Raw genomic sequence first — 72,089 nt, 5'->3', positions numbered from 1 at the left:
TTACTGTGAAATTGTTTTCCAATCGGTCCATAATTGATCATAGCTCCCATGCAAGGTCCCTTTCAGAAAAACACTTAAAGGCACATAACTCATTACCAAATAGCCCGAAAATCACTTCAACGCACATAACCCATTACAAAATATTGATATCCATACATTTACACAAATATTTCTCTTATATACATAAATTACACTATAAAATTAGTAGTATAGAAGTGGGGAGGCAGACTTTTCTCTAAGAGCTAAGCAAGAGTAAAAGGTGGCAGAGAAATTCTGCTCCCCCTTTCATAAGAGCTATGTATATTGAAAAATGATGGCAGAGAAATTCTGCTTCCCCATTCATAAGAGCAATGTATAAGGAAAATGAAGGCAGAGAAAATTCTGCTCAGTGAATAATTTTTTGTAATTTTGTTTGTATAAGCAGACAATTTTTAATTTTTGCACTTTTAAAAGTGATGAAATTGGAAACTGATGACTTGCATAAATATTTTTTGGTATGTTTACGTGAAAAAATAACCTTGAGTAAGGCTGTTGACATTAATGAGAGATATTTTATGTTGTTGAGTATGGTCATGATTAATTTTGAATACTCTTATAACAAATTAATGGGAGTACTCTATTCAATTTACAGTAAACATTTTCTTCTCTAGAATATTAGAGTATAAGACTCAATATTGACTCATATTAAATTAAATACTCAAAGTATTTTATTTACTTATGTAAAGATAATAGAGTTTTTATTTTTTAATTTATATGAAAATAGATTTCAGAGCATATTTATTAACATAGATCTGAGAATTACTTCAAGGTACATTTTTCTCAATTTAAAATATTAAAGAAAAATACTCAAAGTATTCAATTTACTTATGATTGTAAAGATAAAGGAGTTTTTATTACAAAAATTGGTATAAAAAGATGCATCAGTGTCTATTTGTTATCATTGATACTAGGATTACTTCAAATTAAAGTTGACAGAATGGTAAGCTATCACTAAAGGTCTTACTTTTTCAGATATATCAACAAATTATGAATTTGGCTCTGGGTATTAAAGCGGAGTATACAAAAATTGATGATATCCCCTTAGACCAGCCATTCAAAGTTTTAAAAATCGAGTGGAAAGAAAGTCAATATGGATTAAAAGTTATCGCATATTTGGACAATAATAAATGGTTTTATCTTCCGCAAAGGTTTGTGAAGTTTTTAAACAAGGAGGATCCCTACTTAACACAGATTAATCATAAAAATTGGACTATTATTTACAAAGGTCGTCAATCTTCAAATGGGCTTGCAATATTTGAACTTACTTATAGCAAAAAATGTATAAATTAAAACAGTTTTTTTAAATATCACATTCAAAATAGGATTTATTTCTTTTTTTATTGTATTACATTATTTTTTAAAATATATTATAATTAAAATTCTAAATGAAGAAGAAGATCCTCGTCTTCTCTCATCAGTTCTTCATATTCCTCTGGAACTGCTGCTGAAATATTCCTCGTCCTCGTCTTTTTTCATTAGCTCTTCGTACTCCTCTGGAATATTCTTTTTGATCTCTGGAGAAAAATTTCTCGCTTTTTTCCGGTTGAAGTTGTGCTGCTGCATAAAATGTCTTTTTTGGTTCCACTTTGTGGATAAGAACTTATTTAAACAAAATTCACAACTGAACGTCTGCTTTGGCATTTTGAAAGTAATTTTTAATTAATAATTATTAATGAATACACCTCGGCAAATATTATTTTTAATTTAACCCATTCGACGCCCAACAAAATTTAAAACTAATTGCAATACTATTTTGCAAATGAAGGTAATGAAAATTGTAAAACAATAATAATAATTTTTGCTATACCCAAGCAATTACAATGGGAAACAAATGGGTTAATCATGGTATGATAAAATAATTCCTGGTAAATTAAAAAATGTTTAACAAAGCAATTTAATAATTCCGTTAAGGAAAAAAAATAATATATGTGAACACATTTGGTCAATATTGAAATATATTTTTCATTAGTCCAAAGACTGATTTTAAAGTGTACAAGCATTGTTAAAAACTAAAAGGAAATTATGTTTCAGTGCAAGTTTTGTAAATCCGTGTTTGCTGAAAAAGAAATGTTGAAAGTCCTTCATTGTATTGAATGTGGAAAATGGTTTTCTAACAGAAACCATTTGCAATAATAATGCAATAATAATAATAATAATTTTAACAATTTAAACAACTTTAAATGTAGAAGAGCATTCACAGAAAGAATAGAGACATACTTCTATGAAACAGGAGCATATACTACAGCCGAAAGAGTTTTTCGAAATAATAAATGGAGGGTTAATATGTATTATAAATAATTTTATAAAGAATTATACCACATTCAAGTATAATATGGAGCTTCAATGCGAGTACATAAAAATAAGAGATGAAGATATTGAATTAACCTCCATCACCCACCGCTCCAAAATATCTCTATTCACACTGAGTGACCATGTTGAAGAATCTCTTAAATTACATTATGATAAAATAATCAACAAAATGAGTGAATTTCAAGAAAGGGATAGTAGATGGTGACTTATTCGGATAAAGAAGCTTGAAGTAAACATTAATATGGCTCCTTTTACACGAGGATCAAAATACATCCCATTACCTCAATGGTTAATGAAACAAGTAAGAGTGCTATATTCGGCTGTGACGAATCTTATATACCCTTCACCATAATGTATTTAAAAAATATAAATTTTATAAAATTTAAATTTATTTCATTTTCCCAACAATATCATTATTATAGTAATAGTCAAACAAAATAAACAATGGATGTCACCTTCTCACGAAGGTGAAAACAAGCATGCTTCAATATTTTAAATGATGATGATTACTGCTTTAAATGCAGTTATTGCTTCATTTTCAAGAAACAAGCTGAACATAATAAATAATATTAATATAGCTGAAAACTGCATACAAGTAGAAGATCAAATAATTAATTTTGAAGGACTGGAATTTCCCTTTAAATTAAAAGATATTAGCAAAAAATACTCACTTAGAACATTGGCCAAAAATTCTTTTGAAAAAGATTTTTTTAAATTATTAAATAATTCCGTTTATGGAAAAACCATGGAGAATGTACACAAACGGATTGAAGTGAAAATTGTAACCGACTGGGAAACAACCAGGCGAAACCATTTAGGAGCTAGAGCACTAATTTCAAAGCCAAATTTTTTTTAAGCATATGCCAATTTTCTGATAATATGTTTGCAGTCCAATATCAGTATATGATACCAAAATTCCAAAAAAATATAGCTCTGAATTATATGGACATGGACTCATTCATATACTCCATAAAGGCGGAGGATTTCTATAGTGATATCCGTGAAGACATTCCATTAAAGTTTGATACATCTGAGTATCAACCTGATAACATATTTAACATTCATCTATTAAATAAAAAAGTCCTTGGTATGATGAAAGATGAGAATAATGGAAAAATTATGAAAGAGTTTGCGGGACTTCAGTCTAAAATGTATTTATATAAAACAGTTGGCATAAAAGAGGTAAAAAAATCTAAAGCAGTAAAAAAGTATTGTATGCAAAATTTGTCAATTGTAGATTATAAAAAAACATTATTTGAAAACAGTTTGAGTGCTATATTCGGCTGAGCCGAATCTTAAATACCCTCCACCAGCTACTTTTATATTAATACTTTTTTAATTGATCAAATATTTGTAGAAATAAGTTTTCTCATGTCTTAAATAGAAAAACCCCAAGATTTAAACAGCTTAAATCTGTTACAATTCCAAAATTTATTGAACATTGATATATGAAATATGCTGAAATATGCTTTAACGATATTTAATAAGGTTCATGTAAGCATGTGTGTGAAAGATTTAAGGATTTTTAAAATACATATACTTATATAATTTTGTTCTACACAAATTGATAATGCAACTAGTTAAATACGGTTAAAGTGCTTTTAGGGGCAGGACCTAGTATGGGAGATATGGCCCAATTATAGACCGATCGTAAAAAATTCTTTAAGCTAAATTTCTGTACATAAAAGCTATATTTCAGTCAAATTTTGTATCTATATCGTAATTTAGTAATAAGTAATGTGTGTTCAAGTGATTTTCTGAAGGGAACCTTGCATAGGACCGACCGCACCATGTTATGGACCGATCGTGAAAAAATCTTGAAATAGAATTTTTGTATACCAAATTAATATTTGTGCCAAATTTTGTATCAATAACTTTATTTGGTAATGAGTAATGGGCGTTTAAGAGATTTTCGTAAAAGGACCTTGTATGGGAGCTATGACCAATTATGGACCGATCGGAAATTTCACAGTAATATTTCTGTGCATATGGGCAATACTTATTCCAAATTTTATATGGATATCTTAATTTAGTAATGAGTTATGTGCGTTTAAGTTATTTTCGGTAGGGGACCTTGTATGGGAGCTATGACCAATTATGGACCGATCGGAAAAAACTTTCACAGTAATATTTCTGTGCATATGAGCAACACTTAGTCCGAACTTTCTATGGATATCTTAATTTAGTAATCAGTTATACGCGTTTCATAACTTTTCCCGATGTGAACCGATTTTGCTCATTTTCAATACCAAATTGTACCGGATAATATTGAATTTCGTTAATTTCCATTGCTTCGTTTTAACGTGAGCGTGTTTTACACAGACAGACGGACGAACAGACGGACATAGCAAATTCGATTCAGAATATCATAAGGACCCAGAATATATATACTTTGTTGGGTCTCAGATGAATATTTTTTTGCTTTACACACGGAATGACAAACTTATATATACCCTCTTTCACCACTGAGGTGGTGGAGGGTATAACAAGTAAGAGTTCTATATTCGGCTATGCCGAATCTTAAATACCCTCCACCAGCAAGCTACTTTTTATTGAAACCCATTTAACTGTCTAATTTTTAGATAATTTGGCAAAATTTTTGTTTCCTTATTGATTGTACTAACATTTATGCATATGTCAAACTAATTTTAATTAGGAAGAGAAACATGTATATTAATAGGCCAGTTTGAAAACATTTTAATATAATTGTTCAATTCACAATTAAGTTGTATATTTTACCTACTAAAGTGTAGTAACAGTGATTGTGAACAGATCTTTGCAGCAAGTCATAAGTTTGTGTTCTCAATGAAAAAAAAAAAAAAAAAACAATCAAAACAAATATACATAACAATGTCAAAAGATAAAAAAATCAAAAAATATTAAATTAATTAAACATGCGAAATAAACCAAATTAATTTCTTTGAATTTTCAATTCTTTTATTTTCTTTATTCCACATTTTAAACTAATAAATAAACTTATTTTAATAAAATTTTATTTTTTTTGTTTTGGTAAACAGCTGTTTGTTTTTGATTTCAGTGTTACCACTTTATCGTTTTTTGTGCTAAAATCGTTTGAATTTTTTGTTTATATGTTGAAATAAACAATTGGCAACACTAAACTTTCTTACAACATTCGAAAAACATATGAAAAATGGTCGTAGGAGTTGTATAGAGCTTTTGCATAGAAAACACCAACAACATTGTTATGACTATTGTAGCAGCTGCTGACATACAACGCATACAACGCTACAACATCGATTGTGAATTGAACAAATGATTTATCTGTACACAGAACATACTCATTTTGAATTTTATCTGGATATAATCATTTAATTACGAATTAAGTGGTACTAAGTGATTTTCAGAAGTATACCTTATATGGGAGCTAAGACAACCTATGGACCGATCCGGAAGAAAAAATCCGTAGAATGATTTATATATACAAAATACACATTTATGTCGAATTTTATCCCGATAACTTTGATTGTTTATGTGCATTTGAGTAATTTTCGTAAATGGTCCTTATATGGGAGTTGTGACCAATTATTAACCGATAAGTAAAAAATTTCGTATAATGATTTATATGCCAAAAAAAAATTCAAGTCGAATTTTACTACAATAGATTTATTAATTAATGAAATATGTGCGTTTAGGTGATTTTCGGAAGTGGACTTTATATGTATAGGAGCTATGTCCTTACTACACAAAACATATTTGTGTCGAATTTTATCAAGATATCTTTATTTGATAATGAAATATGTGCGTTTAAGTGATTTTTTTGAAGGAGCTATTACCATATATGGAACAATCCGGAAAAAATTTGGTAGAATGATTTATATGCTCACAAAACATATTCAAGTCGTACTTTATCCAGATAGCTTTATTATTCAAAGAAATATGTGCGTTTAAGTGATTTTCGTAAGTGAACCCTCTATGGGAGCCTATCCGAAAAAAATTTCGCAGAGAGATAAAGACAAAACCTATTTGTGTCGAATTTTATCAAGATAACTTCATTTGACAATGAAACATGTGCGTTTAAGTAATTTTCGGAAGTGGGACTTATATAGGAGCTATGACCAATAATGAACCGATCCGGGGAAAAAGTGGTAGAATGATTTATATGTACACAAAACATATTCAAGTCCAATTTTATCCCGATAGCTTTAGAATTCAATGAAATATATGCGTTTAAGTGATTTTCGGAAGGGGACTTTATATGAGAGCTATGACCAATTATCGACCTATCTGGAAAAAATTTCGTGGAGTGATTTATATTTAGACGAAACATATTTGTGTCGAATTTCATCAAGATAGCTTTATATGACAATGAAATATGAGCTTTTAAATGATTTTCGGAAGTGGGCCTTATATGGGAGCTATGACCAATAATGGACCGATCCGTAAAAAATTTGGTAGAATGATTTGTATGTACACAAAACATATTTAACACAACAGCTTTATTCATCAATGAAATATGTGCGTTTAGGTGATTTTCGGAAGTGGACCTTGTATGGGAGCTATGGCCAATTGTGGACCGACTAAGATCTACGTTGACATTATGATTTCTGTGCATATTATATTTGCATGTACACAATTTTGTGTTGATATATTTAAGGGAGTTATTAACGATAAACTAATTTCCCTGAATATATTCCTTTGTATGGGGGCTATGAAAAATATTAAATCGATTCTAAAGATTTTAAACATAATTGATCACTGCCATGAAAAAATAATGTGTGACAAAATTCATAGAAATATCTTTGGTAGTTTCTGAGAAAATTTCAAAAGAATTATGAAAAAAACGTAATTTATTTCGAGGTAGTCTAAAATTTTTACTCATAACTTTTTACATTGTGAACCGATTTTGCTGATTTTCAATACCAAACTGCTTAGGATAATAACAAATATTTTTGGTGAATTTGGTTGATTTCCTTTGCTTAGATCTAACGTGAGCGTGTTTTACACAGACAGACGGACATAGCTAAATCGACTCAGAATTTCATAAGGACCCAGAATATATTTACTTTGTTGGGTCTTAGATGAATATTTCATGGTGTTACACACGGAACGACGAACTTATATATACCCTCTATCACCACTGATGGTGGTGGAGTGTATAAAAAGATTATTTATGATTCAATGAGTACATTTAGATCAAAGTTTCACCAGCTGTATACACAGAAGTTGTATAAAGTAGTTTTGAGTTATGCAGATGACAAAAGAATTATTGTGGCCGACGAAATAAATGCAAATGCCCGTGGACATTATAAACTTCAACATAATTTTGACACCTTTTTTACGGGCGAGGACGATCATATTTTCATGAATATAGATAATGATTATGTAGAATTTTTAAAATATTAATCTGATGATGACTATTTAATGAACATAGATGTTTGATTTTAATAAGTAAGTTATAATTGGTATGTATGTAATAATAATAAAACAATTTTTATATATTTTTTAATATTATTAAATGTGTTTTATTTCAAACGTTTTGCCATTGTACATCATTAACTTTATAATCTAGTTTTTTCCGATTTCTAGTTACACGAGGAGAATACTGATATGGTAAAGTTGATTGCTTCAAATATTTATGATTTTATCTTTTGACAGTATTCTTATTTTTGGTGAACCTTTATTAGAGAACTGTTTAAGTCGTTTAGCTATTGAAGATGAAGAAGTAGGGTTGAATTTTTCTATTGTTGTGTCCATATCAACTTGGTCGTCAATATCATTATTAGCATAAACATCCTCAGGCAAATTAATATTAGTTTGTTTTCCAATACAGCTGGATTCTGGGTTCATTGTTTGAGTTTCAATATGTTTTTTATATATTTTTCTTGTTTGAGTTTAATTATCGCGTAAATTATTCTTTACATTAATAGTATTCTGATATGATGTTTTTTGCTTTCCAATCAAATATTTTGACAGTTCTTGTTTAATATAGAACCATTTGTTGATATCTTTAAGTGTATGCGACGCATATATTGGTAAAACTGTTCTATTTATTTTATGATTTTTGTTGATGACGTTAAAAAGAATTTCATATATAGTTTTAATGACCACATCATCAACATGTTTTAGTATCGCATTTCTTAGTTTAGGCTCTGCTTTTTTAAGAACATAGAGATTATGTTTGTTCTCCTTTAATAATTATAGATTGGAGGTCATTATTTATATTTGCAAATATTGAGTAATGACTATTATTGAATATATGAGATCTAAATCTTAAGGCGTTGTGTATTTGTTGAGTAAGGTCTAGTAATAAATAACCATGAGCATGTTGTGTACATTTATTATATACATCAACCAAAGCTTTTGAATTTTCAGACGAGCTAAATGTTGAAACTGTAACTTGTCTCTCGGATTTTTAAACATTACTAATTATTTTGAATTTAACGAAATATCTCTGGAATAAGCACCTTTATGGAAAATGTTTTGTGTTACTAATATTACAGATAAGTTTCTATGATGAGATCCCTTAGTAAAGAGTTCACAATTTTTTTTTATTAGATGTTTCAAACATTAAATCATCCAATATTATTAAAGTTGATTCTTTATCATTAGTAAAAAAATTTTCGGGAATTCCTTCGATAAACCCTAAATTTTCAATTTTGGGTAGTGAATTTCTTTCAGCAAAACACCATATTATTCGATCTAGTATATCTTTAGATATTAAGCGTTGATTTTTTAACAAATTTAAAATAAATGAAGATTTTCACATCCTGAGGGACCACAAACCATCATTGTGAATGGATATATAAACTGATGAAACATGTTTACACTTTCATATCAAAGTTGAGTACTACTGAACATGATAACATTAAATCAAAATTTAAGGAACTTATGGATTCATCAAATGAGAAGGAAACAAATTTAAGTATTAATAATACAACAAATAATACTCCACAAACTAACGTATCACTAAAAGAAAAAGTCAACAAAAGCTTAAATAAAGTGAACGTAGAACGTAATGCTCAAGTTATCACAAGAATCAGGAAGTGAGATTTAAATCACACATAATATTTTGGAAAACTCGTTAAATAAATTTTCCAGTAACATTTCGAATTATTTTAATAAAGTTAATTCAACTGATGTAAACGAAATTGTATTTATTTACACAGATATTATTAAACCTCGGCATGTGGGGAGCAAAAAAACTAAATGTTTGGAAATATTTTCAACATCATCATTAAAAAATTATATTCATTTTAATAGAATAGATTATTATCCTATTAAAACGTTTAATATTAATGATATATCCATAATGATTCGAAATGATGAAGGAAGAGATATTGCTTTCGAGAAATATGTATTTATATTCCAGTCTATTGTACTTTACACTTCAAAAAATATATATAATGACTACCCACTAAACAATTTTTGCCGAATTCGTAACGAATTCGTACCGACAGTCTGCACAAGTTGCCGATTTCGTATCCGAATTCCGTCAGAATTCGTTACGAAAATCGTATGAAAGGTTGCTCGGAATTCGGAACTCTTTGTCTGAGGAAATTCGGAAAAATGTGCAGAGTTGTCGGTCAGAATTCGGTACGAAATCTGATGTAACTTCCTGGGGAAATTCTGTAGGAATTTTCGACAAATCTTATTGAAGTCGGACAAATGTCTGATACCATGTCTGACATTCTTTCGACATCTCGTACGAAAGTCTAATCAAATATAAGAAAGTCTGATAGATGTCTGATAAATGTCTGATAAAATTTCCGACAGTTCGTACAAAAGTCTGATCAATTATAAGAAAGTCTGATAGATGTCGGATAAATGTCTAATGAAATGTCCGACAGTTCGAACAAAAGTCTGATCAAGTATAAGAAAATGGGCTGTCTATTCTGATCAACGTCTGATGAAAACTATTTTCATATATACAATTTATTATGGTTTTTTATTAATTTTAATAATAATTTATAAGATTCCATTATTCATGACTTCTTAAGGGTACATAAATAAATAATAGAAATTTATAGATTATTTTTAAAATTAATAAAATTAAACCATACTACTTACGTATTATATAGGAAAATAGAGTTCATTATATACATCTATTTAAAATTATAAAATTAAACCATAAAAAATGATGTAATTTTTTTGCAAATTTTTGTGTATTAACAAAGTTTAAAGAAATTTAAACAATAATCATCACATATGCAGATGTTGTTTACTTGATTTCCAAAAACCAACTGAGAAAATAAAAGAAAATAAAATTAAATTCCCTTTTAAAGTACAGTTGACGAATTTCAAAATATAAACAGGTTTGTGCATGATTTTTATAAAAAAAAACAAAATTTCCTTCAGATAATGTGCAGAGTTGTCGCAAAGTTTTCTTACAAAAGTACTGAAAATGGGAACAAAATGACCGAGCAAAAAATATCAGAAAATCTGCAGACTATTCTGTTAAATATCTAAAGGAACGTTACAAAAACAATTCTCTTCAGATTATGTGCAGATTTATCGGATATAATTCTTAATCCATTTTATATTTTACTTCAGAAAATGTATAGACTATTCTCCTTTATGTCTAAAAAATAATATAGGAATAAAAAAACAAATTGTCCTCCGCCAATGCACAGTGGGGCAGAATGGAAATTTTTTGGAAATAAATCTGGCATTTCTAAACGGCTGATCCGATCGGGATAAAATTTGGCGTGAGCGTAGCCAAGGAGTATTCGAGTTTAAGTTTTGAAGATTAACCCTGCAGATGCCCCAGGGACGGCGCTGTGGCGGCTCAAAGTGGGGTACCTACGACATGTAAAATTTTTAAACTCGTGCCATTTTTTTGTTTTTCATCCAAATACAAAGATTTTTATATTTTGTGCAAGCGCTCGACGAGATCTTGAAAAAACATGCTTGGACATACTACTTATCTCTTATAATATACGAGTTATAGGCATTTAAAAATTTATTGATACAAAATTTACCATACCTTGGTCCGCCTTTTTTTTGAATACCGGGCGTAATTTTGGACCAAATGCACTCAATTTTTTCTTGTTAGTTAGACAACAAAATTTCCAATAATTTCAGAACAATATCATTTACAGATCCAAAAATATACGTTTTTTAATTTAAAAATTCAAAAAATTTTAGATTTTTGGCGTTTTTTTTGCCAAAAATGTGTCTTAACTCTTTTATTAATAAAATAAAATTTTCTTTAAGAACATATAACAATTTTATAGTTTTCTAAAAGGTATCTTTACGCAGAACGCTTTGGCGTAAAAAACTTGTCCTATTTTTTGAAAATGTTGCAACTGCGTCCTTCCGAATATGACCTATTTTTTATCAAAACTTCAACTTTGGGCGACATGTTCTAAAATCCCAAAGCTGGGATCAGAAAACTGAAAGCAGTTTTGGAAACCTCAATATGTTTTCTATTTACTCCAAAAGTATTTTCCCAGCCCTGAAAGAAATGTGGACCCTATGGGCAAAAAAGTAAAAAATCCCATTTTTGGGATTTTCATTCCTATTTTTGGGAATTGCGGGATGCCCTTTGACCTTTTCAATTTTTTTTTTTGCATATTCTTATTTGAAATGACAAATTTAACAAGCGTTGAAAATTTCATTGAGTTTTGTTCATAAATAAAGATTTTGTCATATATTACATATTTGTTTAATTTCTAAAACTATGATTTATATCAAAATTTTAATTAGGATCGCAGATAGCTACAACAATTTAGTCCATATTTATCCCTTAATATCATTTTTTAGTTAGATATGGAAATTCTCGACCCTTTACAAAAAATTTCAAGCCAATATCTCAATTACATTCAAAAATATGTTCATTTAAACCTGTGTCCTTTAATTTCATCTTTTTCATATTTTAGTATTAAGTATGACAGAACATATTTAAATCTTATATTTACCTATTTTCTATTTGTTTGCTTATCCTTATAATTGAAAGGTCCTATTATGCTTAAATTTTCAAAAATTTATAACTATTTTTTACCTAAATTTTTTCGACAGATCATTTCGTTCTGTTTCGTTTATGATCATGTAGGTAAAAATATACAGGTAATGATAATTTCGATTCATTCACTAATAAGAAATATCAATGACTGAATTACAGGTTATAGTAATATAGTCCTAAATGTTAATAGGTAGACAATTCGTAATTTTTTACTTTGGAATACCTGTATCGGAAATGACAAGAATTGGTATATAAGTAAACTTCTCAGATTTTAAGTACCATATTTAATAAATCTACAATGAAGATTACATTAAAGTACGAAAAGTTGTGTTCCGTTTTATGGAGTATATCTTCAAAAGGGCCAGAAAGAATTTAAGACATTTCAAATTATATAAAAACTACATATAGTAGAAAAGTAGACAAAACAGGCATATCAAAAATTGAAAACTTTTTGATGTAAAAAGTAAGTCTGTGGATGGAAATCAAAAGAAATTTCGATTAAAATTTTGTAGTTGGATGGAAACTACTACGGAAATCTCAACTTACAACACATCAACAGGAGCGCCTTGTAAGTCATACGAAGACTTATGTTCAAGGTAAAAAAAAAGAGGGTCACACAAAAACTTTTTTCAATCTCAAATGAGGAAATTGCTGATACATTTAACGAAATGCTGAAAAAGGAAAACCAACCTATGGATGTCGTACATATTGCAACTATTCTTCCTAATGCATCACCAAAACGACTTAAGCGAATTGTGGAAAGTATACCAACTCCAACATCATAATCAAATTTTACTGAAGAGGAAGCAATAGCGCTTATGTTGGAACTGGGTCTCAGTCGAAATAAGTACCAAATATTAAGGAAAGCTCTGCATGAAAAAGGACACAATATATTACCATCATACAAGGCGATCCAGGAAAAAAAAAAAACAAACTATACTACTAAATCATGAAAAAAATAATGAAGAATTGAAAGAACTGAGAGCTGCGGAAAAAAGCAGAATCCAAGAAGAATTTAAAGTTCAGATGGGATTAAACATCGACAAACCACTTTCAAGTTGCGGTAGTACAAATGACGGTAATACGGCGAGAAGGTTTTTTCGTGATTTTGAAATTACTTCAAAAATAACTGGAATCGACAAGGAGTTGCTTCGAAGAGTTAACATTATTTTAATGGCACTGAATAGTAAACATAAAATTAATGGAAATCGATTTGGGGAATACACATCTGAAATTTCTAAATTACTTGTATCTCTGTATCCATGGAGGGAACTAACACCAACAGTACACTAAGTATTGTGTCATGGTCAAATAATAATTGAATCGAATATTCTTCCACTTGGAGAGTTAACAGAAGAAGCACAGGAAGCGAGGAATCGAGATTTTAAGCATGTTCAACTATTCAGCTCAAGAAAATGCTCCAGGCAATCACAGAATGAAGATATTTTTAATAGTTTACTTCTATCTTCTGATCCTGTTCTTTCAACTATGCGAAAAAGATGGATTTGTTATGAAACTCTATCATCTCAAAACAAGGAAGATTTAAAGGACTTATATTACCTTCTGGATATGTATACCGATATGACAGATTATTTTATAGAAAATAAGTAGTGTTAGGAATTAACTATATAAGTAGGTTGTAAGAATTAATTGTATTATGTTTAAGATAAACAGTTCAAATAAAAAAAGCTATTATACTAACTGATGATATTGTATTAAATTGTGTTTTATATTTCGGTGGTCGGGAAAGGTAATTTGTGTGGGGTGATTTAGGTGTTGTTGTGCGTGGCTCATAATAAAATTATAATTTTTTTTATTGTATATACAATATTATAATAAAATAATTAACTAAATAATTTTTAAAATTGTCCAAATATTTTATTCAACACCAAATGTATGTTCTGTCATATTTAATACTAAAATATGAAAAAGATGAAATTAAAGGACACAGGTTTAAATGAACATATTTTTGAATGTAATTGAGATATTGGCTTGAAATTTTTTGTAAAGGGTCGAGAATTTCCATATCTAACTAAAAAATGATATTAAGGGATAAATATGGACTAAATTGTTGTAGCTATCTGCGATCCTATTAAAATTTTGATATAAATCATAGTTTTAGAAATTAAACAAATATGTAATATATGACAAAATCTTTATTTATGAACAAAACTCAATGAAATTTTCAATGCTTGTTAAATTTGTCATTTCAAATAAGAAAATGCAAAAAAAAAATTGAAAAGGTCAAAGGGCATCCCGCAATTCCCAAAAATAGGAATGAAAATCCCAAAAATGGGATTTTTTACTTTTTTGCCCATAGGGTCCACATTTCTTTCAGGGCTGGGAAAATACTTTTGGAGTAAATAGAAAACATATTGAGGTTTCCAAACCTGCTTTCAGTTTTCTGATCCCAGCTTTGGGATTTTAGAACATGTCGCCCAAAGTTGAAGTTTTGATAAAAAATAGGTCATATTCGGAAGGACGCAGCGGCAACATTTTCAAAAAATAGGACAAGTTTTTTACGCCAAAGCGTTCGGCGTAAAGATACCTTTTAGAAAACTATAAAATTGTTATATGTTCTTAAAGAAAATTTTATTTTATTAATAAAAGAGTTAAGACACATTTTTGGCAAAAAAACGCCAAAAATCTAAAATTTTTTGAATTTTTAAATTAAAAAACGTATATTTTTGGATCTGTAAATGATATTGATCTTTAATTTTTTGTATATTATTGGAAATTTTGTTGTCTAACTAACAAGAAAAAATCATTTGGTCCAAAATTACGCCCGGTATTCAAAAAAAGGCGGACCAAGGTATGGTAAATTTTGTATCACAAAATTTTTAAATGCCTATAACTCGGATATTATAAGAGATAAGTATGTCCAAGCATGTTTTTTCAAGATCTCGCCGAGCGCTTTCACAAAGTATAAAAATCTTTGCATTTGGTTGAAAAACAAAAAAATGGCACGAGTTTAAAAATTTTACATGTCGTAGGTACCCCACTTTGAGCCGCCACAGCGCCGTCCCTGGGGCATCTGCAGGGTTCATCTTTAAAACTTAAACTCGAATACTCCTTGGCTACGCTCGCGCCAAATTTTATCCCGATCGGACCAGCCGTTTAGAAATGCCAGATTTATTTCCAAAAAATTTCCATTCTGCCCCACTGTGCAATGTGCAGATTAGTCTCATAATTGTCGTAACACTGAAATTCCCTTTCGACAATGTGCAGACAAGTCTGATATTAATCGTTTAATCAAGGTTGGCTACCGTTTCGAAACGGTGATGAGGTAGCGGTATCGGTATTTTGACTTATTTCGGTATTGGTATTTTAGCGTTATCGGTATTGTGGCTTATTTCGGTATTGCTATTTTAGCGTTATCGGTATTTTGACTTATTTCGGTATTGGTATTTTAGCGTTATCGGTATTTTGCCTTATTTCGGTATTGATATTTTAGCGTTATCGGTAGTGTACATAAAAGATATTTTGACGGCAATTTCGATATGATTTAAATAATTAAAAATATGTTCATAAATCCACTGCATAAGCAAACTTTTAAATACAACAAAAATAACATTGGTATTATTGTTTTACGTATTTTTTTTAAGTTTAACTTAAAAACAGTGTCGAGCAAATTTACACAACATTTCGTAGCATTACAAAATACTCTTGCAACTGCATTTACTAATGCGCTCATAATTTTAACAGTTTTACGAGGAATTAAATTTTTATATAGAAACATTAAATAACAACCTTAATTCATTAATTAATAAATTAAAAGTAAAAAATAATGTTCAGAAATAAATAAATTAAATTCAAAATTGTATGGATTTCGTTTTTAACAATTATTACAATATGCGACCAAAACAAATATCTATACTATTTTTCTGAAAGGTGGATCCGAGTAGAACACGAATCTGTTTTTTTTTAATTTGCCAAACACATGCAAAATCTTAAGATACGTATAAAACCGGGGTTTCGTACCTTTAAGCACATATAAGTCAGAAACTTAGTTGATTCTCAACCGATTTTAAGTTTCTCTACAGATTGAGAAAGAAGAAGTATTTTTTAAAGGCATTTTCAGTTTCGATTTTATTGAATTTTTTCCTAGAAAAGTAAAGAACAAAAATATTATTTTCAAAAACAAATACCAAATTATCGAATTTGTATTTATTTATAAATACATATACATATTCTAATTTATTTATAAAAAAATTCAATTGGATTTCAGAAATATAATTTAAATTGGAATGTCTAAATATAAAGTTGTTTAATAGAGCTATGAATGCTGTAAAATATTTGTGTTAATTTAAAATAAAGAAATACATATAAAGTTATCATGTTAAAATAAGTCCTTGTTGGAGCGTATCACCACTATTGCATTTAAACTATCTTCATCCAGACGATTTCGGCTTGGATTCATTAAAAATTTAACACCAGAAAAAAGACGTTCCACACTGACTTGCGTTGCTGGAACGGCAAGTAGAACCATTGCAATATTGTACAGCTGTGATTTTATTTCTCTTCTGTCTTCCCACCATTGAATAACGTTGTCATGAAGACAGAGTCTTTTTTCTTTTGAAAATTCGTTTAATAATTCTCTTATTGATGCATTTTTGCCATAATTTTCCTTTTCTATATTTTGTAATATTGCTTCCAAACTGTCTATAGACGATGAACTATTATTCATTTCACCATCGGTTACAAGTATGCAATCGGTCTGAGTAAGACTATTCATTTTATCTATTACAGAAATAACGTGTTCTATGGCACGTTCCTTTAAAGAGTTTTTAAGTACCACGTTCCAGCGTGGATCCATAAATATTGCACCAATGAACGCGTCATTTTCAAATAAAATATTTTCCTTATTTTTCATATGTTCTATTAAATTATTGGAAAAATTTGTTTTAATTTTTTGCAATTGCAATTTGCAATTGCACCAAGCGGCATACGCATCGCCAAATGTAAGTTGCTCCATTTGCAACGTTTTAGTGGCAATATTGGCGGGTCGCAACGTATCAACGGCATCTGAGATGCTCTTCCACATTTCTTGTGAAATAAAAAAGTCATCACTTTTTTGAGACATTTCCTGGCAAAATTGTTTTATTTTATTTCCGTTAATTGATTCCAGCATTTCATAAGTAGAAGACCAACGTGTTACGCAATCAATTGTCGGTTTGTTTAATCCCTCATTTTTCAACAGAATGCCAACATTAGGAGTTCTAAGTTTTTTAACCACGGTTCTTACGGTCGACGTTACCTTCTCCATTAGTTTTTCTTTTAAAACGCAATTAACAGCTAATTGCAGAGTATGTGCAGCACATCGAACTCCTAAAACGAGCGAAAATATCTCAATGATATTCAAATTGTAGAGTTTACATAAGTATAAATTAAAAAAAAGACAAATTTTCAAAACATAATTTGCTCCATAAACCATTGATGAATTGTTATGAATAAGACAGTATATATCGTCACTTGAAACGCAAACGGCCCTAACTAACCAAAAATCCAAAATCGATTTTATTGCAGATTCTAATGTACTGCATCAAAACAAATGTCCACAAAAGAAATTAGACTCCTCCGGCCAAAATTAGCAAAAGGCCCTATCTACAAAAACATTTAAATATTAAAGGTAAAAAGTCCAATTTATCCATTTTTATGTACGCCAATGTCAATTATCATAACAAATAATAGGTTTAACTATTAAACAATTTGTTTATTTTATAAAAATAAATCGCGCTGATAGAAACAAACTTTCCAATTTAAATAGTTTTTTGCTTCTCCTGTAAAATTTTAAAAATGTTAAATAGGGCCGTTTGCGTTTTAGGTGACGATATGTATGTATATACACATTTCTGAAATGTAAATTCTAAAATTTAAAATGGTGTTGGTAAAAATAGTGCCCTTTTAACTTGTTTAAATTTTCTGCTATTTTGAAAAACTGTTAACGAGTATTCCAAAACATAAATAACATTTTTAGCTAAGATACTATTAAAAGCTAAGAAAAGTCAAACATTTTAAATACTTCAATATCTTTTAAGATACTAAAAATTTCATTTAACTAAAAAAAATATAGAATTATGTATGTAGTTTCGATTATAACCCCCAATTCATAATCAAACTTTTATTTTATAAAAGGTTTATAAAACAAAATTTTCATACAAAATTTGTTTTCTTATACTGAAACAAAATAATTATTTTATGAAAGCCCAATCTTTAATAAAAATTAGCTATATTTAATTTGAGTTTTAACTTTAAAATTAAGCATTTAATCCTAGTTTTTTTTATTATAAAACGATGTTTAAAAAAAAGGGAATTTTATTTTACAAAAAATTAAAGAAAATTTATGTTTAAATATTTTATTGGTATTGAAAATTGTGAAAATCGGTCCACATTTGAACGTTCTGAAAATTTCAATCCCTAATTTATTCAAACCCAATTAAAGACCGATTTCAAAAAATCTCTCCTATGTTAATATTTTGATGGCAACTTGTTTTTGAATGTTACATATTTGTTACTTTTTAATCATAAATGCATATTTTTCATTAAATAACATAAAGTTCGGGTTCACTGAACTTCAAAAACCGAAAATAGTTTGGCCGAACTTTTAAATTTGCCGAAGTTCGGGTTCGATTGAAAGTAGAGTGGTTAAAGTTTTATTTTCAAATAAAAAATGTTTTGTAGATAAAAAATAATTCATAGCTTCAACAATAGATTTCATGAACAAAAAAACTTACCTATACATCTTGTATTTAATTTAAAATCATTCAAAGTGTCATCAAATTCTTCATTTATCACCTCGTCTTCTAATTCGGTTACATTTTCGTTTATTAGCGAAACACATTTAAGCATATTCCGACCGTTGTCGGTGGTGCATGTATAAATTTGGTCTGCTGATATCTTGTATTTCTTGAGGGTGGTTAAAATAACGTCTTTGAGATATTCAGCTGTGTGGCGTTCGAATAATTCTGCCACAGCTAAAGTCCGAAGAACAATTTTTTATTCTTAATATACTGCACATTGATACCTTAACATAACAAACAATTCAGCTTTGTGTACATGAGTTTTAAAATGTTTTCTAAGACCCCGATATATGTCATAGATAGGAACGCAATTCGAACATATTTAATAAATTTGGACTAAATTGTGCTCAAAATAACAAAAATTAATAAATAAATGTTTATTTCAAAACAAAAGTAAATTTCGTGCTACGACGATAATAAAATTATTACAGTGCAAATCGAAATTTTAACAGTCAAAATAGAATCGAAAAAAGTTAAAAACGACGCAAATCAGAGTCTTAGTATATATAATTTAGAAATACTAACCGAGAAATGCTCTATTCAAATGTGTGAGGCCATCAATTTTAAGAGATAGTAATTTGCCACTAATCTCATTAGAAATTGTATTTACAATACCATCGAATTTCCGAAGTACTTGATCTTTAACGACCCGACGATTCAAAGTCATATCTAATTTTTGTATAATTGGGTCTACAATGCTACGAAATCCTGAGTCCTCCACAATAGAAAATGGTCTTCCATTCACAGAACAGAGCTCTACACAGGATTTAAGTAAAACTTCTTTGTTAATATTAATGGCTATTTTAGTCTGGAGCATGTTTGCAACAGATCTGTTCGAAGTTGAGGGTTGATTCTCTGGTTCTGTTATAGAATTTTTTTCTATTTTGGCCCAAGTACTTTTGTGGACGGATTTTATATGACTCGCTAAGTTCGATCCGTGGTCACTCTATAAAAAATATAATACAATAAATAAACGATAATTTTATACAAAGGTTAATTAAAATTCTTTACTAGAAATTTAATTGTCGACACTCGTAATAAACAGATAAAGACTAACGATGTATAGACTGGACTATAAAATAGGCCAGATTATAGATTAGACTATAGCCTAGAATAAAGGCATATACTCTATTCCCCTAGAATATATTCTAGTTTGTAGTCTAGTTAAGAGCCTAGTCTAGTCTATCATCTAGTCTATAGACAAGACTTTAGTTATAGTCTAGCCTAAGGCTTATTTTATATTCCAGTCTATATCAGTCTATTGTCTGGTCGATAGTCTAGTATATAGTGTAATCTATAACATAGTCTATAGTCTAGTCTAGTCTATATTCTGGTCGATAGTCTAGTATATAGTCTAATCTATAATATAGGATATAGTCTGGTCGATAGTCTAGTCTATAGTCTAGTATATAGTCTAGTCTATAGTCTAGTCTAGTCTATAGTCTAGTCTATAGTCTAGTCTATAGTCTAGTCTATAGTCTAGTCTATAGTCTAGTCTATAGTCTAGTCTATAGTCTAGTCTATAGTCTAGTCTATAGTCTAGTCTATAGTCTAGTCTATAGTCTAGTCTATAGTTTAGTCTATAGTCTAGTCTATAGTCTACTCTATAGTCTAGTTTATAGTCTAGTCTAGTCTGTAGTCTAGTCTATAGTATAAATATGTATATACATATATGTATATATAATCTATATTATAGTTTAAAATTTAACCTGTGTCGATATCAAAACATTCAGTGAGGGTTGTAGAAACTAAGGCAGCAATATCTATTTCATTTAAGACCTTTCCTAAAAACTTTGGATCCTATTTGCCAACAAACTTCTATGTGAATTAGTTTCAAACTTGTTTAGATCTTCTTCTAATTCCATTATGCTAAATATGCAGAAAAACTGAAATATAAATTAAAAACTATCTTTAAAAATACTGTTTTCGCTTATTCAATTTGAAAAATACCATGGTGGCGATTGCTACCTTTGTTTCCTCACCCCTCAAGTGTTCTTATACCGAACAGAATTTTGTCCAATGTCTTAAATAATTACCCTTAAGATTTTCCCACAAACACGTTCATTTTCTATTATTGTGCACTTGTTGTAATTGGTGTTGGCTTCAACTCTAAAAAATTTTCTGTATAAAAAACTTTTTTGACGAGGCATTTTACACTTTTTATAATTATTTGAACGCAAATCTGACAAGTTTCTTTTATTTCTAATTTATTTATGTTGCTGTTTCGTTTCTTTCAAATTTTAAATTGCAAATAAAAAATATATGTTTTTTTGACACAAAAAACAGTTATTTATATTGTTTGCTCTCATTCTTAAGCGAATTAATATGGTAACAGTTTTATATTTTTCTGTCAGTGTGTTTGTATGGAGTTTGACATTTACTGTATACTAAAAAACTCATATTTTGAAAACGAAATGATCATCTGTCTTGCATTCATTTTTTACATGACCATTATTGTCTCAATATAATGACAATTTTGGTAAAGAAGAAAAGTGAACAAGAAAACAAAACGAAAAATAAGGTTGCCAATGTTTGAGAAAGAAATAAAAAACGCCAGTGATGTTAACAATATTAATAAAGTGAAGAGTTTTGTACTTTTTGGAAATTTTAGTTTATTTTAATAAAATATCGGTATTGATATTTTAGCGTTATCGGTATTTTGGCATATTTCGGTATTGGTATTTTAGCGTTATCGGTATTTTAACTTATTTCGGTATTGATATTTTAGCGTTATCGGTATTTTGGCTTATTTCGGTATCGGTATTTTAGCGGTAACGGTAGTTGTGCTGAAAAGGTATTTTAGCGGTAACGATAGCTTAGCGATAACGGTTGCCAACCTTGCGTTTAATACATCAGAAAATGTGCAGAAAAGTCTAACAAAAAGTTTTCCGATTATTCTGTAAAATGTCTAAAGGAAATTTAGAAATTCGATAAAAATTCTGATAAGTATAAGAATTATTTCAGAAAATTTCTGACATCAGACATGTCTGAAAAAATTGTTTACTGGGTATACACTTAACAGATAAACCATTTTAATATAACCATGGATGTGTTGTATACAAATTAAAATATTGGTGAAATATATCATACACCATGAAATGTACAATATGGGCGTGGTATTAGATCACTGTTTTCATCTCTCTTCTCACACCTGAAACCATTCTTGAGGACAGGATTAAATTATTTAAAAAACAAGTCAGAGTGCTATATTCGGCTGAGCCGAATCTTAAGTACCCTCCACCAGCTACTTATACATATATTAATACTTTTCTAATTGATCAAATATTTGTAGAAATAAGTTTTCTCATGTCTTGAATAGAAAAAATACAAAGATTTAAACAGCTTAAATCTATTACAATTCCATGATTTATTGAACATTACAAACACCATTTTCTTTATATTTTTATAGCGCTTAGCGATATTTAGTAATTTGCATGTATGCATGTGTGTAAAAGATTTAAGGATTTTGAAAATAAATATATATAATTTTGTTCTACACAAATTGATAATGCAACTAGTTAAATACGGTTAAAGCGCTTTTAGGGGCAGGACATAGTATGGGAGATATGACCAATTATAGACCGATCGTAAAAAATTCTTTAAGCAAAATTTCTGTTCATAAAAGCTATATTTCATTCAAATGTTGTATCTATATCGTAATTTAGTAATAAGTAATGTGTGTTTAAGTGATTTTCTGAAGAGAAACTTGTATGGGACCGACCGCACCTATGTTATGAACCGATCGTGAAAAAATCTTGAAATAGAATTTTTGTATACAAAATTAATATTTGTGCCAAATTTTTTATCAATAGCTTTATTTGGTAATGAGTAATGTGCGTTTAAGAGATTTTCGTAAAAAGACCTTGTATGGGAGCTATGACCAATTATGTATATAAAGACAAAATTTCAAAATTCTGTATCTATATCATTATTTGGTAATGAATATTGTGCATTTAAGTGATTTTCTGGAGGGGACCTAGTATAAGAGCTATGACCAAATATGGACCGATCGTAAAACAATTTTATAGTTTAATTTATATATATAAGAGCAATATTTTTGCTAAATGTATGGATATCAATATTTTGTAATGAGTTATGTGCGTTTAAGTGATTTTCGGGAGGGAACCTTGTATGGGAGCTATGACCAAAGTCGGACCGATCATGAAAAAATGCTCAAATAACATTCTGTGTACAAAAATAGTATTTATGCCAAATGTTTTATGGGTATCACTATTTGATAATAGTTATGTGCATTTAAGTGTTTTTCTGAAAGGGACCTTGGGAGCTATGATCAATTATGGACCGATAGGAAAACAAATTCACAGTAATTTTTGTCTGTATATGAGCAATGCTTGTGCTAAACTTTATATAAATATCTTAATTTAGTAATTAGTTATATGCGTTTAAGTGATTTTCGGAAGGGGACCTTGTATGGGAGCTATAACCAATTATGAACCGATCGGAAAAAAATTCAAAGTAATATTTTCGTGCATATGTGGATATCTTAATTTTGTAATGAGTTATGTACGTTTAAGTGATTTTCGAGAGGGGACCTTGTATGGGAGCTATGACCAATTAAGGACCGCTTGGAGAAAAATTTCACAGTAATATTTTCGTGCATATGAGCAATACTTGTACCAAATTTTATGTGGATATCTTAATTTTGTATGTATGGGAGCTATGACCAATTATAGACCGCTCGGAGAAAAATTTCAATGTAATATTTCTGTGCATATGAGTAATACTAGTACCAAATTTTATATGGATATCTTAATTTAGTAGTGAGTTATGCGCGTTTAAGTGATTTTCGGGAGGGGACCTTGTATGGGAGCTATGACCAATTATGGACCGATCGGAAAAAAAATTCACAACAATATTTCTGTGCATATGAGCAATACCTCTACCAAATATTATAAGGATATCTTAATTTAGTAATGAGTTATGCGCGTTTAAGTGATTTTCGGGAGGGGACCTTGTATGGGAGCTATGACCAATTATGGATCGATGGAACAAAAATTTCACAGTAATATTTCTGTATGTGAGAGCAATACTTGTACCAAATTTTATATGGATGTCTTAATTTAGTAATGAGTTATTTGCGTTTAAGTTATTTTCGGGAGGGGACCTTGTATGGGAGCTATATCCAATTATGGACCGATCCAGAAAATTTTTTCTCTGAATGAATTCTATTCACATAAGATTTTAATTTGTAAAGATTTCGATATTGTGACGGAAGTTATTAACAGAAAACCCATTTTCCGGGAATATGTACTTTTGTATGGGAGGTATATGAAATTGTTGACCGAATCTGGCAATTTTCAGCAGGACTCAGGCCCTTGTGTAGAAACGAATGTATGGTGATTTTCATGGAATTATCTTGCAAAGTTTTCGAGAAAATTACATCAGAATGTGTAAAAAATGCTTTTTTTTTTCGAGGTTGTTTCAAATTTTGATTCATAACTTTTCCCGGTGTGAACCGATTTTGCTTTTTTTCAATACCAAACTGTCTAGGAAAATAGTAAATATTTTCGGTGAATTTCGTTAATTTTTGTTGCTTTGTGGTAACGTGAGAATCTTTTATACAGACAGACAGACAGACGGATGGACGGACAGACGGACATAGCTAAATCGACTCAGAGAATATATATACTTTGTTGGGTCTCAGATGAATATTTCTTGGTGTTACACACGGAATGACAAAGTTATATATACCCTCTATCAGCACTGATGGTGGTGGAGGGTATAACAAGTTAGAGTGCTATATTCGGCTATGCCGAATCTTAAATACCCTCCTCCAGCAAGCTACTTTTTATTGAAACCCATTTAACTATCTAATTTTTAGATATCTTGGCAAAATTTTTGTTTCCTTATTGAGGGTACTAACATTTATGTATATGTCAAACTAATTTTAATTAGGTCGAGAAAAATGTATATTAATAGGCCAGTTTAAAAATATTTTAATATAATGATTTATCTGTACACAGAACATACTCATTTTGAATTTTATCCGGATATAAACATTTAATTACGAATGGGAGCTAAGACAACCTATGGACCGATCCGGAAGAAAAAATCCGTAGAATGATTTATATATACAAAATACGCATTTATGTCGAATTTTATCCCGATAACTTTGATTGTTAATGTGCATTTGAGTAATTTTCGTAAATGGTCCTTATATGGAAGTTGTGACCAATTATCAACCGAGTGCATTTGAGCAATTTTCGGAAATGGTCCTTATATGGGAGTTGTGACCAATTATCAACCGATAAGGAAAAAATTTTGTATAATGATTTATATGCCAAAAAATTCAAGTCGAATTTTACTACAATAGATTTATTAATTAATGAAATATGTGCGTTTAGGTGATTTTCGGAAGTGGACTTTGTATGTATAGGAGCTATGTCCTTACTACACAAAACATATTTGTGTAGAATTTTATCAAGATATCTTTATTTGATAATGAAATATGTGCGTTTAAGTGATTTTTTTGAAGGAGCTATTACCATATATGGAACAATCCGGAAAAAATTTGGTAGAATGATTTATATGCTCACAAAGCATATTCAAGTCGTACTTTATCCAGATAGCTTTATTATTCTATGGGCCTTATATGGGAGCTATGACCAATAATGGACCGATCCGTAAAAAATTTGGTAGAATGATTTGTATGTACACAAAACATATTTAACTCGAAGTTTATCACAACAGCTTAATTCATCAATGAAATATGTGCGTTTAGGTGATTTTCGGAAGTGGACCTTGTATGGGAGCTATGGCCAATTGTGGACCGACTGAGATCTACGTTGACAGTATGATTTCTGTTCATATTATATTTGCATGTACACAATTTTGTGTTGATACCGATATATTTGAGGGAGTTATTAACGATAAACTAATTTCCTTGAATATATACCTTTGTATGGGGGCTATGGGAAATATTAAATCGATTCTAAAGATTTTCAACATAATTGATCACTGCCATGCAAAAATAATGTGTGACAAAATTCATCGAAATATCTTTGGTAGTTTCTGAGAAAACTTCAAAAGAATTATGAAAAAACTTAATTTATTTCGAGGTAGTCTGAAATTTTTACTCATAACTTTTTACGTTGTGAACCGATTTTGCAGATTTTTAATACCAAACGGCTTCATCAAATAACAACGGATTGATAACGGATATTTTTTTACTATCTTTCGATTTAACACCAGATAATAATAATAACTCTAATTATGGAAATTTAATAAATCAAGGAACTATTCGAATAGAAGGACGTTTTGGAAAACCGATTAGGGTGGTAATTACCTGCTTATATTGTGAATACTGGAAATTGATAAGTCTCGCTCTATAATTCAAACGCTATGAACTCAATAAATATTATAAATACTTTAAATTCAAACAGTGTTGCGATATATTTTTTGAAGAAAACTTTTTATTTTTAAGAAAAAAACTTTTTTTTCAACAAAAAAACTTTTTTTGTACTAAAATTACAAAATACCCAAGAAAAATTAGTGAAAAAATGAGCAAATTGAGGAATTTTAAATAGCTTAATGATAATTGGTACAGAACTTTTCCTTAACATCAGTAGCAAGGAATTACTGGATATTGTGGTCTTAGACACCATAAATTTACACTTGAAATGTCATGATGAATCTATGTAGATTCTGTGTACTACAAGAAGAAACCTCTGAACTTTTGTAACTACCCGTCATTGGGAACTCGAAACACGAAGATTTTGTCTTACCCAGACCCAGATGATATCTTCAAACACTCACCGATTAATCCATTTATCTTCATGCGCGAATTTGGCCTAGTATTGTGAACCAATGGGCTGCACAAAATCTCTACAATATGGTCGAAGTGCATTGTGTCCTTAACGTCTATTCTAAGGGATTAAGGTCATCAACACCGGTCAATTTTTTTCAGTTTTTAGGAATATCTCGAATATTAATGGTATAAAATATTATTTTGTTAATGGTAAACATTGTTTTTTTTATTTTAAACTTATTTATTGATTAAATAAAATAAAAACTGAAAAACTGTATAAATTTTCAAAAAAACTATTTTTATTGGAATAAAACTTGAAAACTTTTTTGAATCTCAAAAAACTTGCAAAAAAGGGAAAACTTGACATATGGTAACACTGAATTCAAATAAGTATACAAAATATAAATTTAAAGGAGATTTTGTCTTACCCAAACCCAGATGATATCTTCAAACACTCACCGATTAATCCATTTATCTTCATGCGCGAATTTGGCCTAGTATGGTGAACCAATGGGCTGCACAAAATCTCTACAATATGGTCGAAGTGCATTATGTCCTTAACGTCTATTCTAAGGGATTAAGGTCATCAACACCGGTCATTTTTTTCAGTTTTTAGGAATATCTCGAATATTAATGGTATAAAATATTATTTTGTTAATGGTAAACATTGTTTTTTTATTTTAAACTTATTTATTGATTAAATAAAATAAAAACTGAAAAACTGTATAATTTTTCAAAAAACTTTTTTTATTGGAATAAAACTTGAAAACTTTTTTGAATCTCAAAAAACTTGCAAAAAAAAAGGGAAAACTTGACATATGGTAACACTGAATTCAAATAAGTATACAAAATATAAATTTAAAGGAGTTTTCCCCAGTACTAAATTACCCAAAACACCTGTTGGAAATCCTTCATTTTACATAGCCAAGACTGATCCATCTTATAAACCTGGACAGCATTGGGTCGCTTTTTACTTTCCTGAAAATAAACCAGCAGCATTTTTTTAGTCTGCAGGTCAACCTGCAATTAAACCATTTATTTCATTTTTAAATCGAAATTCTAAAACATTTGTCTACAATAATATGCGAATTCAAAGTGAAAATTCAATGTTTTGTGGTGTTTATTGTTGTATTTTTATTTATTTAAGATGTAAAAATTTAATTTAAATAAAATTTTTAAATATTTTTAATTATTTTAATTTAGACGAAAATGATATGTTAGTTTTAAATTTATATAAATATTTTTATTTGTTTTATAGAAAATAAAAAGAAAGAAAAATATACATTGTTTTGTTATACCCTCCACCACCATCATTGGTGATAGAGGGTATATATAAGTTTGTCGTTCCGTGTGTAACACCAGAAATATTCATCTAAGACCCAACAAGGTATATATATTCTGGGTCCTTATGAAATTCTGAGTCGATTTAGCTATGTCCGTCTGTCTGTCTGTGTAAAACACGCTCACGTTAGAACTAAGCAAAGGAAATCAACCAAATTCACCAAAAATATTTGTTATTATCCTAAGCAGTTTGGTATTGAAAATCAGCAAAATCGGTTCACAACGTAAAAAGTTATGAGTAAAAATTTCAGACTACCTCGAAATAAATTACGTTTTTTTCATAATTCTTTTGAAGTTTTCTCAGAAACTACCAAAGATATTTCGATGAATTTTCTCACACATTATTTTTTCATGCCAGTGATCAATTATGTTGAAAATCTTTAGAATCGATTTAATATTTCCCATAGCCCCCATACAAAGGTATATATTCAACAGAAATCATACTGTCAACGTAGATCTCAGTCGGTCCACAATTGGCCATAGCTCCCATACAAGGTCCACTTCCGAAAATCACCTAAACGCACATATTTCATTGATGAAGTAAGCTGTTGTGATAAACTTCGAGTTAAATATGTTTTGTGTACATACAAATCATTCTACCAAATTTTTTACGGATCGGTCCATTATTGGTCATAGCTCCCATATAAGGCCCACTTCCGAAAATCATTTAAAAGCTCATAATTCATTGTCATATAAAGCTATCTTGATGAAATTCGACACAAATATGTTTAGTCTAAATATAAATCACTCCACGAAATTTTTCCGGATAGGTCCATAATTGGTCATAGCTCCCATATAAGGTCCACTTCCGAAAATCACTTAAACACATATATTTCATTGAATTCTAAAGCTGTTGGGATAACGTTTTGTGTACATTCAAATCATTTCATCAAATTTTTTACGGATCGGTCCATTATTGGTCATAGCAACTATATAAGGCCCACTTCCGAAAATCACTTATAAACACATATTTCATTGTCAAATAAAGCTATCGTGATAAAATTCGACATAAATATGTTTTGTCTTTATATGAGTCACTCTATGAAATTTTTTCCGGATAGGCCCATAATTGGTCATAGCTCCCATATAAGGTCCACTTCCGAAAATCACTTAAACACATATATTTCATTGAATTCTAAAGCTATAAGGATAAAATTCGACAAAAATACGTTTTGTGTACATTCAAATCATTTCACCAAATTTTTTACGGATCGGTCCATTATTGGTCATAGCTACCATATAAGGCCCACTTCCGAAAATCACTTATAAACACATATTTCATTGTCAAATAAAGCTATCGTGATAAAATTCGACATAAATATGTTTTGTCTTTATATGAGTCACTCTACGAATTTTTTTTCCGGATAGGCTCATAATTTGTCATAGCTCCCATATAAGGTCCACTTCCGAAAATCACTTAAGCGAATATATTTCATTAAATTCTAAAGCTATAAGGATAAAATTGGACTTGAATATGTTTTGTGTACATATAAATCATTCTACCACTTTTTCCCCGGATCGGTTCATTATTGGTCATAGCTCATATATAAGTCCCACTTCCGAAAATTACTTAAACGCACATATTTCATTGTCAAATGAAGTTATCTGGATAAAATTCGACACAAATGTGTTTTGTCTTTATATGAATCACTCTACGAAATTTTTTCCGGATAGGCTCCAGTAGAGTAGTACGACTTGAATATGTTTTGTGAGCATATAAATCATTCTACCAAATTTTTTCCGGATTGTTCCATATATGGTAATAGCTCCTTCAAAAAAAATCACTTAAACGCACATATTTCATAATCAAATAAAGATATCTTGATAAAATTCGACACAAATATGTTTTGTGTAGTAAGGACATAGCTCCTATACATACAAAGTCCACTTCCGAAAATCACCTAAACGCACATATTTCATTAATTAATAAATCTATTGTAGTAAAATTCGACTTGAATTTTTTTTGGCATACAAATCATTATACGAAATTTTTTCTTTATCGGCTGATAATTGGTCACAACTCTCATATAAGGACCATTTACGAAAATTACTCAAATGCACATTAACAATCAAAGTTATCGGGATAAAATTCGACAAAATGTGTATTTTGTATATATAAATCATTCTACGGATTTTTTCTTCCGGAGCGGTCCATAGGTTGTCTTAGCTCCCATATAAGGTATACTTCTGAAAATCTCTTAATACCACTTAATTCGTAATTAAATGTTTATATCCGGATAAAATTCAAAATGAGTATGTTCTGTGTACAGATAAATCATTATATTAAAATGTTTTCAAACTGGCCTATTAATATACATTTTTCTCGACCTAATTAAAATTAGTTTGACATATGCATAAATGTTAGTACCCTCAATAAGGAAACAAAAATTTTGCCAAGTTATCTAAAAATTAGATAGTTAAATGGGTTTCAATAAAAAGTAGCTTGCTGGTGGAGGGTATTTAAGATTCGGCATAGCCGAATATAGCACTCTAACTTGTTTACGTTCAATATCACTTGAATAAATTCGCATTCATTTGTTTAGCATCGAAATTACTATTTGTAGTTTAGTATTTTTAGTTTCATTTTTTTAGCTTCGAAATTACTATTTGAAAAAAAGTACTATAAAATACCTCTTATTTAATAAAAAATTTTATGTTTTTTGTGTTCAATATTATAGACAATTCTAAAAATATATTTTGAAGAATGAAAAAGTACCAAAAGTCCCTTTCAGTAGATTCTCATTCACTAAGGTCCCTATATTTTAAATTTTATATTTCTATGTTCAATATCGTAAAAATATCAAAACGTACCATCGGAATAACAAAAAGTACAAAAATCTATCTCAATAAATTCTCACTTAATAAGGATGTGTTCCGGTTAACCATTATAGAGAAACCAAAAGGTACCATTTGAAGAATGACCATGTATGTTAAAATTCATGTTCCTAGGTTGAATATTTTAGAAAGTTCAAAGAGTACCATTTATGAGATAAAAAGTACTAAAAAGTTCTCTCTTAAAGAATCTTATTCAATGAGGACCGTGTATGTTTTAAAAATCATGTTAAAACATACAGATTATCATTTGAAGAAAGAAAAAGTACCAAAAGTGGAATAAATTCTACCTGAGTGGAAAGTACTAATAAAAAGATTACAATTTTTCCCTTTTCGCTTAGAAATATAATTTTTTGAGAATTAATTTTACAAAATGTTCCGTATTTAAATCTATATATCACAGATAAAATTCAAACGATTCAAATCTACATTCATTTGTTCCAGAAAAATTGTGCTTTCAAAAAGGTACCATACAATTTACTCGAATTTGGTCCTATTTAAGCCTTAGTACTCGAATTCCTAAATATACCAACAGCTTATTTTATGTGAGTAAATAAACTACTTTTTCAAATTTTATAAAAATAGGCTCAATGAGTTTGAATTAAATTAAATTTCCGTTTTTCCCCTTTTTGGTACTTTTTTTCCCAGTGAAATAGCAAACATTTTGTATCAATAAATATTACAGAATTAGTCCGTAATAAATCAAAAAAGTTTCTTAATGTGCCCAAAAAGGGCTGATTTTTAAAAAAGTACGAAACAGGTGTCTCCTAATTTTGGGAGATATATTCAAAATATTTACAAAAATGTTATTTTGTTTATTAGTTAAAAAATTATAAGGGTCAAAAAAGGTCCCTAATCACCTTTGTTGCACATTTTCACCCCTTAAAAGTACGAATTTCATAGAAGTACCAGATACCCATCTGCTTATTTTAAGAGTAGATACAGGTGCATTTAAAAATTTCTTGTATCACTAATATTGGATAATATAATTAAGAAAACCTGTTTTACCCGTTTTTCCCCTTTTTTACCCCTAAATGTACAAATTTCCAAAAATCCCTCCTTAGTGGATCTACATAACCAAAAACACATCTACTGTCAAAATTTAATGACTATGTTCAGCCGTTTGGGCTGTGCGATGATGAATCAGTCAGTCAGTAACGCTACTCTTTTATATATATAGATTTATATTTTTTAAATTTGGTTTTGATATTTTATATTAAAATAAAAAACAAAATTATTAAAGAATATAAAAAACATGCGTTTTATTACATTAAAAAAGCATTATTAAAAGGGGTTTAGTAAAGTATAAATATAATATATTCAATAATGCCTTATATAGGAGCATTAATGAAGCACATACATAAAGCACAGATCTAATAAACTATAAAATACATGATATAAGTGCAACTAGTTGCTATTAAATAAACGCTTTTTGGATTCAAAACCTATTGCTTCTAAGTGACTCATCTCAAACAAAAATCATGTACTTTTAATGCGCACCAGTAAGTGATTTCTGATTTAGTCTCCCTTACAAAATTGCTTCCAGGCAAGCAGTATTTTTTGCTGGGCTATTGTGATTTCAACAGACAGACGGACGGACATGGGTAGATCGTCTTAGAATTTAATAAGAACCCAGAATATATATACTTTTATGGGTCTATGACCAATATTTCGATGTGTTTCAAAGGGAATGACAAAATCAATATACCCCCATCTTTTTTGATGGTGGGTATAAAAAATCGTAAAAAATACGGGTTAAGATATTTTCAAATGAAATAAGTACCCATTAGTAAACATTATAAGGAATATCAGCGCATGTTAAAATAGTTATCGCAAATTTCATATTTCAGAAAAAAATAATTTTAATTTTTATATGGTGGTGGAATCAGTGGTGATAGAGGGTATATATAACTTTGTTATTCCGTGTGTAACACCAAGAAATATTCATCTGAGACCCCGTCTGTCTGTCTGTATAAAATATTCTCAGGTTAACACAAAGCAACAAATTTAACGGAATTCACCCAAAATATTTATTATTGTCCTAGGCAGTTTGGTATTGAAAATGAGCAAAATCGGTTCACAACGGGAAAAGTTATGAATCAAAATTTAAAACAACTCCGAAAAAAATAAGCATTTTTTACACATTCTGATGTAATTTTCACGAAAACTATATAATATAATTGCATGAAAATCATCATATAAAAGTACAAATTCCCGGAAAATGAGTTTATTGTTTGTAGAAGTCCGGTCAGGCCGCATTGAGGACGATTTGATCGATCTCCATGACGATCTTATCGACTTTGACGACGCCCTTACCGACCTTGACTGAAGGTCTCCGAACACTTCCTAAACGTCACTTTTTAGGAAAAAAAACAAAAAAACATAAATAAAACAAGTAAGAAATTATAGTCGGGCGAGGCCGACCATATAATACCCTACACCTTTGACAAAAATATAATGTGATTTAGTTGCCATAATAAAGCATTTAAGTTGAATTGTACCTTGGAATTCGTGGGGGTCATCAAGTCTTGTATACAACGTGGTTATTGCAGCTTTTTGTCGTGCCATTTGTGCCAAATTTTATTGAATTATCTCCAAAATTGCGACCTGTAGTTTCATTACAAGTTTTAAAAGCCCTATTCGGGGGTTCAGTTGTATGGGGGCTAGGTGAAATAATGGACCGATGGTAACCATTTTCAATAGGCTTCGTCTACGGTACCATAAAAGATCATGTGCCAAATTTCATTGAATTATCTCCAAAATTGCGACCTGTAGTTTGATTAAAAGTTTTAAAATCCCTATTGGGGGGTTCAGTTGTATGGGGGCTAGGTGAAATAATGGACCGATCTTAACCATTTCCCAGGCTTCGTCCCTGGGACAATAGAAGATCATGTACAAAATTTCATTGAATTATCTTCAAAATTGCGACCTGTAGTTTGATTACAAGGTTTACATGGACGGACAGACGGACGGACATAGCTAAATCGACTCAGAAAATGATTCTGAGCCGATTGGTATACTTTAAGGGTATAGGACTAATATTATTGTGCGTTACAAATATCAGCACAACCCAATATACCCACCCCACTAAAGTGGTGTAGGGCATAAAAACGCACTCCCGGTTTTAGTATGTGAAAAAAATAAAACAAACAAAAAAGTGTTTAAATTATCATCACCCAACAAGTACAAATAAAATTCCCTTTTTTATTTGTGTGCATTGTGCCATTCTGTTATTGAACAACTTTGTTAATTTCTTAACAAAGTAAAAACAAAAAGCAACAAATCTCCAAAATAAGAGTTGAAATTTGTTTATGGTCCTTTTTGAACCACAGTGAAAGTGCTAAATTAATTGAAAATTTATATAAAAAACAAGTAAGAGTGCTATATTCGGCTGAGCCGAATTTTATGTACCCTCCACCAGCTACTTTTATATTAAAACTTTTTTAATTTATCAAATATTTGATATAAGATTTCTCATGTCTTAAATAGAAATAACCCAAGATTTAAACAGCTAAATCTGTTACAATTGGAAGTTTTATTGAACATTACAAACGCCATTTTCTTTTATATTATTAAAGCGCCCTAAGATATGCTTTAGCGAAATTTAATAATTTGTGTGAAAGATTTATGGGGATATGACCAATTATAGGGATATGACCAATTATGGACCGATCGTAAAAAAATCTTTAAGTAACATTTCTGTATATAGAAGCTAAATTACAGTCAAATGTTGTATCTACAGTTAATCTCAAAAATAAGTATACAGAAATACTGACAATTGGTTTTATTTAAAAAAGGATATTATTTTTTCAAAAATCAAAAAAGTAACATATTTATTTATTAAAAACAATTATGATAATTATTATTCACTACTTTTTTCCGGGTTATTTTGGTTACTTGAGTTCTCATTTAAGGTGTAGTTAAATAGGTACAAAATTTACGCCACAAAAGTAAGTATACAGATAATTTCAATATGTATTTGGCTTAATGATATTAACAAAATTCATGAAAATTTTACCTGTTTGAATGTAATTATTTTATAATAAAATATTCTGTACACTATAACATGGAAAAAATTCACTTTTTGTTCCGAAAAATTGAAATTTTTGGTAATTGATCTGAATATTATTTATAGGAGCATTTTTTCCTATTTAAGAACATTAAACCCCCGGAGTTTTGGATCGGGTATTCAATAATATCCCTCGTTTGTTCATTATGATGCATTGGAAGACGATATTTTAACTTTTAAATTAATTGTTTCTTTACAATAATTACAATCCATTGCGGATCATTGCCGTTTTTAACATAGTATAGCGTACATATACGATATTTAACGGCGATTTCCTAAACTTATGTCTTAAAATGCGATATTAATAATATTTGCACTAGTATCCATTAATTAAACAAGTTTTTTGGTTCCAATCATCCATTACACACTCCTAAATACTACCAATAATCGTCAAATGGTGACCATGTCCAAAATAGTAAGATTTTTATATTAAATCAGGCTCAATTGGTGGTATGAATACGAATTGAACAATTTTGAACACGGATACATCTTAATTTGTTGCTAGAACAAATAAAATGTCCGATCCATAAAACATGGTTATTGTATCGAGTATATCAAGATATGATTGGTAGAATTATTGTATGCTTTGGAAATCGGAGTATTTGGAAAACCTGTTTAAATTAAAGAAAATTATCCAAATTTTAAAGTTTATGTTGTAAGTCTTAAGAAATCGGAGTTAAATTTCGGGTTTTTAAGAACGTACTGTGTCAAAATGGCCAAATCCATGCATATAACATTAATTTCGAAATAACAACTCTTTTCAAAAGTTAAAAATTCTATTTCCAATGCATCATTTGGAGGGTTCAATGATCCACAATCCGGGGTCTAAAGTGGAAAAAAATCGTAGAAATGAGAAAAAACTGTTTCTACTAATTAATTCCGGAGCCAATCGGCCCAAATTTCAAGATTTCGGAACTAAAAGTAGATTTTTTCCAAGTTATTGTGTAAAAAATATTTTATTAAATAGTAATTATATTAATACAAGTAAAATTTTCATAAATTTTGTTAATATCATTAAACCAAATATATACTGAAATGATCTGTATGCTTACTTTTGTGACGTAAATTTTGCACCTTTTTAACTTTAGCTTAAATGAGAACCCAATGAACCAAAATATGAAGAAAAAAAGTAGTGAATAATAATTATCATAATTGTTTTTAATAAATAAATGTGTTACTTTCTTGTTTTTTGAAAAAATAATATGTTTTTTTAAATAAAACCAATCGTCAGTATTTCTGTATACTTATTTTTGTGATTAACTGTATATCGTAATTTAGTAATAAGTAATTTTAGCCAAATTTTGTTCTATATCGTAATTTAGTAATAAGTAATGTTTGTACAAGTGATTTTAGGAAGGGAACCTTGCATAGGACCGACCGCACCATGTTATGGACCTATCGTGAAAAAAATCTTGAAATAGAATTTTTGTATACCAAACTAATATTGATGCCAAATTTTGTATCAATATCTTTATTTTGTAATGAGCACGGAAACCAAAATATGCAAATGCATGTTTTTTGTGGTGCGTCGTATGGACTCATGGATAAGGTATTTACACGTTTCAGACCAATTTAAGAATTTTGGCATCGATTTGTTAGAGCATATTTTGCATATTTTATCCATAAGAGCATGATTTGACTTTTTTAGCATATTTAAGGCATGTTTTCGAGTTTTTAGAGCATATTTTGCTCTTTTAGGGCATATTTTGATGTTTTCGCTTTTTTTTCGTTTTTGTACATTTTTAATTTTCTTTTCAAAACTTTATTTAAAAAAATAAAATTTTATTTTTTTTTAATTTTTTATCCTATTTTACAATTTTGAAATAAAAAAATTTCGTTTTTAGAACTTGAAAACTGAAAAAATACATTACTCTCATGAAAACCAATGTTATAGTTTTTTATTCAATAAAGCATTACATTTTAAAACATAAAACCGATTACTTTTGATTTCATGAGACCAATAAATTTTTATAGTTTAAAAAACTAATTATTGGAATTTATGACAACACCGATTAAAATGTCAGTTTAAAAGCTATGAATACAATTGGAAGAAATGTGTCAAACTTTGTTGTTTGAAATATGTTTTTTGGGGACCAAATGGTTTCATGTTATTTATTGGTTATCTGAACGTACAACGGAATTCTATTAAACTGGTTCTTCAAACTATGAGATGAAACATTTATAAAAAAAATCTTGTAGGATATAGAATATGACATTAAACATTTATTATTTCATTACGATATCAGTCTTTTTGAGCTTTTCAATGTTAAAAAATAATTAAAAATTTTATTTTTGGAGCATATATTTTAAATTTTAAGAGCATATTTTGAGTTTTTTACAGCATATTTAATGCGCTTAAAACACTTTTTTTAGAGCATGTTTTCGGTTTCCCTGGTAATGAGTAATGGGCGTTTAAGACCTTGTATGGGAGCTATGACCAATTATGTATATAAAGACAAAATTTTAAAATTCTGTATCTTAAAACCGATCGTAAAACAGTTTTATAGTGTAATTTATGTATATAAGAGCAATATTTGTGCTAAATGTATGGATATCAATATTTTGAAATGAGTTATGTGCGTTTAAGTGATTTTCGGGAGAGAACCTTGCATGGGAGCTATGACCAAGGATGGACCGATCGGAAAAAAATTTTACAGTAATATTTATGTGCATATGAGCAATACTTGTACTTGTAGATTTTCAGTTGTAAAATTTTGTGAAGATATCAACATTCTGACGGAAGTTATTAACAAAAAACTCATTTTCCGGGAATATGTACTTTTGTATGGGATGTATATGAAATTATGGACCGATTCTGGCAATTTTCAACAGGAATCAGGATCTTGTGTAGAAACGAATGTATGATGACTTTCATGAAATTATTATTATCATGAAATTATAATTTTCGAGAAAATTACATCAAAATATATACAAAATGCTTATTTTTTCGGAGTTGTTTTAAATTTTGATTCATAACTTTTTCCGATGTGAACCGCTTTTGCTCATTTTTAATACCAAACTGTACCGGATGATAATGAATATTTTTGCTGATTTTCGTTACTTTCCATTGCTTCGTTTTAAAGTGAGCGTGTTTTACACAGACGGACAGACGGACAAAGCTAAATCGACTCAGAATTTCATAAGGACCCAGAATATATATACTTTGTTGGCTCTCAGATGAATATTTCTTGGTGTTACACGCGGAATGACAAACTTATATATACCCTCTATCACCACTGATGGTGGTGATAAAATTCGACACATTCCCATATAAGGTCCACTTCCGAAAATCACTTACACGCATATATTTCATTGAATTCTGAAGCTATAGGAATAAAATTCGACTTGAATAAGTTTTGTGTACATACAAATCATTTTACCACTTTTTTCTCGGATCGGTCCATTATTGGTCATAGGTCCCATATAAGGTCCACTTCTGAGAATCTCTTAAACGCACATATTTCATTATCAAATAAAGTTATCTTGAGAAAATTCGACACTTATATGTTTTGTCTTTACATAAATCACTCTACGAAAATTTTTTCCGGATAGGCCCTTAATTGCTCATATATAAAGTCCACTTCCTAAAATCACCTAAACGCACATATTTCATTGATTAATAAAGCTATTGGAGTAAAATTAGACTTGATCTTTTTCTGCATATAAATCATTATACGAAATTGTTTCCTGATCGGTGCATAATTGGTCACAACTCCCATATAAGGACCATTTCTGAAAATTACTTAAACGCACATTTTATACATATGTATACAATTAAAATTCGACATAAGTATGTTCTGTGTATAGATAAATCATTCAAAATTTTTCTGGACCTAATCAAAATTAGTTCGACAAAAATTTTGGCGAGTTATCTAAAAATTAGATAGTTAGATGGGTTTCAATAAAAAGTAGCTTGCTGGTGGAGGGTATTTAAGATTCGGCATAGCCGAATATAGCACTCTAACTTGTTATATACACAGTTCATTTTATTTAGTGCAAGAACTAGTGATTTTTATTGTTTTGTTTCCATCAAAACATTGTTGAATATTGCACATTCATACTTACTAATATTTACAATAAGGGTTTTCATTTAAACGCTTAAGTTTCCCATTTGTGCAACTGCGCAAGTTTATTCGACTTGTTTCATGAAACCCCTTTTCAAAATCTGTTCAATTACAATATTTATAAACATTTTAAAACAATGTCAAACGAAATCAAAAAATAAAAAATTAATTATTTTAACAACAAATTGTACAAAATATGTTTAAAATGTGAATATTCAAGTCCATAAATTCAAAAGTGAACAATAGTGAAGGGATTTATTAAATGCACGATGAGTTTGCTCAAGTTTGCCAGTCTAAATAGTCGCTCAAACTTATAAGGGTTGTGCAAATCAATTTCTATACAATTCAATTGCGAGAATGGAAACATGCACAGGCTGCACAGTTTACGAGGGTTTTGAACGTTTAGATGAAAACCCTTAATATTACTATTTAAAAATATTAAAGTAAATTTGGTGGTGGTATTTTGTTTATTTTATCCCTTAAAATAACAAAATATATTCTCTTTTTTTATACGCTATACCGTAGCTATAACAAAAGAAAGTAAAAAACAAGTTAAAGTGCTATATTCCGCTGAGCTAAATCTTGAATACCCTCCACCAGCTACTTTTATATTAATAATCTTTTAGGTAATCAAATATTTGTGGAAATAGGGTTTCTCATCTTTTCTCATAGAAAAGCAAAGATTTAAATATTTTAAATCTGCATGTTTTTTTCGGAGCATTATAAACACGATTTTATATATATTAATATAGCGCCTTAAAATATGCTTTAAAAATATTTAATAACTTCCAGGTATACATGTGTGTGAAATATTTAATGAAATTTAGATATGTGTACTGTTGTTCAGAAATTGTTTATACTAAATTAATTTTACTAAAACATTAAGATTAATTATATACGGTTAAAGTGTTTTTACTGTAGATCAGTCAAGAGCAGAATTGCGATTCGAATGCTCGCGTGTATAGGTCTGAAAATTCTGCTGACGTTTCGTTTGCACACGTACACAATAAGCTTGCGTGTATTGGTGTGTCTGTGTTTAAGTGAAATGAAAACTTGGTTGTTGTTTTTTTGTTGCGAAATTTTTTAATGCATCCCCTACAAACATTTTCTATTGCGGAAGTTACCCGTGCGAAACTTCCTGCTAAAAGCTCGCCAGCGATGTTGCGGAAGTATAAGAATTCTTGTCACCAGTCGGGAAGAACTGATGCCGAGCCGGAGAACGTCTAAGAGTAACGTGGAAGATTCTTCTGGAAGACCAGCAGAAGAAACTTCTAGATGACTCTTGGAAGTAAGGTATTGCCAAAGTCTCTTCTAGATGTGACTAGGAAGTCACTTCTTGAAGTGACTACTTAGTATCATCTAGAAGTGTTCCTATCTTATCTTCTAGAAGATGAGTTTTCTCTTCTTCTATGTGTATACTCACCAAGATAAAATCTATAAAAATAAATATAAATAAAATGAAATTTTATAGTTTTTATCGAAATAATTGAAATTAAAATAGTAGAAAAAATAATTAATTTAAGAACTAATCTAAAAAAGTAATATATGTACATTAGACCGACTCACAAAAAATGGTGCTTGAGTTACCCCCTCAAAATATTCGCTGTTATGTAATATGATGTTACCCAAAATATTTTCGGTTAAGTGTTGTCCATTCGCGAGCTGGACAGCTTTTAAGAAAATATCGTATGGGAACACGATTCTTCAGGTTAAATTCAATATTTTACCCAGTTTCAAAAAATCTTTGTTATGTTTTATAATGGTTCCCAAAATGTTTCTAGTATATCGATGGCCGTTCGTGAGCTGAACCGGTTACAAAAAAGTCCCTTTTTAGTTATTTTTTTTTAATTATACAGCATTTCTTAAACAATACATACAGTATGTGGTATCATTTGAAAGGTTTGAAGCCAAGTCTAGTGGTGCGCAAAATTTGCAAAATTGTGCATACATTTTAATTTTCTTAGTGAAACACCTAACAATTTTAAATATTTTGGAATATGCAATTATAAGCAGACGGTTATTTATGAGTAATACATCATTGGACGCGGCTTTAAAATACATTTTTAACGATACCCCGTATTGGATATTTTGTTTCAAAACAAACAAAAATTAAAACAAGTAAGAGTGCTATATTCGGCTGTGCCGAATCTTATATACCCTTCACCATAGTGTATTTAATATCAATTTCATAAAATTTGTATTTATTTCATTTTCCCGACTATATCATTATTATAGCAATAGCAAAACAAAACGAACAACTACAGAGCTAAACGTAATAACCACACAAAAAACAAAATACACAATGCAGTAAAACCAACAGCATCCAAACATACGAAACTGAATACATCAAGAAACAAAAACAATATACACAACGCAATGAAACCAACAGACATCCAAACATACGAAACTGAATGCACCAAGAAACAAAAACAATATACAGAAGGCAATGAAACACACAGCCATCCAAACATATGAATCGAAATACTGAATTAATAAGCAGTGCTGTAGTTGTTGCTTATATCAAAGCATGAAAAAATTGTCTTTTTTATGAAATTTTCAGAGGTTGTCTCGGATTTTTGCTCATATCTCCGGTATTTATATCAAAACATACGAAACGAAATTCTCAAAAAAAAAACAAAAACAAAATACACAACGCAATGAAACCAACAGGCATCCAAACATACGAAACTGAATACACCAAGAAACAAAAACAATATACACAAGGCAATGAAACACACAGCCATCCAAACATATGAAACGAAATACTCAATGAATAAGCAGTGCTGTTGTTGTTGCTTATATCAAAGCATGAAAAAAATTTTCTTTTTTATGAAATTTTCAGAGGTTCCCAGCGGTAAATGAAACAAAGTACTTAGATAATATTCGATGACGTCAGTATGACGTTCTAAGCGAGCAAGCTAAGTACTTAGAGTGCAATATATGCGTAATCCAACATATCATGCACTTTAATTATAACATAGATTACGATTTAAGCAGAGAGTTAGCTGCCTTTTTCATGTTGTTTTTTGTTTTTATTTCTTTAAAAAAAAAACTTAACTAAAGTACCGTTTTATTTTTCTTTTGTATACTACATGAAAAGAAGAATCTTTTTGTTTCAGTTTAAAGTTGATCTTTTGTAAGTGACGTTGTGTTTTGTTAAAAAAGTTATTTTATTGTAAAAATTTAAAATAATTGTGGTGATCTAAATGGCAGAAACGGACTTAAAAATTGGGGTAAATTTACTTCATATATTCTAGTTTTAATACTGACAATTTCCTCTTGATTATTTACAGGATTTCTAAAGGAAGATGACCGAAAGTTTCAAAAGAAAATTAAGATTCATTTATCTTCGTTAAAATTGTTTAATTATATTTTTATTGAATTAACTATAATACATGTTTATTATTTGATGATCATTTTTAAATAAACTTGCATAATTTTAAAATAAATATAAAAAGTATATATTTTTTCTTATATATATTTCTTATAAATGCAAATAGGATTGTAATCTATATACATTACATTCTTATTTGCAAGCGTTTATAGGCGTCTCATTAACTTCGCTTAGAACTCCACACATTATGTAAGTGAAATTTTAATTTGTCTTAATGATATTGTGGCTTACATTCTAAGCGAGAGCACATCGATGAGGCAGCCTAGGACACTTTTATGTTAAATCTAAGTGGAAGAATAAGTGAAAGCATCACCACTGACTGCCACGAAATATCACTTAGATAAGCGAGTACATAATGTGTATTTTTACCGCTGGGTTGTCTCGGATTTTTGCTCATATCTCCGGTATTTATGGACCGATTTTGCTGATTTTAAATAGCGATCTTCTCGAAAGCATGTCTAACAGAATCATTGAAGATTCGGATCTCGCCGACATCTGGAGTCCTCTAAAAACTGATTTCAACAAACACACAGACGGACAGACAGACGGACATAGCTTAATCAACTCCGCTACCTATAAGGATCCAGAATATATATACTTTATGGGATCGGAAAATTATATTATAGAAATTACGAACGGAATGACAAACTTATATATACCCTTCTCACGAAGGTGAAGGGTATAAAAAAGTAATTCCAAAAAACGTTTCTTTAATTTGGTCCAGCTCACGAGCGGTCATCGCTAGACTTAAAATATTTTGGGAATCATCATAAAACAAAGCAAGGTAAATTTTGAGAGGGGTAACAAAAACACGTTTTTGCTTTCCATACAGAGTGAGTCGGTCTAATGTACATATGTATCAAAAATTTAGAATTATTACCTTATAAGATAATTTTCAGGAAATCTGTATAAATATTCCAACTGTTGACTGGTATACTTCCAAACATTGTAAAATGTTGGACTCTAAAATAATTGTGTAGTTCTTCATAAATTTTATGATCGATCCATCAAATTGTAAGAGTTATATTTTGGAACGCATTAATCCTTCAACGAAATAAACAGAAATAATGTTATAATTAATATTGAATATACATACTTTTGTATTTATTGTAATTACCTGTTATACTTTAGGAAGCAATAAAAATAGGATTCTCTTATGATCAATACATTTCCCAACAAAGTTTAATCGGTCAGATCCATTTTTTACATTTTCTCTAAATAATCGACATTTTTAATGTAACCGCGTGATGAAATAAGACATATATAACTTACCAGATCCCTTTTTATACCCTCCACCACCATCAGTGGTGATTGAGGGTATATATAACTTTGTCATTCCGTGTGTAACACCAAGAAATATTCATCTGAGACCGTCCGTCCGTCTGTCTGTCAGTATAAAACATTATTATTCTCACGTTAACACGAAGCAACAAAAATTAACGAAATTCACCCCAAAATATTTATTATTGTCCTAGGCAGTTTATTATTGAAAATAAGTAAAATCGGTTCACACCGGGAAAAGTTATGAATCAAAATTTGAAACAACCTCGAAAAAATAAGCATTTTTTACACATTCTGATGTAATTTTCTCGAAAACTATGCAAGATAATTCCATGAAAATCACCATACATTCGTTTCTACACAAGAGCTTGACTCCTGCTGAAAATTGCCAGAATATTCCCGGAAAATGGGTTTTTTGTTAATAACTTCCGTCACAATGCCGAAATCTTTACAAAATTTTACAGATTAAAATCTTATGTGAATAGAATTCATTCAGAGAAAAAATTGTCTGGATCGGTCGATAATTGGACATAGCTCCCATACAAGGTCCCCTCCCGAAAATAACTTAAACGCAAATAATTCATTACTAAATTAAGATATCCACATATGCACGAAAATATTACTGTGAATTTTTTTCCGATAGGTCCATAATTGGTCATAGCTCCCATACAAGGTCCCCTCCCGAAAATCACTTAAACGCACATAACTAGTTAGTAAATTAAGATATTTATATAAAGTTTAGCACAAGCATTGCTCATATACAGACAAATATTACTGTGAATTTGTTTTCCTATCGGTCCCTTTCAGAAAAACACTTAAAGACACATAACTCATTATCAAATAGTGATACCCATAAAACATTTGGCATAAATACTATTTTTATACACAGAAATGTTATTTGAACATTTTTTCATGATCGGTCCAACTTTGGTCATAGCTCCCATACAAGGTTCCCTCCCGAAAATCACTTAAACGCACATAACTCATTACAAAATATTGATATACATACATTTAGCAAAAATATTGCTCTTATACACATAAATTAAACTATAAAATTGTTTTACGATCGGTCCATATTTGGTCATAGCTCTAATACTAGGTCCAGAAAATCACTTAAATGCACAATATTCATTACCAAATAATGATATAGATACAGAATTTTGAAATTTTGTCTTTATATACATAATTGGTCATAGCTCCCATACAAGGTCCTTTTACGAAACTTAAACGCACATTACTCATTACCGAATAAAGCTATTGATAAAAAATTTGGCCTAAATATTAATTTTGTATACAAAAATTCTATTTCAAGATTTTTTCACGATCGGTTCATAACATGGGTGCGGTCGGTCCCATACAAGGTTCCCTTCAGAAAATCACTTACTTATTACTAAATATAGATACAAAATTTGACTGAAATATAGCTTTTATGAACAGAAAAATGACCTTGTATGGGAGCTAGGACCAATAATGTATATAAAGACAAAATTTCAAAATTCTGTATTTATATCATTATTTGGCAATGAATATTGTGCATTTAAGTGATTTTCGGGAGGTGACCTTGTATGGGAGCTGTGAGCAATTATTCACCGATCGGAAAAAACTTCCATACTAATATTTCTGTATATGTGAGCAATACTTGTATCAAATTTTATATGAATATCTTAATTTAGTAATGAGTTATGTGCGTTTAAGTGATTTTCGGAAGGGGAACTTGTAAGGGAGCTATGACATATTATGGACTGATCGGAAAAAAAATTCATAGTAATATTTCTATATGCACGCAGAGAAAAAACATGGTTCAAAATGGTTACTGCAACTATCCCATGTTTACTGTAACAATATATTGTTTTCAAAAACATATAATTGTTATTTTAATTAGATTTTAACAATATTTAAGTTACTGTAAACATTTTCATGTTCCAGGCAATTATAAATTTGAGTATATTTCACTGAATCATAATTATTTTTACAACAACTAAATACTGATAACAAGGAAAACATATTCTGTTATTAACAACCATTTAAACTTGCAAATAACCATAATATGTTATGTTATATAACCATTGTATGTTATGTTGTTATAAAAAACCATTATATGTTATGTTGTTATATGTCTGCTGATACATCAACAAATTAATACAACAACAAAACAACTTTTGCTCACAGAGATTACTTTTTCGTGTGTGTTTTTTACGCGACAATAAAATGAACAATTCTCATTTGGTTTATAGCATTAAATGTATAAGTATTTCAGTTTGCATAGAATAATGTAGTTATGTTTTTGTGAATCAAATTGAAATTTGCGAAGTGTGCTAAGTATTGTAAGTATGTATCTTTATTTATATATCTTTATTTATATATATATTTTTTTTTTACTTTTTTTAGAAACTGTAATTTTACTGCTTCAGTAAAATTTATTTTGATTTCGATACATAGTTTTGAACGAATTTTTGAACACATTGGATCATAATATGATCATGTATAACAATATTATTATGATAAATAGAAAAATATTATGATGAAATAATTTTAACGGTATTTAATCATAATATGATATTTTAAATTTGTTACAATAACGATATTATGTTAAGACTACAATCATAATTTTAACCATAATATGTTGCTCTTGGAACATGGTTACCACAACCATGTTTTTTCTCTGCGTGTGTGAGAGCTATACTTGTACCAAACTTTATATGGATACTAGCTAAAACCCGGCGTGCTTTGCTACTCCTGTCGATATAAAATAAAAAATTTTCAAAATATAATAATTTTATTAATATTTGTTTGTCACTATCCAAAACCATAAAGTAATAAGACAAATAAAGTTTGATATTTAAAGTATTTTATTAATTAATGATATTTATGTACATATATTATTTCTTAATAATTATTTCTTATTCCTATTCATTAGCATAAATTTACAAAATATTACAAAATTACTAAAATATAATTGACTTAATATTTACAATTAAAATTTTTCTTAATAATTATTTCCTATGCTAAAACCTTGGGATATACAATATTTTTCGTTTTCCTCTCAGGCGCGTAGATAAAGCTGACCATGTGAGAAGCATGGATTTTCGAGATTTATTCCACACACTTGCAGGGATTGACCCTGAAATTTGTTTATTGTCATCGCGAATCCCAAACGTATAGGAAATTGCAACCGTTTAATGTACCTCCAAATAAATTAGAATTACTTCTCATGTCCTTTAAAGTGCGATCAAGCACTTCTATGGATTTTTTGTGAGCCATGGTGCATTTATCCCACACTATTATTTTATATGTTTGCAGGATTTTACCCATTAAAGAATTTTTCTTAACATTACATGCATAATCTTCAGAAAATTGTGTTTTCAACGGTAATTTGAGTGCATAATGCGCAGTTCTGCCTCCATCTAAAAGTGTTGCTGCAATACCTGATGACGCAATGGCTAAGGCAATATTCTTTTGTGATCGAACTTTAGCTAAAATTAATGAGATGAGAAAGGTTTTTCCGGTTCTTCCTGGCGCATCAATGAAATAAAATCCTCCTTGTATGAAATAATTATTAAGAAATAATATATGTACATATATATCATTAATTAATAAAATACTTTAAATATCAAACTTTCTTTGTGTTATTACTTTATGGTTTTGGATAGTGACAAACAAATAAAAATAAAATTCTTATAAACAAAAAATGTATATCAATATATTAATAATATATTTTTTATTTTATATCGACAGGAGTAGCAAAGCACGCTGGGTTTTAGCTAGTTTTTATATATATATAAAAGATAGATAGATTCATATGGGAGGTGCCAAGCCCCGCTTATGAAAATCCGCCCATTTTACTCGCAAATATTCATAAGGATGTTAAAGGTCTTCGTGCAAAATTTTAAGATTATAACTCAAATAGTTTTCCAGATAAACGAATTTTGGTATTTAATTCCTATGGAAGATGCTACGCCCCCTATGGGTAGTCCGTCCTAAATATTCATGTCGATACTACAGTGGCTCCGAAAATTTGAGGACTCTAGCTGTTATATTTTCTCAGATATATTAATTTAAGTTTTTCTTTATATGGGAGGTGCCACGCCCACTGTAGCTATGCTGCCCATTTTGTCAACATGTGTTCATATGAATGCCAAGGTTGTTCATACAAAATTTGAGGACTCTAGCTGTTGCAATTTCTGAGATATGCGACTTTTAATACCTATTTTGTAGGTGGGCGTGGCATCTCGCCTACTTGAAATTCCAAAACAAAAGGTAGCCTATAGTTCCTTCCGGACATAGCTGAAGACACTCTGAAAATTTCAAGGAAATCAGTTCAGCCGTTTAGCTGTCTATAAAGCACAAACAAACAAACATACATACATACAAACACACATTCATTTTTATATATATAGATTTTAATTTAATAATGAGTTATGTGTGTTTAAGTGATTTTCGGGAGGGGACCTTGTGTGGGAGCTATGACCAATTATGGACCGATCGGAAAAAAATTTCATAGTAATATTTCTGTATATGTAAGCAATAATTATACCAAATTTTATATGGATATCTTGATTTAGTAATGACTTATGTGTGTTTAAGTGACTTTCAGGAGGGGACCTTGTATGGGAGCTATGACCAATTATGGACCGATCGGAAAAAAATTTCATAGTAATTTTTCTGTGCATATGAGCAATACTTGTACCAAATTTTATATGGATATATTAATTTAGTAATAAATTATGCGCGTTTTAGTGATTTTCGGCAAGGGTCCTTGTATGGGAGCTATGACCAATTATGGACCGATCGGAAAAAAATTTCATAGTAATATTTCTGTATTGTACAAAATTTTATATGGATATATTGATTTAGTAATGAGTTATGTGCGTTTAAGTAATTTTCGGGAAGGGACCTTGTATGGGAGCTATGACCAATTATGAACCGATCGGAAAAATATTTCACAGTAATATTTCTGTGCATATTAGCAATACCTATTCCATATTTTATATGGATATCTTAATTTAGTAATGAGTTATGCGCGTTTTAGTGATTTTCGTTAAGGGTCCTTGTATGGGAGCTATGACCAATTATGGACCGATCGCAAAAAAAATGCATAAAAATATTTCTGTATATGAGACCAATACTTGTACCAAATTTGATATGGATATCTTAGTTTAGTAATGGGTTATGCGCGTTTAAGTGATCTTCGGGAAGGGTCCTTGTATGGGAGCTATGACCAATTATGGACCGATCGAAAAAAAATTTCATAGTAATATTTCTGTGCATATGAGCAATACTTGTACCAAATTTGATATGGATATCTTAATTTAGTAATGAGTTATGCGCGTTTAAGTTATTTTCGGGAGAGGACCTTGTATGGGAGCTATGTCCAATTATGGACCGATCCAGAAAATGTTTTCTCCCCAATGAATTCTATTGACATAGGATTTTAATTTGTAAAATTTTGTGAAGATATCAACATTCTAACGGAAGTTATTAATATCTTGTGTAGAAACGAATGTATGATGACTTTCATGAAATTATCTTGCATAGTTTTCGAGAAAATTACATCAGAATGTGTAAAAAATGCTTATTTTTTTCGGAGTTGTTTTAAATTTCGATTCATAACTTTTCCCGATGTGAACCGATTTTGGTCATTTTCAATACCAAACTGTACCGGATAATAATGAATATTTTGGGTGAATTTGGTTAAATTATATTGCTTCGTTTTAACGTGAGCGTGTTTTACACAGACAGACAGACAGACGGACATAGCTAAATCGACTCAGAATTTCATAAGGACCCAGAATATATATACTTTGTTGGTTCTCAGATTAATATTTCTTGGTGTTACACACGGAATGACAAAGTTATATATACCCTCTATCACCACTGATGGTGGTAGGGTATAAAAACATTACCTTTCATGAACATTTTTAAATAACTTGGAACTAAACCGTCTATAAAGATCTGAAAAGTCATGGATTATTTTTAAAATTATTTACAGTCACTAACGATAGAAACACCTTAACGAACCTAAACGGGATATTGCTTTTGACACTAATACTGCAATACTATTTTTTGTTTGCTCTCTTCTAAGTAAGGAGTTATACACATTTTAAAAAACTTAAGAATATTAGTATCATATAAAGGTCATAGAAAGACCTGTACCGCAATTCTGTATTTTTTAAATTTAACTACCGATATCGTAAAGTAACGAAAAATATCGGTTGCATTAACGAATGTTCTATTGTCTAATTTAACTTAACGAATATTATCATTAGAATATTTTAACGATAAATATCGGTACAAATATGAGAATGTCAAAGTTGTATAAAAAATAAATAAAATTATTAAAAAAAGTTTATGCATAAAAATGAAAAAAAAAAAAGTGAGTATTAAATTATAAGCGTAAATTTTGTGTAATTTAATAATTTTTCCTTAGGAAGAAAACACGAGGCCCTCGAGCCACAGCAGCACAACATGCCGCACTTCTTTCTTTCCTGGAAAATGAAAAAGGTTTGGCTGAAGGCAAATTTGCTGCCTTGCATGGTAAGGAAATGGCAAGGAAGAAATGGGAAGATTTGGCCAATGAAATAAACAAAATTCCAGGTGCATTTAAAAGTGCTGACCAATGGCAAATTGTAAGTATTTTTACCATAACTTTACAAATTATTTATTTGTTATTTAAATTCTAGGTTTGGAGGGACATGAAATCAAAAGCTTCCTCAAAATTTAAAATTTTAGAATGAGAGAGAGCAAAGACTGGAAATAAACCCCTATCAGAAGATTTCCTTTCACCCTTGGAAGAGAGAATAGTAGGGATTGTCGGTTGGGAATACATGATGGGGAATGAAAGTGTTCCAGACAGTTTTGATACCACTATGGTAAGTTAATTATGAATACGATTTAAATTAATATACACTTATATTGCATTCTACAATATATACAACAGTTAAATGAAGAAATCACGATCACTGGACAAGAGGAAAATGTTACAGAAACAGTAGAATTTGAATGTGAAGCAAGTATTTCAGAAGTTCCCACTACATCGAACTGCGGAAACAGAAATAAAAGTGAACAAGTAAGAAATTATAGTCGGGCGAGGCCGACCATATAATACCCTATACCTTTGACAAAAATATAATGTGATTTAGTTGCCATAATAAAGCATTTAAGTTGAATTGTACCTTGCCTTAGATATACATATTTAAGCCGTTTATTGTTGAATAAAATTGTGGACATTTAAGTGAAATTTTGATGGGGGCTTTTCATAGGGGCTAGGGTCATATGAGAACCTATTATTATGGAATTCGTGGGGGTTATCAAGTCTTGTATACAACTTGGTTATTGCAGCTTTTGGTCGTGCCATTTGTGCCAAATTTCATTGAATTATCTCCAAAATTGCGACCTGTAGTTTGATTACAAGTATTTACAAGTAAAAGCCCTATTCGGGGGTTCAGTTGTATGGGGGCTAGGTGAAATAATGGACCGATGGTAACCATTTTCAATAGGCTTCGTCTACGGTACCATAAAAGATCATGTGCCAAATTTCATTGAATTATCTCCAAAATTGCGACCTGTACTTTGATTAAAAGTTTTAAAAGGCCAATTGGGGGGTTCAGTTGTATGGGGGCTAGGTGAAATAATGGACCGATGTTAACCATTTTCAATAGGCTTCGTCCCTGGGATAATAGAAGAACATGTACCAAATTTCATTGAATTATCTTCAAAATTGCGACCTGTAGTTTGATTACAAGGATTACAAGCCCTATTGGGGGGTTCAGTTGTATGGGGGCTAGGTGAAATAATGGACCGATCTTAACCATTTTCAATAGGCTTCGTCCCTGGGATAATAGAAGATCATGTACCAAATTTCATTGAATTATCTTCAAAATTGCGACCTGTAGTTTGATTACAAGGTTTATATGGACGGACGGACGGACAGACGGACGGACATAGCTAAATCGACTCAGAAAATGATTCTGAGCCGATTGGTATACTTTAAGGAGGGTATAGGTCTAATATTATTGTGCGTTACAAACATCAGCACAAACCCAATATACCCTCCCCACTAAAGTGGTGTAGGGTATAAATACCAAAAAAGCGCCAAAAAAGGGAGTGTTCTATTAAAGAAGAATTTTTACAAATTGCAAAAACTCAGGCTGATGCAATGATGGTGAGTGTCTACAGTGTCTGATTATATATTAGGCCTACTAAAGATGTAGGTTACATATAGTTGGATTTGACTGATTAAACTTACTTCTTAATATAAATAAATAATTTATAACTTTTTTATCATTTTCAGAATTTAGCAAATGCGCAAAAAGAAACGGCAAAAGCTTTAAATAAAATATCGGATAGTTTCGTCGTTCTAAACGAGATTTTGGCCTCTTATAAGAGAACGGAAATTGTACTTTCAAATATAGAAGAAAGCGACAAATTAAATAACTGTGTTTTTAAACCTTAATTGTATTTATTGTTTTTATTTTGCCTTTTTTATTGTTTAAATTTAAAATAAAATCTTAATTATTATTAAAAATGTTTATGAATAATTTATTTAGTATCTATTTATTAAATAATTAACTAAAGTATTGTTCAATAATTTGGATTTGAATGCGTCTTGCTACTGAAAGTAGCGATTGGTTTTGTTCTAGGGATTCATCTTGACTTTGAAAATGTACTTCATCATTAAACTCATTAGATGAAAAGTTGTTATTCTGACGTTTAATGTTATGCAGTACTGTACAAGCATTTACTATTTTCCCGGCAAAAGCAGGTTTGTATTGTAGAGTTCTGTGCTTTGAAAGACATCTCCATGTTGCTTTTATAACACCAAAAGCCCTTTCGATGCAGTTACGAGTTTTACAAAGGGCTTCATTATATCTAAATCTTGGTGTACAGGGAGTTTCCTCTGGTCATAAGCCAAGGCTCTAAACGATATCCCATATCACCTGAAGTATGTAATTATAGATAGTTCCTTTATGTTTATACGTATTAGTATATAAATCTATATATATAAAAATGAATGTGTGTTTGTATGTATGTATGTTTGTTTGTTTGTTTGTGCTTTATAGACAGCTAAACGGCTGAACCGATTTCCTTGAAATTTTCAGAGTGTCTTCAGCTATGTCCGGAAGGAACTATAGGCTACCTTTTGTTTTGGAATTTCAAGTAGGCGAGATGCCACGCCCACCTACAAAATAAGTATTAAAAGTCGCATATCTCAGAAATTGCAACAGCTAGAGTCCTCAAATTTTGTATGAACAACTTTGACATTCATATGAACACATGTTGACAAAATGGGCAGCACACAGTGGTATAGGAAAAAAAAGAGGGAAATGATTCGGTAACTTCTAAACGGTTAATCCGATTTTAATGAAATTCGGTATGCACAAAGAGGAGGTGTTGTCGAGTTTACGTTTTGAATTTGGACCTTATAGGCCAACCAGGGGCCCGGCGAGGGGTCCTCAAATTAGGACACCTCGGCTATGTTAAATTTTTAAAACGATCCTAGTTCTTCATTTCAGTTCCGATTTAAAAAAAATTTCGTATAGAATCTCCTCATCGAGCACTATAAAAAATGTCATCGTAGCAGTAAATTATTTCTTATAGTTTAGGAGATATTCGCATTTGAAAATTAAAATTTTAAAATTTTTACCGTCCTTACTTTAGTTTTTTGATAATAGCGGGTCCAAATATTCCCGATTTTCGCCATTTTTTTTATTCGCTTAACAACAAGTTTATATATCAAGCAGTGAAAGAATTATGTAAAAATCATGACTGAGTCCAAAGTTATAGGCATTTTAATTTAAAAAATTAAAAAAAGGAGATTTTTTGCCATTTTTTTGGGAAAAAAGTATCTTTTTCTTTTTAAGTTATGTAAAAAGTTTCTAAGAAGATGTATATAGAATTTATACTTTTTGGAAAGCTGACTTTACATAAAATACGATAAATGAAACAAAACCTAAAAATTTTTGATACCGAGGGGACCAGGTCCATCCAAAAAAACCCTATTTTTTATAGAAAATTCAATTTTGAGCAAAAATTCTCAAATCGCAAAGTCGATATCAAATTATAGTGACCTGTTTTATATGACCCAATATGTTCTTAATCATTTTGTAACGGGTTTCGAAAACCCCGCCCCTGGTATGGATATAATAGGCAAAAAACAAAAAAATCCCATTTATGGGATTTTTTAAAACTTTTTTGGGAATTATAGTGCTCGATGAGGAGATTCTATATACGAAATTTTTTTTAAATCGGAACTAAAATGAAGCAATAGGATCGTTTTAAAAATGTAACACAGACGAGGTGTCCTAATTTGAGGACCCCCCGCCGGGCCCCTGGTTGGCCTATAAGGTCCAAATTCAAAACCTAAACTCGACAACACCTCCTCTTTGTGCATACCAAATTTCATCAAAATCCGTTTAGAAGTTACGCCCACTGTAGCTATGCTACGCCCACTGTAGCATAGCTACAGTGGGCGTGGCACCTCCCATACAAAGAAAACTTAAATTAATATATCTGAGAAAATATAACAGCTAGAGTCCTCAAATTTTTTCGGAGCCACAGTAGTATCGACATGAATATTTAGGACGGACTACCAATAGGGGGCGTGGCATCTTCCATAGGAATTAAATACCAAAATTCGTTTATCTGGAAAACTATTTGAGTTATAATCTTAAAATTTTGCACGAAGACCTTTAACATCCTTATGAATATTTGCGAGAAAAATGGGCGGACTTTCATAAGCGGGGCTTGGCACCTCCCATATGAATCTATCTATCTTTTGTATATATATAAAAACTAGCTAAAACCCGGCGTGCTTTGCTACTCCTGTCGATATAAAATAAAAAATATATTATTAATATATTGATATACATTTTTTGTTTATAAAAATTTTATTTTTATTTGTTTGTCACTATCCAAAACCATAAAGTAATAACACAAAGAAAGTTTGATATTTAAAGTATTTTATTAATTAATGATATATATGTACATATATTATTTCTTAATAATTATTTCATACAAGGAGGATTTTATTTCATTGATGCGCCAGGAAGAACCGGAAAAACCTTTCTCATCTCATTAATTTTAGCTAAAGTTCGATCACAAAAGAATATTGCCTTAGCCATTGCGTCATCAGGTATTGTAGCAACACTTTTAGATGGAGGCAGAACTGCGCATTATGCACTCAAATTACCGTTGAAAACACAATTTTCTGAAGATTATGCATGTAATGTTAAGAAAAATTCTTCAATGGGTAAAATCCTGCAAACATATAAAATAATAGTGTGGGATAAATGCACCATGGCTCACAAAAAATCCTTAGAAGTGCTTGATCGTACTTTAAAGGACATGAGAAGTAATTCTAATTTATTTGGAGGTACATTAAACGGTTGCAATTTCCTATACGTTTGGGATTCGCGATGACAATAAACAAATTTCAGGGTCAATCCCTGCAAGTGTGTGGAATAAATCTCGAAAATCCATGCTTCTCACATGGTCAGCTTTATCTACGCGCCTGAGAGGAAAACGAAAAATATTGTATATCCCAAGGCTTTAGCATAGGAAATAATTATTAAGAAAAATTTTAATTGTAAATATTAAGTCAATTATATTTTAGTAATTTTGTAATATTTTGTAAATTTATGCTAATGAATAGGAATAAGAAATAATTATTAAGAAATAATATATGTACATAAATATCATTAATTAATAAAATACTTTAAATATCAAACTTTATTTGTCTTATTACTTTATGGTTTTGGATAGTGACAAACAAATATTAATAAAATTTTTATAAACAAAAAATGTATATCAATATATTTTGAAAATTTTTTATTTTATATCGACAGGAGTAGCAAAGCACGCCGGGTTTAAGCTAGTATTATCATATAATTGACCTATTAAAACGTTCTTCTCTCTCCACTATTGAATGTCCTTTCCAGTAAAGTTCGTACAGGACTTGAGCCCCATATATGTGCATCATGTCTGGAGCCTGAGTACTGTGCATTCACATTTAATATATTTAAGTATGGATCACAAATCTAAAAGTAATGTATCTGTAAAATACAAATTTCCATTCATATTATACCATTTGCACATTTAAAGAATGGTAACCATGGTGGTTAACGTAAGCTCCTTCGTTATTTGGAGGAGCAAGAATTGCAACGTGAGAACAATCAATAGCACCAATACAGCCGACAAAGGGATATGAACTGTTTCGAAATTGTTCTTTAACACTGTTCCTTTCATACGTTGTTATCGGGAACTTGACCCATTGCTTCAATAACACATCATTGATTGCATCAGTAACTCTATGTAAAGAACGACTAACTGAGGGTTGGCTTATAGAAATGCCCCACTGTTCACCCACAGGCCTTTGAAAACATCTTGAAAAACTTTCTTATTTACTTATTGGTAATTTTAAAGATTAATTGTCTACCTGTTTTTCCGGGGAAATTCCAGTAATCCTATTACAAGTGAATCTGTGTTGTATTGAATCATAAATGTCATGCATTTGACTTTTATCTATCCTATAGAGCAATTCGCGATCACTCAAATCAAATGGATCTTCCATATTTCGAAGTATTCTTCGTTCTTGAGACCGAATATGATGTTGAAAATGATCTTCCAAATACATACCAATATATTCAAATGCCATTTTTGTGCAATTTTGTAATATTAAATAATTTATTTAAATTATTCTTCTTTTTGATCAATAAGACAATGTTAGGAATTGATAAAAAGTTTTATATTTTATTGAAAGTTACCTTTTTTGTTAAATTTATCTATAGAATTAACAACATTATAAATATCGTTATGTTTTAACAATAACTATTTGTTAGTCGTTAGCTTATCGAAGGTTTTCGTTAACTACCGATAATGATTACCGACAAAAATCGAAAATATTTTACTACAGAATAGCACTTAACTACAATTATCGTTAACTAACGAATTTTGACTATTTAACGACAAAATTTTGTCGTTAAAAAGTTACTGAATTGCGGTACTGGTGTTAATAATTAAAAAATACCCTCCAACAGCAAGCTACTTTTTATTGAAACCCATTTAACTATCTAATTTTTAGATAACTTGGCAAAATTTTTGTTTCCTTATTGAGGGTACTAACATTTATGCATATGTCAAAATAATTTTAATTAGGTCAAGAAAAATGTATATTAATAGGCCAGTTTGAAAACATTTTAATATAATGATTTATCTGTGCACAGAACATACTCATTTTGAATTTTATCCGGATATAATCATTTAATTACGAATTAAGTGGTATTAAGTGATTTTCAGAAGTATACCTTATATGGGAGCTAAGACAACCTATGGACCGATCCGGAAGAAAAAATCCGTAGAATGATTTATATATACAAAATACACAATTATGTCGAATTTTATCCCGATAACTTTGATTGTTAATGTGCATTTGAGTAATTTTCGTAAATGGTCCTTATTTGGGAGTTGTGACCAATTATCAACCGATAAGGAAAAAATTTCGTATAATGATTTATATGCCAAAAAAATTTAAGTCGAATTTTACTACAATAGATTTATTAATTAATGAAATATGTGCGTTTAGGTGATTTTCGGAAGTGGACTTTATATGTATAGGAGCTATGTCCTTACTAAACAAAACATATTTGTGTCGAATTTTATCAAGATATCATTATTTGATAATGAAATATGTGCGTTTAAGTGATTTTTTGAAGGAGCCATATATGGAACAATCCGGAAAAAATTTGGTAGAATGATTTTTATGCTCACAAAACATATTCAAGTCGTACTTTATCCAGATAGCATTATTATTCAAAGAAATATGTGCGTTTAAGTGATTTTCGTAAGTGGACCCTCTATGGGAGCCTATCCGGAAAAAATTTCGTAGAGTGATTCATATAAAGACAAAACACATTTGTGTCGAATTTTATCAAGATAACTTCATTTGACAATGAAATATGTGGGTTTAAGTAATTTTCGGAAGTGGGACTTATATAGGAGCTATCACCAATAATGAACCGATCCGGGGAAAAAGTGGTAGAATGATTTATATGTACACAAAACATATTCAAGTCCAATTTTATCCTTATAGCTTTAGAATTTACTGAAATATATTCGTTTAAGTGATTTTCGGAAGTGGGCCTTATATGGGAGCTATGACAAATTATGAGCCTATCCGGAAAAAATTTCGTAGAGTGACTCATATAAAGACAAAACATATTTATGTCGAATTTTATCACGATAGCTTTATTTGACAATGAAATATGTGTTTATAAGTGATTTTCGGAAGTGGGCCTTATATGGTAGCTATGACCAATAATGGACCGATCCGTAAAAAATTTGGTGAAATGATTTGAATGTACACAAAACGTGTTTTTGTCGAATTTTATCCCAATAGCTTTAGAATTCAATGAAATATATGTGTTTAAGTGATTTTCGGAAGTGGACCTTATATGGGAGCTATGACCAATTATGGGCCTATCCGGAAAAAATTTAGTAGAATAATTCATATTTATACGAAATATATTTATGTCGAATTTTATCACGATAGCTTTATTTGACAATGAAATATGAATGAAATATAAATGAAATATGTGTTTATAAGTGATTTTCGGAAGTGAGGTTATATGGGAGCTATGACCAATAATGGACCGATCCGTAAAATGATTTGCATGTATACAAACCATATTTGTGTCGAATTTTATCCCGAAAGCTTTATAATTCAATGAAATATATGCGTTTTTAAGTGATTTTCGGAAGGGGACTTTATATGGGAGCTATGACCAATTATGGACCTATCCGGAAAAAATTTCGTGGAGTGATTTATATTTAGACTAAAAATATTTGTGTCGAATTTTATCAAGATAGCTTTATATGACAATGAAATATGAGCTTTTAAATGATTTTCAGAAGTGGGCCTTATATGGGAGCTATGACCAATAATGGACCGATCCACAGTGGGGCAGAATGGAAATTTTTTGGAAATAAATCTGGCATTTCTAAACGGTTGATCCGATCGGGATAAAATTTGGCGTGAGCGTAGCCAAGAAGTATTCGAGTTTAAGTTTTGAAGATGAACCCTGCAGATGCCCCAGGGACGGCGCTGTGGCGGCTCAAAGTGGGGTACCTACGACATGTAAAATTTTTAAACTCGTGCCATTTTTTGTTTTTGTTTTACAAAGATTTTTATATTTTGTGAAAGCGCTCGACGAGATCTTGAAAAAACATGATTGGACATACTACTTATCTCTTATAATATCCGAGTTATAGGCATTTAAAAATTTAGTGATAGAAAATTTACCATACCTTGGTCCGCCTTTTTTTGAATACCGGGCGTAATTTTGGACCAAATGCACTCAATTTTTTCTTGTTAGTTAGACAACAAAATTTCCAATAATTTCAGATCAATATCATTTACAGATCCAAAAATATACGTTTTTTAATTTAAAAATTCAAAAAATTTTAGATTTTTGGCGTTTTTTTGCCAAAAATGTGTCTTAACTCTTTTATTAATAAAATAAAATTTTCTTTAAGAACATATAACAATTTTATAGTTTTCTAAAAGGTATCTTTACGCAGAATGCTTTGGCGTAAAAAACTTGTCCTATTTTTTGAAAATGTTGCAACTGCGTCCTTCCGAATATGACCTATTTTTTATCAAAACTTCAACTTTGGGCGACATGTTCTAAAATCCCAAAGCTGGGATCAGAAAACTGAAAGCAGTTTTGGAAACCTCAATATGTTTTCTATTTACTCCAAGAGTATTTTCCCAGCCCTGAAAGAAATGTGGACCCTATGGGCAAAAAAGTAAAAAATCCCATTTTTGGGATTTTCATTCCTATTTTTGGGAATTGCGGGATGCCCTTTGACCTTTTCAATTTTTTTTTTTTTGCATATTCTTATTTGAAGTGACAAATTTAACAAGCGTTGAAAATTTCATTGAGTTTTGTTCATAAATAAAGATTTTGTCATATATTACATATTTGTTTAATTTCTAAAACTATGATTTATATCAAAATTTTAATAGGATCGCAGATAGCTACAACAATTTAGTCCATATTTATCCCTTAATATCATTTTTTAGTTAGATATGGAAATTCTCGACCCTTTACAAAAAATTTCAAGCCAATATCTCAATTACATTCAAAAATATGTTCATTTAAACCTGTGTCCTTTAATTTCATCTTTTTCATATTTTAGTATTAAGTATGACAGAACATATTTAAATCTTATATTTACCTATTTTCTATTTGTTTGCTTATCCTTATAATTGAAAGGTCCAATTATGCTTAAATTTTCAAAAATTTATAACTATTTTTTACCTAAATTTTTTCGACAGATCATTTCGTTCTGTTTCGTTTATGATCATGTAGGTAAAAATATACAGGTAATGATAATTTCGATTCATTCACTAATAAGAAATATCAATGACTGAATTACAGGTTATAGTAATATAATCCTAAATGTTAATAGGTAGACAATTCGTAATTTTTTACTTTGGAATACCTGTATCGGAAATGACAAGAATTGGTATATAAGTAAACTTCTCAGATTTTAAGTACCATATTTAATAAATCTACAATGAAGATTACATTAAAGTACGAAGAGTTGTGTTCCGTTTTATGGAGTATATCTTCAAAAGGGTCAGAAAGAATTGAAGACATTTCAAATTATATAAAAACTACATATAGTAGAAAAGTAGACAAAACAGGCATATCAAAAATTGAAAACTTTTTGATGTAAAAAGTAAGTCTGTGGATGGAAACTACTACGGAAATCTCAACTTACAACACATCAACAGGAGCGCCTTGCAAGTCATACGAAGACTTATGTTCATGGTCAAAAAAAAAGAGGGTCACACAAAAACTTTTTTCAATCTCAAATGAGGAAATTGCTGATACATTTAACGAAATGCTGAAAAAGGAAAACCAACCTATGGATGTCGTACATATTGCAACTATTCTTCCTAATGCATCACCAAAACGACTTAAGCGAATTGTGGAAAGTATACCAACTCCAACATCATAATCAAATTTTACTGAAGAGGAAGCAATAGCGCTTATGTTGGAACTGGGTCTCAGTCGAAATAAGTACCAAATATTAAGGAAAGCTCTGCATGAAAAAGGACACAATATATTACCATCATACAAGGCGATCCAGGAAAAAAAACAAACTATACTACTAAATCAACAAAAAATAATGAAGAATTGAAAGAACTGAGAGCTGCGGAAAAAAGCAGAATCCAAGAATTTAAAGTTCAGATGGGATTAAACATCGACAAACCACTTTCAAGTTGCGGTAGTACAAATGACGGTAATACGGCGAGAAGGTTTTTTCGTGATTTTGAAATTACTTCAAAAATAACTGGAATCGACAAGGAGTTGCTTCGAAGAGTTAACACTATTTTAATGGCACTGAATAGTAAACATAAAATTAATGGAAATCGATTTGGGGAATACACATCTGAAATTTCTAAATTACTTGTATCTCTGTATCCATGGAGGGAACTAACACCAACAGTACACAAAGTATTGTGTCATGGTCAAATAATAATTGAATCGAATATTCTTCCACTTGGAGAGTTAACAGAAGAAGCCCAGGAAGCGAGGAATCGAGATTTTAAGCATGTTCAACTATTCAGCTCAAGAAAATGCTCCAGGCAATCACAGAATGAAGATATTTTTAATAGTTTACTTCTATCTTCTGATCCTGTTCTTTCAACTATGCGAAAAAGATGGATTTGTTATTTAACTCTATCATCTCAAAACAAGGAAGATTTAAAGGACTTACCGATATGACAGATTATTTTATAGAAAATAAGTAGTGTTAGGAATTAACTATATAAGTAGGTTGTAAGAATTAATTGTATTATGTTTAAGATAAACAGTTCAAATAAAAAAGCTATTATACTAACTGATGATATTGTATTAAATTGTGTTTTATATTTCGGTGGTCGGGAAAGGTAATTTGTGTGGGGTGATTTAGGTGTTGTTGTGCGTGGCTCATAATAAAATTATAATTTTTTTTATTGTATATACAATATTATAATAAAATAATTAACTAAATAATTTTTAAAATTGTCCAAATATTTTATTCAACACCAAATGTATGTTCTGTCATACTTAATACTAAATATGAAAAAGATGAAATTAAAGGACACAGGTTTAAATGAACATATTTTTGAATGTAATTGAGATATTGGCTTGAAATTTTTTGTAAAGGGTCGAGAATTTCCATATCTAACTAAAAAATGATATTAAGGGATAAATATGGACTAAATTGTTGTAGCTATCTGCGATCCTATTAAAATTTTGATATAAATCATAGTTTTAGAAATTAAACAAATATGTAATATATGACAAAATCTTTATTTATGAACAAAACTCAATGAAGTTTTCAATGCTTGTTAAATTTGTCATTTCAAATAAGAAAATGCAAAAAAAAATTGAAAAGGTCAAAGGGCATCCCGCAATTCCCAAAAATAGGAATGAAAATCCCAAAAATGGGATTTTTTACTTTTTTGCCCATAGGGTCCACATTTCTTTCAGGGCTGGGAAAATACTTTTGGAGTAAATAGAAAACATATTGAGGTTTCTAAAACTGCTTTCAGTTTTCTGATCCCAGCTTTGGGATTTTAGAACATGTCGCCCAAAGTTGAAGTTTTGATAAAAAATAGGTCATATTCGGAAGGACGCAGCGGCGACATTTTCAAAAAATAGGACAAGTTTTTTACGCCAAAGCGTTCTGCGTAAAGATACCTTTTAGAAAACTATAAAATTGTTATATGTTCTTAAAGAAAATTTTATTTTATTAATAAAAGAGTTAAGACACATTTTTGGCAAAAAAACGCAAAAATCTAAAATTTTTTGAATTTTTAAATTAAAAAACGTATATTTTTGGATCTGTAAATGATATTGATCTGAAATTTTTTGTATATTATTGGAAATTTTTGTCTAACTAACAAGAAAAAATTGAGTTCATTTGGTCCAAAATTACGCCCGGTATTCAAAAAAAGGCGGACCAAGGTATGGTAAATTTTGTATCACTAAATTTTTAAATGCCTATAACTCGCATATTATAAGAGATATGTAGTATGTCCAAGCATGTTTTTTCAAGATCTCGTCGAGCGCTTTCACAAAATATAAAAATCTTTGTATTTGGATGAAAAACAAAAAAATGGCACGAGTTTAAAAATTTTACATGTCGTAGGTACCCCACTTTGAGCCGCCACAGTGCCGTCCCTGGGGCATCTGCAGGGTTCATCTTTAAAACTTAAACTCGAATACTCCTTGGCTACGCTCACGCCAAATTTTATCCCGATCGGATCAACCGTTTAGAAATGCCAGATTTATTTCCAAAAAATTTCCATTCTGCCCCACTGTGCGATCCGTAAAAAATTTGGTAGAATGATTTATATGTACACAAAACGTATTTAATTCGAATTTTATCACAACAGCTTTATTCATCAATGAAATATGTGCGTTTAGGTGATTTTCGGACGTGCACCTTGTATGGGAGCTATGGCCAATTGTAGACCGACTGAGATCTACGTTGACAGTATGATTTCTGTTCATATTATATTTGCATGTACACAATTTTGTGTTGATACCGATATATTTGAGGGAGTTATTAACGATAAACTAATTTCCATGAATATATACCTTTGTATGGGGGCTATTGGAAATATTAAATCTATTCTAAAGATTTTCAGTATAATTGATCACTGCCATGAAAAAATAATGTGTGACAAAACTCATCGAAACATCTTTGGTAGTGAACAAATTCCAACCGAAAGTTGTATTTGTTGATTCTGTTTGATGGAACTAAAGCAGAATATTTAAAGGCTTGTTACATGAGATGTAACAATGTAGGGTACAATTGCAGTCGAGTATATCAGCGAGTATTGATCGATATGTAAATTCAAAGAGCTTGACTATACTTACTTGATTTGAACCTTTAGCGTTGTTGTTGTTAAATTAAAGACAAGAACTTCTTTTGAATAAATGTTTATAGATTTTATTGTTGCAATTTTAAAGAAATTTAAAACTGCTTTATTTGTCACACTTTGTGTTCGTTTTGTTTGGTAAACGTTTTTAATGTATCAATATTAAAATTGATTTTAGTGTGGTGTATGTTGGTTGTTGTTAGTGCACTTTGTGTTGGTTTTGTTTGTAAGTTGCACTTTTTGTTTTGTTTGTGTTTCTGCACTTTGTTTTTTGTAAACAATTGAAAATTGTTTCGTATTCGTTCACTGTTAGTGAGTTTTTTTTAATGTTTTTATTTATATTTTATACAAAGTGAATTTTAATTTTGTTTTATTTGTTTGTTTTTCTGATGTTGTTCGTTCTCTGTGTCGATGACAAGTGACTTCTCTTGTTCTCCTTTATGTTGGCGCCTTGAACAGGGCGTTCTTACACGGAAGTGTCAATTTTAGTCGAAGTCGATCAAGCCGTCTACAATGCGGGCGATGGCGACAGATCGATCTTCGACATGGCGGCCCCCTTGCACTAGTGCAATGCTGAAGACACCCAACTCTTGGCAGACTGTCTGGAGTGTGGTAAACTTCGGAATGGACATCCAGCTCTCGGCAGGCTATGCTATATTTGAATAATCCTGAAAGGCGTTCGTCTTTATCTGGAAAGAAATAAGAAAAGAAAAGAGAACAGCAGAATCGTTTCGACCACAAATTGAACATTTGATAGGTATTATGCACTTGATCAGTATATTTTCGAAATATATGACCGATAAAATAACGCATTGTTATTTTTTTAAATCGTAGATGAGCTCTATATAACTCTAGTTGAAAACCTGAGTACTGTCTCTGGATCAGAGAATGAAAAATATTTCCTAAATCGTATGTAGCTGCACAATACGATTTTTTATATGAATAAATGGTCGGACGCCATTTTGTGTATTCAAAGAATTTTTGAATTTTATTCAAAATTTTTGTGCAAATTCTAAAACAAATATCAGCTGCAAGGAATTGCTTGAGTCTGGGCGATGTCGTAAGCTAATAGAATTTGACTTTAATTGAAGGTGCAATTGCGCATTGTTATTGTATAAAATTCCTTGAAAAGGAATTTGCAATATTTTGACATGTTGCAACGGCGCAACATTAGCGATATGGATCGCGTTGTATAACATTCTTTGCAAAGGAATTTGCAGTGTTTTGGCATGTTGCAACAACGCAACTTTAGCGAGATGGATCGCATTGTGTACAATTTTTTGCAAAGGAATTTGCTGTGTTTTGAAATGTTGCAACGAGCGCAACATTAGCGAGATGGATCGCATTTGGTATAATTCTGTATATAGATTATATACTAAAGGTGTAATAATATTCCAAGAAAATTGGGCGTAAGCCACCCTGCGGGTGGAAAACTATTGAAATATATTAACTCTGATTCTTGAGCCGAAAAGAATTGTTAGTTTTACATGAATGTTTTTCTTGGAAAGAATATGTTTTAATTACCAAGGAATTGGCATGTGTAGTATCATTTCTTAATGAAATTAAGCTGTTGATATGATTCATTTCGCAAGAAACTATCTAAAGACACTTGAGAAGTACCTTGTGAATTTATTGAGCCATATATATACCAACCAAATATTGAATTCTGATCGATCAGACTTCCTACTATATTGTTTTTCATCCCATCTAAGACTATATGGGGAATTATATCGCTTCCAAGATCATCTCAATTTCAGAAGGAACTAAGAAATTAGGATCAGCTAAATCTATATCACTGATATCGGAAATATCAGAAATCTGCATTAAAGAATTTGGCATTAGACTAGTGATCTGCGGAACAATCACAACTTTAGAGCTAAGTTGTGTCTTATGTCTTTCAGAAAATAATGTTACGTTCGAAATTTTATTGCTCAATTCGCATATTTTTACATTTGAGCATTCTGTGCCTAACTCAATTCTTCTAGCTGCATTTTCAGTTAAAAGGGATCTTTTAGAATCTGAATCGATTAACGCACGAACTGTGTGCATATACCAGAATGCAGAATTTGGACAAGAGCTGTAGGTAGTAATATATTATCTTGATTTACAGAGAAGAGCGTCTGTGAAGTAACTTCTTGGACTAGAGATGTCGGTGACGAAAATTGCTTACTTGTGTTTAGAAGAGTCAGAGAGTTATTTGCTCGAAGAGAAGTCTCTGGTGTTTCTATTTGATTGGAACGATAGAAACTTTGGTTATTAGTGATTTGGTTTGACTGTGTACGACAAGAGCTCGTCGTAGAATCTATAGGTTCAGTAGAATTCTGTGAGTTATAGTTTCTATATATATGAAGCAAACTATGGTGCTTATTGCCACATTGATCGCATCTATAACGGCTAATGCAATCACTAACTCTATGTGATAGAGATAAACAATTTTTACAAATCTCGTTTTGTGAAACAAACTATTTTTTTGCTTTAGGGAAAAGCTTAAAAATTTGGAACAAAGTCGTAAATTATGATTCCTCCTACATAATATGCATTCAGAATTCTTTGAAAATACATTTGATTATTTGTATAGTTATTTGAGTCAATAGAGCTTTGAGTGTCTTGAAATTTTTCTTTTGTCATTCCTACGATTCGTTCCACAAGCCGATGTCGTTTTATAAGAAATTGTTCCATTGTGACCAGGAAGGTAAAATCGAATTTGAAACAAGAGATTGTTCCCAGAGGGCTAATGTTTCTGTTGGAAGTTTTGTGGAGCACAAATATATAAGGATGGGATCCCATTGTTCAACATTTATACCCTGAGACGATAGCAATGCAAGAGAATCACTAATTGTTGTCTGAATATTGTTTATTGCTTCTGGAGATTCTAAATCCGCGGGCGGGATGTTAAAAAAGGGCTTTCAGCTGTAGATCTACCAGAATGCGTTTATTTTCATAACGTGCTCGTAGAGCTTCCCATGCTAAAGGAAAGCCGTCATTTGTTAAAGGGTATTTATTAACTATTGAACTTGCTTCTCCCCTTGCATTTTTGTCGTAATACAACAATTTTTGAACATCGGGCATTCTTACTTTGCTGATATAAACAGCTGTAAACATATCCCGGAATGAGGGCCATTCTTCATAGGAACCATGAAAATCTTGAGCGTCACAGGGGCGGAACATTTATTTCAAATGTGGAGATTCGTAGGACGTATTAATGTAAGCTGATGGATCTTCTACGAAGGTAAGCGTTGGACCATTTCCTCTTTGAGCATTATCGGACGATGTCTTAGAAGCTTTATGAAATCCATCATTTCAGCTTTTGTATATTGATAACTCTCTCACACAGTCTTCAAATTTGGATTTTGCTTCAATTTTAAAATCTACATTAACTGTTTCAGCTAAATAAACGCTTTCGTAAGCATGGCGAAGTGATTGCCAATCTTCTTCAAGAGCTTGAAATTTTGTTTCGACCAGAGACTCAGTCAAATCATCTATGGAAACAATTGAAAATTTCCTACATACATCAAATAAATTTATGAACGAATCTTAGGCAAATTGTCGAAGCCATTGTATCTTTTATATACTATATAGCAATGAAAATGCAAATGAACTTAATTACCGAAAGTAATTTATTAAAGAAGTACTGTTATAAATCAAAACAAAAATTGTAAGTGCCGAATTTCAATGAAGGGTGTATGGAAAGAAATACCACAATTTAATAAAATCTGATTTATATTTATTATATGTATGAAATCTACTTTGCACAGTGGGGGAAATTTTTTGGAAATAAATCTCGCATTTCTAAACGGCTGATCCGATCGGGGATAAATTTGGCGTGAGCGTAGCCAAGGAGTATTCGAGTTTAAGTTTTGAAGATGAACCCTGCAGATGCCCCCAGGGCGCTGTGGCGGCTCAAATAGGGTACCTAAGACATGTAAAATTTTTAATTTTTTTGTTTTTCATCCAAATACAAAGATTTTTATATTTTCTGAAAGCGCTCGACGAGATCTTGAAAAAACATGGACATACTGCTTATCTCTTATAATATCGAGTTATAGGCATTTAAAAATTTAGTGATGCAAAATTTACCATACCTTGGTCCGCCCTTTTTTGAATACCGGGCGTAATTTTGGACCAAATGGACTCAATTTTTCTTGATAGTTAGACAACAAAATTTCCAACAATATACAATATTTTTATCAGATCAATATTATTTACAGATCCAAAAATATACGTTTTTTAATTTAAAAATTCAAAAAATTTATTAGATTTTTGGCGTTTTTTTGCCAAAAATGTGTCTTAACTCTTTTATTAATAAAATAAAATTTTCTTTAAGAACATATAACAATTTTATAGTTTTCTAAAAGGTATCTTTACGCAGAACGCTTTTGCGTAAAAAACTTGTCCTATTTTTTGAAAATGTTGCCACTGCGTCCTTCCGAATATGACCAATTTTTTATCAAACTTCAACTTTGGGCGACATGTTCTAAAATCCCAAAGCTGGGATCAGAAAACTGAAAGCAGTTTCGGAAACCTCAATATGTTTTATATTTACTCCAAAAGTATTTTCCCAGCCCATTTTTGGGATTTCATTCTTATTTTTGGGAATTGCGGGATGCTCTTTGACCTTTCAATTTTTTTGCATTTTCTTATTTGAAATGACAAATTTAACAAGCGTTGAAAATTTCATTGAGTTCTGTTCATAAATAAAGATTTGTCTTATATTACATATTTGTTAAATTTCTAAAACTATGATTTATATCAAAATTTTAATAGAGTCGCAGATAGCTACAACAATTTAGTCCATATTTATCCCTTAATATCATTTTTTAGTTAGATATGGAAATTCTCGACCCTTTACAAAAAATTTCAAGCCAATATCTCAATTACATTCAAAAATATGTTCATTTAAACCTGTGTCCTTTAATTTCATCTTTTTCATATTTTAGTATTAAGTATGACAGAACATACATTTGGTGTTGAATAAAATATTGGACAATTTTTAAAAATTATTTAGTTAATTATTTTATTAAAGACTATAACATTGTATATACAATAAAAAAATTATAATTTTATTATGAGCCACGCACAAACAACACCTAAATCACCCCACACAAACCACCTTTCCCGCCCACCGAAATATAAAACACAATTTAATACAATATCATCAGTTAGTATATAGCTTTTTTTATTTGAACTGTTTATCTTAAACATAATACAATTAATTCTTACAACCTACTTACATAGTTAATTCCTAACACTACTTATTTTCTATAAAAAATTCTGTCATATCGGTTATACATATCCAGAAGGTAATAAGTCCTTTAAATCTTCCTTGTTTTGAGATGATAGAGTTTCATAACAAATCCATCTTTTTCGCATAGTGAAAGAACAGGATCAGAAGATAGAAGTAAACTATTAGAAATATCTTCATTCGTTGATTGCCTGGGGCATTTTCTTGAGCTGAATAGTTGAACATGCTTAAAATCTCGATTCCTCGCTTCCTGGGCTTCTTCTGTTAACTCTCCAAGTGGAAGAATATTCGATTCAATTATTATTTGACCATGACACAATACTTTGTGTACTGTTGGTGTTAGTTCCCTCCATGGATACAGAGATACAAGTAATTTAGAAATTTCAGATGTATATTCCCCAAATCGATTTCCATTAATTTTATGTTTACTAATCAGTGCCATTAAAATAGTGTTAACTCTTCGAAGCAATTCCTTGTCGATTCCAGTTATTTTTGAAGTAATTTCAAAATCACGAAAAAACCTTCTCGCCGTATTACCGTCATTTGTACTACCGCAACTTGGAAGTGGTTTGTCGATGTTTAATCCCATCTGAACTTTAAATTCTTCTTGGATTCTGCTTTTTTCCGCAGCTCTCAGTTCTTTCAATTCTTCATTATTTTTTGTTGATTTAGTAAGATTCTCTGGCACACTTCTATATTTGAGGTCGTATGATATGTGTAAAAAGTAATCCAAAAATCGTATTCTGGCACCATTTATGCAAATGGTCTCCAGTGCATTTATTTCATCTTTTAAATATTCCACTAAATCTTTTGTTGTTTTCTTTGACTCCTTTATATATTCAAATCCAATGGGTCTACAAAAATTTTTTGAACCCGGAGTTGTATTGATCCATATATCTTCAAATGAATTTCCGATGCTTGACGATGATGGATTAAGGGAATATGAACGAATTCGTAATGGCACTAATGATGACATAAATACACTTTTGTAGTCTGCTAATGTCCGACACAAACTTGTTTGTATTCTGGAAGTGGTGATAAACCGTCACATCCCCACTTACACATTAAGACAACATCACAGTTATGAATATTCCTTAGTTGGTCTTCTGAAAAGTCTGACACAATTCTTGATGCTGTGTTTTTCGAGCAAAGATGATATATCAATACAGCTTCCACATCATTAACAGCAATAGGTGATGGTAGGATAGTTTGTTTTTTTTTTCCTGGATCGCCTTGTATGATGGTAATATATTGTGTCCTTTTTCATGCAGAGCTTTCCTTAATATTTGGTACTTATTTCGACTGAGACCCAGTTCCAACATAAGCGCTATTGCTTCCTCTTCAGTAAAATTTGATTGTGATGTTGGAGTTGGTATACTTTCCACAATTCGCTTAAGTCGTTTTGGTGATGCATTAGGAAGAATAGTTGGCAATATGTACGACATCCATAGGTTGGTTTTCCTTTTTCAGCATTTCGTTAAATGTATCAGCAATTTCCTCATTTGAGATTGAAAAAAGTTTTTGTGTGACCCTCTTTTTTTTACCTTGAACATAAGTCTTCGTATGACTTGCAAGGCGCTCCTGTTGATGTGTTGTAAGTTGAGATTTCCGTAGTAGTTTCCATCCAACTACAAACCTTTAATCGAAATTTCTTTTGATTTCCATCCACATACTTACTTTTTACATCAAAAAGTTTTCAATTTTTGATATGCCTGTTTTGTCTACTTTTCTACTATATGTAGTTTTTTATATAATTTGAAATGTCTTCAATTCTTTCTGGCCCTTTTGAAGATACATTCCATAAAACGGAACACAACTCTTCGTACTTTAATGTAATCTTCATTGTAGATTTATTAAATATGGTACTTAAAATCTGAGAAGTTTACTTATATACCAATTCTTGTCATTTCCGATACAGGTATTCCAAAGTAAAAAAATACGAATTGTCTACCTATTAACATTTAGGACTATATTACTATAACCTGTAATTCAGTCATTGATATTTCTTATTAGTGAATGAATTGAAATTATCATTACCTGTATATTTTTACCTACATGATCATAACGAAACAGAACGAAATGATCTGTCGAAAAAATGTAGGTAAAAAATAGTTATAAATTTCTGAAAATTTAAGCATAATAGGACCTTTCAATTATAAGGATAAGCAAACAAATACAAAATCGGTAAATATAAGAATTAAATATGTTCTGTCATATTTAATACTAAAATATGAAAAATATGAAATTAAAGCATACAGGTTTAAATGAACATATTTTTTAATGTAATTGAGATATTGGCTTGAAAATTTTTGTAAAGAATCGAGAATTTCCATATCTAACTAAAAAAAGATATTAAGGGATAAATATGGACTAAATTGTTGTAGCTATCTGCGACCCTATTAAAATTTTGATATAAATCATAGTTTTAGAAATTAAACAAATATGTAATATATGACAAAATCTTTATTTATGAACAAAACTCAATGAAATTTTCAACGCTTGTTAAATTTGTCATTTCAAATAAGAATATGCAAAAAAAAATTGAAAAGGTCAAAGGGCATCCCGCAATTCCCAAAAATAGGAATGAAAATCCCAAAAATGGGATTTTTTACTTTTTTGCCCATTTCTTTCAGAGCTAGGAAAATACTTTTGGAGTAAATGGAAAACATATTGAGGTTTCCAAAACTGCTTTCAGTTTTCTGATCCCAGCTTTGGGATTTTAGAACATGTCGCCCAAAGTTGAAGTTTTGATAAAAAATTGGTCATATTCGGAAGGACGCAGTGGCAACATTTTCAAAAAATAGGACAAGTTTTTTACGCAAAAGCGTTCTGCGTAAAGATACCTTTTAGAAAACTATAAAATTGTTATATGTTCTTAAAGAAAATTTTATTTTATTAATAAAGAGTTAAGACACATTTTTGGCAAAAAAACGCCAAAAATCTAAAATTTTTTGAATTTTTAAATTAAAAAACGTATATTTTTGGATCTGTAAATGATATTGAAATTTTGTTGTCTAACTAACAAGAAAAAATTGAGTCCATTTGGTCCAAAATTACGCCCGGTATTCAAAAAAAGGCGGACCAAGGT

General features: G+C 30.3%; 2 protein-coding genes and 2 pseudogenes across 2 annotated transcripts; 1 reads left to right on the top strand and 3 right to left on the bottom strand.

Moving 5' to 3' along the window:
- Positions 1 to 16,564: 16,564 nt before the first annotated feature.
- On the bottom strand, positions 16,565 to 19,240 carry LOC119603395. Its single transcript, XM_037955412.1, has 2 exons — positions 19,006 to 19,240; positions 16,565 to 17,599 (listed from the first exon to the last, which is right to left on the bottom strand). The coding sequence occupies exons 1-2, from the start codon at positions 19,118 to 19,120 to the stop codon at positions 16,611 to 16,613; spliced, it is 1,104 nt and encodes a 367-aa protein (XP_037811340.1). The 5' UTR covers positions 19,121 to 19,240; the 3' UTR covers positions 16,565 to 16,610.
- Positions 19,241 to 19,245: 5 nt separating this feature from the next.
- On the bottom strand, positions 19,246 to 21,531 carry LOC119603391. The gene is made up of 3 exons (XM_037955407.1): positions 21,108 to 21,531; positions 19,597 to 20,017; positions 19,246 to 19,295 (listed from the first exon to the last, which is right to left on the bottom strand). Exons 1-3 carry the CDS (start codon positions 21,219 to 21,221, stop codon positions 19,246 to 19,248), a joined length of 585 nt encoding a protein of 194 aa, XP_037811335.1. The 5' UTR covers positions 21,222 to 21,531.
- Positions 21,532 to 50,116: 28,585 nt separating this feature from the next.
- On the top strand, positions 50,117 to 52,272 carry LOC119603390 (annotated as a pseudogene).
- Positions 52,273 to 52,384: 112 nt separating this feature from the next.
- Positions 52,385 to 56,472, bottom strand: LOC119603389 (annotated as a pseudogene).
- Positions 56,473 to 72,089: the final 15,617 nt, after the last annotated feature.

The sequence above is a fragment of the Lucilia sericata genome, unplaced genomic scaffold, assembly GCF_015586225.1.
Source record: "Lucilia sericata isolate MDLA Ls3-8-SP2 unplaced genomic scaffold, ASM1558622v1 Contig000300F_arrow, whole genome shotgun sequence".
NCBI classification, from domain to species: Eukaryota; Metazoa; Arthropoda; class Insecta; order Diptera; family Calliphoridae; genus Lucilia; species Lucilia sericata.
The sequence above is the reverse complement of the archived record's forward strand: the minus strand, read 5'-3'. Positions and strand labels throughout refer to the sequence as shown.

Bases quoted from the DNA above. Each gene is read 5' to 3' on its own strand.
- LOC119603395 (XM_037955412.1), bottom strand. From the start codon at position 19,120: ATGCTTAAATGTGTTTCGCTAATAAACGAAAATGTAACCGAATTAGAA. The intron at 17,600-19,005 runs GTAAGTTTTTTT...CGCTCGTTTTAG, and splicing joins ATTAAATACAAGATGTATAG to GAGTTCGATGTGCTGCACAT.
- LOC119603391 (XM_037955407.1), bottom strand. From the start codon at position 21,221: ATGCCTCGTCAAAAAAGTTTTTTATACAGAAAATTTTTTAGAGTTGAA. The intron at 20,018-21,107 runs GTAATTATTTAA...TATTTTTTATAG, and splicing joins TTTGTGGGAAAATCTTAAGG to AGTGACCACGGATCGAACTT. The intron at 19,296-19,596 runs GTTAGTATTTCT...TGTTATGTTAAG, and splicing joins TTTGAATAGAGCATTTCTCG to GTATCAATGTGCAGTATATT.